Here is a 72,089-nt window from a genome sequence, read left to right as displayed (position 1 = left end):
ACTCATAAGTGTACAGTTTCAATACTACTTAGGCTACTTATACATTTCACATACAATTTAGTCCCATGTGTAACAGTAGTAAACTTTGAGTACACAACTTGAGTACACAACTTGAGTACACAACTTACTCAAAACAAAAAAGTTTTCCATTTGTACTGCAACTATACTACAAGTGAACTTACAGGTGTCCTGATGGTTTACTATAGTCAAATACTTTGACTATAGCACATTTTTTGTTTATCAAAGTACACTTTGAAGTAGCCTACTCTCAGTAAACTTAGTAGTTTTATACTGCAAGTATACTTGTAAGTGTTTATAGTTTACTATTTATATGTCATTTTTGCACTTTGGGTATACTACTATGTTCTTATTAGGTATTTTTTTATGCTTGAAATATACCTTTAACTGTACTTTTATTCTTTTTATTTTAAAAACATTTTATTCTAGTTCCATTCATTCTTTCTTTTTAATCAACACTTGAATGTGGGTAAGTTTCATAAAAAAGCAACATTTAAAACAAAAGCAGAGAAAATCGCATTTTTGTCAAAGACAAAACAGTCGGTAACCCTTCCTGGGCCGAAAAATAATTCGGTAACATTTATGATCGTAAATCATCACATTTATGAGTTTTGATATGTATTTGCTGTTCAATGTTTGATGATCGATTTATTTTACATTTGCGTAAGCAATTTAATCACGTTTCTGCTTCTTCTTCGCCTGTGTTTTGATCTGGAGATTCTGAACTCTTTCATAAGAAGAAAAATTGTAATTGTAACAGCGCCCCCTACCGTATAACAGTGAAAACACGGATAGCTGGAAAATTCAGTCAGTGAAGGAGAAGGAGTGAAGTAGATTTGAAGTAAATTTATATGTACAGTGGACTAGCCTAGACAAATATTCAATATAGGCTACTCAATCAACAGAGGAAGTATAAAGTGCAATATTAATATTTCTGAGGAGTAAATAAAAAGTAGAAGTATACTAATAATAACACACGAATAAACTTCTTTTTCATAAGGGTTAGTTTGAAATCAATCAGGAATACTCTGAATTGGACTTTCTCTTTCCTGCAAAGAGGGCATTGCAGAAAATGTTCAAGATTTCACAACTTTTATTTTAAAATGATAATATTCTAGCTGTTTTGTCATGTGGTCATTTGTTGTGGGAAATGTTGTTCCTTGCTGAGGTGTTTTGAGTGTTTTTAATGCGCCGCTCGTTATGCTTTTTCTTAGGTATTTTGAAAGGATGGCATGAATGTCTTCTAATATGTTCTGAATGTTTTTATGAATGTTGATATGCGGTTGCTTGGTTTCTGTGGTGTTGTTAAGTGAATGCTTGAATGTTGTTTTTAGCACATTGCTATGCAGGAGTGTTCTGTGTGTTTGGTAGCGTATGTGAGCAGCAGATTTTAGTGCTCTTCGTCTTTTGAAGTGTGCTCTAGTCTAGGCCTTCATCTTTAATCTCTATAATCGTTTATTAATGCCTTGTCTCAGCGTGGCGGCCGTATGTCAGGCCATGAGGAGAATAAGGGAAATTAGCTGCACCTGAATGAGAAAGCAGGGACTCCCACTGGGACATTGACTGGGGCACAAACACCCTTTTAATAGACTTACACCTCATTTTGCCCCTAAAGCCGGCTGAAGGGTCCCTGGGGGGAGCGAGACGGAGCATACGGATGGAGGGAGGTGGAGGTCAGCTCTCTTTTACCTCCTGAAAACCAGCTGCGGAGAAAAACAGCCATTTGATTAGCCAGGCCTTCCCGTCCAGAAGGGGACCGTCCGGAACAATGCAGCGTTTTCCCTTTCAGAAACAACAGGGGCATTAAGTCGGAGCCGTCGCTGGTGTGTCAGGGAAAAAACACACACTCTGCGCATTCAAAGAGAGGTTGCCTCCGCTGACCCGACCAAACACTCTACTTATCCCGGACTGAAATTATCGATCTGGTAATTAGAATGAAGGCAGATTAATAATGCATAGCTGAACATCACTTTCACAAGTTTATAATGATCTCTCTGAGAGCAGGGGACACTAAACATAGAGGGTATTGATATGAGCGTCAATCAGAATTAGTAAGCATACCTTCAGAAAGAAAAATGATAAATTGCATCTCTTTAATATCTCTATAGTTGCTCCTAGACTGCAATGAGATTAAAGGGAGAGCAAAAGGAGATTTTTGCTTATGCAAGTTTGCTCAGATACATTTGTTCTCAGTACGAACTCAACATTTATGAAATATTTATCATCAAATTATCCTTGATCTAAGCTGCTATCCACATTTATTCTATAATTGTGTGTGTGTGTGTATTCCACATTATATAGTAATGAGATCTGAGTGTTTTTTCCCCCCAAAAGAGCTTAATTGGTAAATTAATGCCATAATGTCTCACTTGTCTAAATCTATTCTATTTTCTTTAATTGAAATATAATTGTTATATATTTTTTTTCTTTTGATTTTGCAGTTAAATATGATCTGGACATGTTCTTGGGTTTTGTGAGACAAAACTCTCTAATGTTATTGCTATACTCTTATAGTGTCTTTGCATGTGTTTTAAGGAATTTTTATTATTAACACCAGTTATTGAGTTAATGTTTAAATGAAAAATAACTGAGAAATCTATAAGTTTAATGAGCTTTGAATAAGCAGACTTTTAGTGATATAATTTTCTTTTTATTTGTAGAAGCAAACAAAAGCATTTTTTATTTCACTCAGAAGGAGGCTTGTGTTTAATTTATGTATCAACTTTGTCTCAGATTTTTCTCTTAAAATTCTTCAGTTTTATCGGATTTATTGCAGACATTGGTATCTTGGTATTAAAAGTCTCAAATTACATCTCAAACAGTTTGATGTTGTTCACATGCAGTATTTGTTCAGACGTGGGAATCTCTTCTAATTGTTTTCCGTCTCTTCTCCAGTTCATTTGCTTGAAGTTGAGGCTTAATTATATCCAAAGAGCAAGTGCGCATCGCCTGTATTTCTTAGATGACACGGGCCCTGGTGCTGCGGGTCCCCTTGGGTCCCCATCTTTGCATTTTAAGCAGAAATCTGCACAGACAGACCCTGAACTCCCAGAGTTAAAGCCCCGTTTAGGTTAAGTGGTCCCCAGGCTCATGACACATATCTCTGCCCAGACGTGACAGCTGGGGACCCCACTGTTGCTATGGAAATCATTGACATTCACTAACTCCATTCCCCCCCAAAACACACACACACACACACACACACACACATACACGCACACACGCACACACACACACACACACACACACACACACTTCAGACTGATAATGCGCCTTCCTGCTCACGTAACAATAGCATGTACGAGGGTCCATATCGTCTTTTACTGCTAACAGGTCTGCTTTTCACTGCTGGTCTAGAGTGTTTCATAAGGGTTTTACTGCTAAAAGGAGAGTGTTTGGACTCGTCAGCGCTGCTATGCCAGTCTAGATTAAGAGAAGAGTCTTGCTCTACCTGACCTCTTATCATAATCAACTAAAAGGGGGAATTTGAAAAAAACAAACAAAAAAACATGTCCTGGTCACATTTCACCTTATTAGTCAGTTAGTTAGTTAATGTATGTATGCATACTGTATGTATGCATTTATTTATACAGTTTTTGTATTTATTTATTTATTTATTTATGCAGTTATTTGTTTATTTATGCAGTTATTTATTTATGCATTTTTATTTATTTATGAATCAATGCATGCATGATGCCTATTTTCATGACACCTTTTAGATTTTGGCATTTATTTTCATAACATTTAAACATCCCTGCATGCATGTATTTATGTATGCATGTATTTATGTATGCAGTTATTTATTTATGATCAGTGCATGCATGATGCCTATTTTCAGCATCATGGCGCATTTTAGATTTTGGCATTTATTTTAATAACATTTAAACACCCCTGTCCCCATCAGTATTATTATTTTTTATTTAATGCATTTTATTTGCATTAGTACAAGAAATGCAACCATGATGTATAAATACTTTACAATTGACATTTTTCCCATATTATAGTAACAAAATTAAGATTTTTTAAACCTAAAAATGTTATAATACAAAAATCTTACCGGTCTAAAAATGTTTTGTTGATTATTTCCTATTTCGAATATCAGTATTATCTGGACATGTTCTTGATGTGACATCTCTCTTCTGCCTACACTGTTTTTCTTTTAACATTCACTCTATATCATGTAAACACTAGACGGATGAGTTTTAACTAATGCAATGAGTCTTGCTATATTTGTTTTAGCATCAGGTCAAGACAATGTAATGTTTAAAGCATTGGAACTTTTAAAAACATGTTTCAAGACCCCTGTGTTATATTACAATAGTGCATAAGTTGTACGAACTTTTATTTATATATGAAACTTTTTGTCCGCAGCCTAATAAGTCCACATTTACTTTTCTGGTAAGGAAAGGAAGAGCATGCTAGCATCTCCTTTTGAGTGAAGACAGAAAAGAATGCAGGTTTGGAAGGACATGAGGGTGAGCAAATCAAATTTTTGGGTTAACTGTTCCTTGAATCCCTGAAGCTGAATTCAACACAAATATATGAATAGGCCATTAGCATTTCTGTGTTGGCACACGTGTGCTAGTGTTCTCAAACCTCAAGGGCAAAGTAAAGCACAAAACAAGGGCAGCACGACACTTCTCTTGGCCAGGCGCGTCAGACACAGCAGGGGTTTGACTGGCGCATCAGGTAGTGCTGTGATTGGTCAGAAACTCCCCCAAAAACAACACACCATCACACAGTCAGAGATACAAGCAGCGAGCGGGATTTGAAGATGAATGTGTGTGTGTGAGTGTGTGTGCGTAGAGTAGCAGTGACACAGAAGAGTCCACCTTCCTCCCTTGAGTCCCACCAGCAGGTTCACATTAGGGGAAATTTGTTCCACAATATTGCCGCCTCCTGTTTCTCTCCGAGGCTGGCGGGCCGCACAGAAGGTGGAGGCAGAGATTTGGGTGATGGCCAAACGTTCACGGCCGTTTCTTGTTTTTCGCAGCGTGTGTCGGTGACGGGTTCCCCGCTGCTCCTCCTCTCTCCATGCAGACTCCCTGCGTATCGGAACAAATGCCGGACGGAAGAAAATAAACCTATCTCATTCAGATGACAACACATTCCCCCAGGTTCTGATAACGCGCCAGTTTGAGAGTAGCAGCCGGGGTCAATTGCTCATTTCTCGCACAGGGAGGGTGTCTATCGCTGGAAACGATGCTTCCCTGCGTGTGGCGGAACGGACTGGATCAAATCTCTGCTTTTTACCAACTGTGGGAACCACGATCGTCTATTCTGACGTGAGAGAGCAAAACAAACTATTACAAAGCGGGTGTATTCCATTTCCTCACAAATGGTCGTTTACTGACCATATAGGCTACGGAAAAAAATATTCACACTATCTTCCCATTTCACACATGGAACTTTATCTCGGTTCAGTGGTAAAACTCACACTCTTGTTAGTGCACAGTTTTTTTTTTATATATATATATACATGTAATTTATTCCTGTGATCAAAGCTGAATTTTCAGCATCATTACTCCAGTCTTCAGGGTCACATGATCCTTCAGAAATCATTCTAATATGATGATTTGCTGCTCAAGAAACATTTCAATGTTGAAAACAGGTGTGCTGCTTCATATATTTGTGTAACTGTGAACTGAGGAAGTTTAGATTTTGTAAAATTATTCGTTACCCAAGAATCAAGGCTGCTAAAAATGTGCATGTGCCTTATATTGTGTTTCTAAATGTTAGCATGTCTTTAACAGATCCTTGTGAAGCATTACTCTCGTCTTTCTTTGCATAAAATCAGTGGTTCTGCAGATATGATATGTAATCAGAAATCTGATTATCAAGGTAAAGACCTGAAGTGGCCATTACGTGAAGCTCAAATTTGACCCTAAATAGCCCGTAGACCGACTCCAGTGTCTCGTTCTCTCTCAAATTATTCCCCTAATAGACCAATCTGATCACACAGGGCCTGTTAACTAAAGATCTGCTTTCATCTCAGAGCAAAAGTGGGAGGAAAGACAAGTGCAAGTCAACTAAAAAGCAAAAGGAATTTGCGGGGAAACAAACAGGACTTCATTAAATCTGTAAATTGTCCCTTGGGCCTCAGCTGCCTCTCTCTAGGAGAAACTCACAGGGCTTTCGTCTATCTAGTCTCATCTCATTTAAAGAGTTAGTTCACCCAAAAATGAAACTTCTGTCATTATTTACGCGCCCTCATGTTGTTCCAATCCTGTATGACTCTCTGTCTCCACTGGAACACAATGGGAAAACATAGGAAAAATCTCTAACTTCAACCCATCTCTATTCTCTTCCTCCAGCCCAGAGCGGAGGAAGCTCAAATATGTAAATGAACGAATCAAGAGTGTTTTAATTGTGATCTGGAAATCATTGTGCCCGAGGTGTGTTTGGATGTAATAGACAGAACATCATCCGCCTCCAGTGACCCACAACATGGGATTCATCATCTGAGTTTATTTCTGATCAATTAGCAGTTTCTGGACTTAAGAACCCCTTACAACCTAATCAGGATCATAAGAGGTTTGTTAATTAAAGGCGTGTTCCTTCATTAAGGCATTAGATGCAGCCGCTTGTGATTGTAGATTTGTTTCGCACTTTGAAATCCGTTGGGAAATTCTGAGATGAATCCGCCCAGTCTGACAGGATTAGTGTTTAGATGCGTGATGATGTGGTTTTGAATAGGAGTCTTATGAGGTAATTTAATGAAAAAGTCATATTTAGCTGAATCTCCATTGCTATTGCAACAACTTTAGGGTTGTTGGACATAATAGAAATATTAAATAAAATAAAATATTTTTGTATTTTTCTTTTATTTTTGTTATAGTAAAGTTGCTCTGTTTTTTGTTTTTTTTCTAGTTCTAGTTTTAGCTTTAGTTACTTTAGCTTAAACTAAATGAAAACAAAAAAACGCTGACTTGGCAACTAGCTTGAAAGAAAATGTTACATTTTAAAAACATTTTACTTCATTTAATGTTTTTAATGTTCTGATATTAGTTTTAGTTAGCGATAATAACCCTGCTAATCATTTTCTTAGTATTTTTGTCTTTCATTATAAATATCTAAAGATTCTTAAATCACGCTACACTTACTTGGGAAGGAAAATGACTTCAGAAAAGTCTTGTTTTCTGAAAAACTGAAATGAAGTGAGATTATGCTTAAAACAAGAAAAATATATGTAAGACAAATTATTCTGTTTTCTCTTTAAAATAAGTTTATTTTTCTAACCCCAGATTTTCTTGTTTTAGGCAAAAATTCACTTAATTTGAAATTTCTTCCCCCCAAAACAAGATTTAATATATCATGTAATTTTGCTCCTCCAGTATAATGTACAGAATTTTGACTTGAGAATGTTTATTTGTACCGGAAAACAAGACAAAAAGTTTTTTTGTTTTTTGTTTTGCAGATCAGAATATCATTGAGATTTAAGTTAGTATGCAACCACTAATCATTTTGATTCAGAAAATGTAAAGTTCTTAATTGTTTTCCACACACATAAGACGGAATAGTTCACAATTCACATTCTGTCGTCATTTACTCATGTCGTGTTGCCGGTGACCTTTATAACGTTCTTCTGTGGAGCACAAAGATGCATCTCAAGATTTGTTTGAGATCAGTGATGTTAAAAGCACCACATATGAGCCCTTCATGGAAGAAAGTGTGATGTATTTGAAACCGCATGACAGGATTCACATTGTTTGTGTAAACGGTTGCTTTGCAGGCCTAAAGCTAAAGAGCTGGTAGTTTATGCATTCCTAATATAACTCATTGCTGAGGTGTTGAACTTCTGTAGTTAAGAATTCTCTACCTGAAACGCAGGATTGATCCAGCTGTCAGCAAGCACTTATTTCTTTCTGCTGTGCACACAAATTGTTAATGGTCGTCCACTCGGAATGTCAGAGAAAATGGCACATCCCTGACTCGTGCTCTCCGTCTTCCTTCGCCTTCCTCTCTGGGTTAACAGGGTTTAATTTAAATCCAAAAGGCCTGACAGCACAGTTTCTGACGGTTTGGCCGGAATGTTCTGCATGGCTGTTCGGATCAAAGCTGGAGCATCTCTGGTATTGAGCTGTTGTAACCTCTGTCCAGGCTGATTAACAGCGAGAGTCCTGTATAATCACGAGCAGCATCAGGCAGACTCACACACACACACACACACTGATCATCAATATGGAGAAAACGCAGAGCTTGGCAGAAAACGCCTGACAATGAGCGTAAATCATCGTCGCAGCGCATTCTGAGGCATGCAAATGATTGGGGAAATGAGCGATTATATTTGACACGATATGCTCTCTGGCTGTATATAGCACACTACTCTGAATGCATGCTTATGTTTGACGAAACGTGCAGCCTGCAACAGAGCTCACATATCCCACAATGCACTTGACTTCACTGAGGTCATGTGACAACAATCTTGCATTGTATTTTTTTAAAATATATTTTAGTGTACTTTTTATTGTGAAATAATGCCTACTGTTTGTGTGAGAAACAGATTGAAATTTAAGAATGATTCATGAGTATTAACAGCTTAAAATCCTTTATTTGGAAAGCAACGCAGCATTTGTGTTATTTTAGTATTTTTTTGTACTCTGTTAATATTTTAATATATTTAATACTTTTATATATTTTCAGTTTTAATTTTAGTTTAGTTTTATCATTTTATTAGTTTTAATAGTATTACTTTTTAGTTTTTTTTTTCAAGTTTTAAGTTTAAGTTTTTATTTATAGTTTTATATTTTATTTTTTTGTTATTATATTTGTCTTTTCATCATATTTCAATTAATGAAAAAGATTTAACCTTTATTTTAAGGTGACATAGTTACACGTTACTGCATATTAATAACAGTAAATTACGCATAATTACAGGTAACTAATCCTAAACCAAACCCTAACTGTAACACTTTATTTTACAGTGTCTTTGTTACATATGTTACATGTACTTACCATAGTAATAACAGTAAATTATGCATAATTACATGCAACTAACCCTCAACCAAATCCTAATCCTATCCTAACCCTATAGTAAGTACATAAGTTGCTTAATATTACACCTTAAAATAAAGTGTAACCCTGTACTCTATAAGAACATGTTACATTACTCATTACTCAGTACTTATTTTAGCAAATAACTACGTCACGTTTAAATAAAGTGTGTATGACATAATTATTGCACAAAAGTGAATGTGCTAAATCTCTTTCTGTTCTTCACAGTGCTGTCCAATGGCTTCATCTCTGCATACTGCGGTTGAAGCTACGTCCATGTTTTGTATATTTATAATTAAATTCCATGTATAATTCAAACACGTGATAATACCTAAATATAGACAAGACTTGACATAATCCTCCAAACTCTGAGCAACGTTTTGATCAAATTCACTGCAGTAATGTTTCTCCGGAGTGTCAGTTTCAGCTCTTACGCTCCTGTAATGCAGCATGTAAATGTTCTTTCTATTGTATATTGTAATTCTTTGGCTTAATACGACCTGTTCAAGATTAACAAGAGCAGAAAATGGAACTATAACAATAACTGGCATTTTAATTGGGTAGTGGATCAGGTCTGAGTTGTAAAGCATTAGAGCACATTGATAATGAAGGTCTGGCTGTGTGTTGGAGGTTCAGGGGTTGCATTGCACGGTTCAGGAGGTTAGAAAGGCTGTGTGAGGACTGGCTCAGTTTAAAGACTGAATCACACCAGCTGTGTTTATGACTCTGCTGCACCTGTGGACGTCAAACACACACAAATCATTCAGAATAACACTGAGGCTTAGGCAGAAAGGCTTTGGTTTGCTGTTTGCTTCTATACATATTGTGCACAGGACGTTAAATTTCATCACCGTGCGTTATGTCTGCGTTTGCTGTGAGATTGCTGCACCTGCATACAACATGCAAGAGATTAGGGCTGCACATGCAATTAATCGAATTTGTAATCGCGATTACAATTACGGATGCCACAATTATGTAATCGTTTAAAGGCGCAATTACAAAAAAAAAAAGTTCATATTATTCTGTGTGCTTAAGATGTGTTGTTTTTCTTTCTACAGCTTATCTTAAGAGTTCCCCTCCCCCCATTGTTTTAATTTTAGTTTTAATATAACATTATAATACCATGCATATATTTACTTTGGTTTGGTTTCTTGAAATATTTGTATACATGTATATATATATTTGACATTTGAGGCTTAATGCTTTAGAAAAGCAAAACAAAGTTTGTTAAATGTTTATTTTGATATAACAATATGGCATGCAGTGGCTTCAAACAAGGGCATACAGGTATTCAAAACATCATTCAATGTAAATTGTGATAATCGTAATTTATAATCGCAATTTCAAGGGAATAATCGACAATTATGATTTTTGTCATAATCGTGTAGCCCTATGAGAGATTTTAACTTTAGTAGAGGAGGCCGGGGCTAGTTGTCACATTATGGCTTTGTCTCAAGCTCTTTATCTCAGTAACTATGAGGATTTAAATGTAGAAGTCTAAATGCTCAAATACTCGTTTCATTTTAAACAGTGTTTTTTGGGCTGCTTTGAACATCTTTAGAATTAAGATGTATTAAATTTAATTTAACACGTCAAATATCAGTAATTAGCCATTAAAATATCCTTCAATAGGTTAAGCAAAATGTAAACAATAAATTAATTCTGAAACACAAAAGTATCAAGCTATTTGGCAATCAAGAAAAATCTATTTTAATTAGCATTATTAGAATTAAGATGTATTAAATTATGATTTTTGTGTATTCTGTCCTCCAAAGCAAAATTCCAGTACCATAATATCATAATATTTTTGGGTAGCATGTGAACAAAATAAAACCAACTATACTGTATATAAAGTTGACTTTAACTGAAAGCTTGTTCTCAAGATAATAAGTTTATGTATCATTTTATGCTATTAGCATAAAATAACACATAAACTTCTTATCTTGAATTTTGAATATAATTTTGCTTTGGAGGACAGAATACACAAAAATCATAGCTAATTAAAATAGATTTTTCTTGATTGCCAAATAGCTTGATACTTTTGTGTTTCAGAATTAATTTATTGTTTACATTTTGCTTAACCTATTGAAGGATATTTTAATGGCTAATTACTGATATTTGACGTGTTAAATTAAATGGTCAAAAATAGTGGATGGATGGATGGATAGATAGATAGAAATTGAATATACCTTATGGAGTATAAAGCTGACAGCTAGTCCTAGTTTCCCCCATTTTTGTTTTGAATTTCATCTTATATATTTGAATTTGATATTAGTCAATGGTTTCATTCATAAATGTCATTAATGGATATTTTAAAAATATTTATCATGATAAAATTTTGGATTTTATCTAGTATAAAATTGAAAGAGCTTATATAATTGCAATTCTATATAATATATTTTTTCTATTGTTGCAGGAAAGGTTGTTAAATTATTATGCATTATTATATTATAAATTATTATGCAATTAATATTTTTTTTTAATTTCCTTTCTTTTTTCTTTCTTTTCTTTGTTTATTTTAGTTTTATTGTTATTATGATTATTGCTGCTGATATAGCGTTACATAAACAAGTGAATAAATCTATAGCTATGTAGTTATGCTCCTCTTCAATGAGGAAAAATCTTGTTCGGGGGGAAAAGCCCTGCCGTCACCTGGAGCCAGCTGTTTTCACCAGAGTTTGCTAATTCATGATTAGAACATTGACTCTTTACTCAGGATTAACCTGATGAACGTAATTGAATGTTAAAGTCTCTAGTTCAGCATTTCGCATGATCAAAAGAGATGGATCAAGACAGATGGATGTCAAATTGAGTTTTCCTCTGTTCCCCGTACTGCTAATTGTGCCGTTTACCTCAGTGAAAGCCTCTGACTGTGAGTGTTCACACAGGCTAATGATGATTCACCGTGTCAAACATCCCTTGATAATTAAAAGGAAAGAAAAAAAAAAACATCAATGTGAATACTAGCCACAACTGACTCACACACTCAAAAAATATCGAGCAGTTTATCAGTGTAGTCTAATTGCTTGTGCTCGACTTTGTACTTTAGTTTAAGATCTATTTTCTGTTGCTTGCCTGTGCAAAAGTCACTATCACAATGCTGTTGTTGTGGGTAGCTGGTTGCTAAGTGGTTGCTAGGCCGTTCTGGGTGGTTGTCAGGGTGTTGTTATGTAGTTGCTAGGTAGCTGGTTTCATGACATTCTGCTCTTAGATATGCAAATCTGTGGGATTTTTTTAGCTCATTTTTATCGTCCATCATACAAAAAAATCACATCATTGCGTCACGGCACACCTTGTCTCAAAAATCTTTCGAATCTTTTGTCTGTATAATCAACAAAGTGAAATTATCAGGGTTAGGCATTCAAATCGCTAACCCAATTTAAATTATGAGCAATAGTAATAATGATGCTTAACTTTTACGTTAAAAGTTAACTTAACACAATTATTGCCTCTGTTGCCTGGAGTCTATTGCCTCCTCAGAACACACACACACACACACACACACACACACACACACACACACACACACACACACTCTCTCTCTCTCTCTCTCTCTCTCTCTCTCTCTCTCTCTCTCTCTCTCTCTCTCTCTCTCTCTGCTTAGCTATTCTGCTCAAACCACACTCATTCTGAGATATCAGGCCTCATTATTGTCATCACATGCCACATTTGTACTCTGTTAGGGAGCAAATTGTGATAAAATGGAGCGTGGCCTCTCTCTTAACAAACTGGACTGTCTCTTAACACACACAAAATACTCTCCGTCACCAGCCTTCCTTATTACCTCTCGTCTCTTTCAGCAGAAAGACTGTTAGAGAACCAAACTTTTACAGTCAACATGAAACAGGAACTTATGTAGGCTATATTTGGTAATATTACATATTATGTTTCTCTGGAATAACGTGCTCTGATGAATCAAGCACAATAATATCAGAATAATTAATTGAGAAATAAATTAGGGTCATTTTTAAGTATTTACACTGACAGTATTTTCAGTAACAGGGTCATTTACGATGAGAGTTGGTGATTTTACTTTGGTTATTGATGTGAACATGCAGAAAGGCTTTTTGTTGCCATTTGTTGACAAGAAATCCATAAAACCGAACATGTGTTCAGAGAGATGACTGTAGACCCTCATGACTGTCAATAATAGCAGAAAAAATGACGTTTTATGACATGACAAGGTTAATTCACGTTCTCCACTGTCAAAACCCCTAAAAAACATTATTTCCATGATCCTTTGTTTTGTCAGTGTCCCTTATTCTTGATATACAAAAGCAGATATGTAATTTTTTGTAAAACATTTTGGGAACACTTTATAATAGGATTCCATTAGTTTACATGAACTAACAAATATTTATTTTTTGATCTTGGTTAATGTTAATTTCAACATTTACTAATACAATATTAAAATCAAAAGTTGTATTATTAATACTTAATGGAATAAAAATGCATTTTTATGAACTAATGTTAACAAAGATGAATAAATACTGTAACAAATGCATTGCTCATTGTTAATGTTAGTTAATGCATTTCATTTAATTAGTAATGGAACCTTATTGTAAAGTGTTACCAACCATTTTCATGTAAAGTGTTGCATTGAACTGAATGTGAATGGATTTATTAACAAGTTACAAGTTTCATGACGACCATCAAAACCATTGCTTAAAAAATTTGACCAAAATATGACTTTACAAACAATTTAGACACATTTTTCATTAGGCTTCATCTGCACAAGAAACCGCTCATTTAAACAAAGAATCTCAATCACAGTGAATGATGGAGCGCAAACCTCTCGAGAAAGTGTTGCATCATGTTATTATCAGTGGAGATCTAGCAGCCATCATGATGTTGAGCATATGTGTGTGTAATGATTTGAGGAGCACCTCACGAGCGCAGATGTGTGTTTAACGTGCTCAGAAACGTCGACGGCTGACCCGCGTGTTGCCGAGGTCTTTTCTCTCTGTCATGCTGTATTCCTCTGAGGTTTCACATGACAAACTGCAGAAAGTTGTTTGGTCACGCTGTACCTTTATACGCTGAGGTTTTTTCCATCGCCAGTCGCTGTCTGTGCTGTCAACACACAGTCTGCACCTGCTCTCACATTCCTAATTAGACTTGTTTAATTAATTATATTCCGCAGCACAGCAACCGACGAGCACTCTTTCATTGGCTTCTTTTGCTCAGAGGCTCTACAAGTTGTAGGCTTTTTCTGCTTTTTAGTGTAACAGTTAAAGTACTGAAGGGAATATTAGCATTCAGCAACATTAAAATGAGTCTGCAAGAGCTGTTTCTGTTGCTCAACTGGTAGAGAATGACTTTAGCAACATTAAGATTGTGGGTTTGATTTCAAGGAAATGCATATCACAAAACAGTTGCTTTGGATAAAAGTGTCTGCCTAATGCATACATGCATACAATCAGTAATCATACTTCCTTTCATGGTTTCCTCTTGATTGGATATAACTTTGTAAAGGAGGTTAGTAAGTAATTCTATCACACCAGACTAACTAACATGTGAACTTTCAACATTAACGGCCCTATTTTAACGATCTGAAACGCAAGTATCAAACGCGAAACGCAAGTAACTTTGTGGGCGGTTCTCTAAAATGTGTTGGTCTGAAGTAGATACATTACTCATAGGTGTGGTTTGGGCGTAACGTGCAATAAACCAATCAGAGCATCATCTCACATTTCCTTTAAGAGCAGGCGCGCTTGTTCCATGGCAGATTGCTATTATGATGGCGGATTTGCCAGACGCACGCCAGGAGCGGTTCACAGCCGAGGAGACCGACGTTCTCGTCAGGGCCGTAAAAGACTGAGAAGTGACATTGTATGAGGATGGGAGAAACCCACCCAAATTAGCTTCGGTTAAACAGGCGTATAATAATTTGGGGATTTCCAATGATTTCCCTCGTGTGGTAATATTTTACCTTGTAATTATGTATGGTTTGCACAGTCTGCGTCTGTGTAGAGTAGAGAAGCAAAGTGTATGCGCGTTGTGCACACGCTACATTATGGCCAAGCGTGCGCCCTTAAAATAGCCTCTGAACGCGCCACTGACTTTAGACTAGGTTTTTCCTGGTCTGTGGCGGAATTGTTTTCTGAAACTGCAAAATAGCACCAGGGAACGTTTGTGCCGGAACACGCCTCCTCTTTCCGCTGAACCGCCGGAAGCGCAAGTTCATTCCCTAATTTACCGACGTGCGTCTGTGGAGGGAAAAGTCCGCTGTGCGTCAGATGCACAATAGGAATGATACACGCGTCGGTGTATAAAGTCGGGTGCCTGATAGGGCACTAAATAAAATTCACACCACATTGCAACACATTACTTGTGATTTACTGTACGCTACCGTTCAGACGTTTGGGGTCAGTGAGATTTTTAAGGTATTCTTCTGCTCACCAAGGCTGCATTTTTTGATCTAATTAAAAACAGTAATTTTCTGAAATAAACTGCCTGGCCAAAAAAACAGTCACACACTCTAATATTTAGTTGGATCGCCTTTAGCTCTGATTACAGAGTGCATTCGTTGAGGCATGTTTCAACAACCTTATGCAACATCACCACATTTATTTCCGTCAAGAGTTGCATTCATGTTTGAGATCTTGTATTGACAATGGGAAAGTAGAATCACTCTGTAAAGTCTACTCCAGCACATCCCATAGACTTTCAATGGGGTTAATGTCAGGATTTTGTGATGGCCATTCATGTGTGAAAATGATTCCTCGTGCTCCCTGAACCATTCTTTCACTGTTTGAGCCCGATTATTCTTGGCATTGTCATCCTGGAATATGGCCATGGGATAACGTCTTCCGACATGACATAAATTTAAGAAATAAAAAGCTACACATTGCATCATTTAGGGTTAAAATAATTGTTGTCAAACATATAACATGCCAGAAAAATTAATCACTGCAATAAGTATCCGATCATAGATTATTAGGTATTTGCTTATTTAAATCCAAAAGGTGACTTTTTATTTTGGCAGGGGTTCTATTGTAATATATTTTAAAATGTAATTTAGGTAACACTTTAGTTTAGGCAACTCCTAATGTATAATTTTTTTGTCAAAAGTGTTGTCAAAAATATATATTTTTCAATATTGATACTGAAATATCTGAAACGCTTCCAATACTCATTTTCCGCAGAATAGACGCGATCTCTCCGACAGCTAGTGACACACAAACCCGCCTCCACTTACTCACTCACTCACTCACTCATTTCTTTTGTTCCGGATGAATATTGTTGGCGTTACAGGGCCTGAATTTCACGGATTGAGTTCTTATTTTTGCTGCTTATTGCGCTTAAACTGTCAAAGACACAAAATGTCATAATGCCGGTCTTGGTGAGTATTCACGTAAACACAGTCAGTTATGTTTTAAGTGAACGTAAACAGTTGAGAAAGAAAACGCACGTGTAACAGTATAATGGATCCGTGCGTCAGGTCTTAAAGTGACAGCAGCCTAATATACCTGCTGCCAAATTATGAGGTAATATTAAAAATAACTATATTTTTCCCCAAATTTTGGCCAGTATAAATGCTGATTGGCTAGTAACTTTGGAAAACCACTAGCCACAGTGGCCGGTGAGCAAAAAGTTAATATCAAGCCCTGATTATAAAGTTGGTTTAGGGTTATAAAATGGTGTGATCAACATTTTCTGTTTCATTTCTCTGATAAACGTTTGCTAAATCTAAGTTTGGTGCATTTACTATAAATGCATTTCACATGCATATTTTTATGACAGACATTAAACATTAAGTTAGAATATTCCTAGGCTCTCAGCTGACATATTTCACTGTAAAATGAACCGGTAAAATGTTCTTCAGTGATAGCACCCATAAAGAGGTGTAATCAGGTGCAGCGTCTCCATCCACCTGCTCCAGGTAAAGGACACCTGTCACACTCAGCTGCCTTCCAGCTGTCCGATCCCCCCTTCATCTGCAGGACCAGAAAAAGAGCCATGAAATATTCACTCCCTGATCAGCCTCAACACAATAGAGGGAACTTACTTCAGGACAACAGGCCTATAGAGTTCCCTGCTCACTGGCGTCAGCCATATGGAGGACGGAAGCTCACGCAACACGCTCCTGGTTATCACACCCTGATCGTGACCCTATTTGAGTTCATGTTGAGTGGGAAAATTTCTCCAAAACACATGAGGAAATTTCCCTCTTTAAAGCGCGTAGAAGGAAGTGTTTATGGGGATGAAAGTGACGGAGTCTGAGTTTGGCTGCGGGACGCCCCTGCTCTGTTCACTATAATTAATAAAGGCAGTGGCAGGGGAGTCCCGCGATACTGTCCGCTATGACAGGGCCTGTCTCCGGTGCACTAAAGCATTAAATGACCAACTCCTGTCAGGCTAACTCCCATTGCCATCCCTGGAGACCACCGGCTTTTGTGCAATTTCCTTCAGTTTCTCTTCTGAAAGAGCAACACTTGCTAGTTTTGGTCTCTGTTCCTTCTCTCCTCTTTAGCTCCTGGTTCTCTCTCTCTCTCTCTCTCTCTCTCTCTCTCTCTTCTCTGGGTTTTTCTGTGTCTGATGGCTCTAGTTTATTTCTGCTGGATTAATTGGTCCCTGAATGAATTCAGTTGACAGGGTAATTCATCATGAGTTTACTCTGACAGAGAGAGGGGGAGGAGAGGAGAGATATACAGGAGGAAAGAGTGGGAAGTGGGAGGATGGAGGTTGATAATTCGGCTCTTTCTCTCCCTGTTAAACGGATAATTCAGCAAAATTAAAATCATTTACTCACCTTCATGTTGTTCCAAACCTGTATTACATTTACTTCCATGGGAAACAAAAGTAGGATATTCTCACTGCTGTTTTTCATTTAATCAAACTGAATGAGGATGGACACTGTTGAGCTTCAGAAGAGGGTGAAGAGTATTAATAAAGGATCTTATTTTCCCCTTCCCCTCTGAAAATCTCAGCTCTGAAATCTCATTTGGGATCTCATACAATCGAATGATGCCTTGACGGTTGGTGGCAGGTTGAACATCATTGACACCAAACACAATGAGCCAACATGAATATGCCGGATGGAGATTGAGATTTGAGAGTTGCAGTGGAGAGCAAGATTAGTGCATAATGACTTTTCTGTCTTATTGTCACTATTTGCTATCATATAACTTTAGAAGGCTTGTGATAGTCATTTGGATACATTTTATGATACTTTTGTTTAAGTTAAATGTTTATGTTTCACTGAAAAGAACAACATGAGTTTGAGTAAATGATGACAGGATTTTAATTTCTGGGTGAACTTTCAGTGTTTCTTGCTTTTACAGCTTTTTTTAGACACTTTTTTAACACTTTTAAAGATCTAAATATGTTTTTTTCTTCATTTAATTGTGTAATATACCCAAAATGACAACACTCTTTTGCACTTTTTAAGACTTATGTGTATTTCTAATTCTAAGTAGTTTAACAATTCTAAAAAGCTATTAAAAAAAAACATATGTAAAATTAAAGTTGCAAACTGTATTTTAATTATAGAAAATTACTGTATTTTTACGATATTTTCCATTATTTCACAGATTTTTTTCTGCCACCCTAAGAATTTTTTTTTTTAATACGGTGTACTTAAAATGTTTATATTTCATATAAGAGATGGATATGGAACAATGTAAGAGTGAGTAAATGATGTTCTGGGTGAACTATTTCTTTAATTTCAGTAATAAGACTTCACATAGAAGTTTTTACCGTGACCGAAGTGATAACTGTGAGTTCTCTGGAGAGATCTGCACGTGATTGGACGATTAATGCAGCGCGCGTGTTGACATTCAGGACCCCTGACTGCCTGTCATTCTGCCTGTGATAATCACATACGTGCATAACATTAGCTTTTAATTGCATCATGTATCACACAATAGCCATTAGGGCTAATTATTGAGTGGTGAGGGAGAGACGCTTGGCACTGGATGGACTGGGCAACATGTCGGCAGTGCTGGAGTCGTTTAATTCTCTCTCTATCGCTCTCTCCTTTTCTTTTGCTGTATTAACTATGGACAACTTTCACCTGTGATGATAACTGCTCATTTGCTCCATTTTAAAATCCTTTTATACGTTTAGCATGAGCTGCTTAAATAGGCACCACATGCAAAACACATTTAAGGCATCTCGAAGGCCATGATATGCCCTTTTACAAAGTCTTGATTTTGTTTTTGGGCTCTAGAACTGGTTTTCATGTTGATTATTTTCCCCATATTCTCCATTGTTGCAGCTCCTCTCTTCCCAGTCTGTCAGTAACGCTCTGTTTAGTTCCTGTCTCTATGAAGCCCCTCCTTCTGAAAAGCACACTGTGTTCTGATTGGTCAGCTGGAGCAGTGTGCTGTGATTGGTCAATGTTTGGGAAATGTCCCGCCCCTTACCATAACCGGCAGTTTAACACGCTACTAAGTCAACGTATGAATTATTTAAATGAGGAATATTGTGACGTGTTCGTTCCCGGAAGAAAACTCATGAGTACAATGGAGGCGTTTCAGGGAGTTCAGAAACACTGACACTGATATAGAGAAGAACTCCCGCTGGAGGACAGCAAACAGCAACATTACACACTAAAGAATATTGAACATGTAAAAAAAAGCATATAGGTTTAAGATATCTTTTGTTCAAAATGTAAGGTATAGCATCACTTTTCAGTATTGATTGAAATATATGTTTGTTTATTATTAACATTTCTGCCATCTGGCATTTTTGATGTCACTATGCATTTCGGGATTGCCTGGATATGCAATGGTGACTTAGAATGTGGCTTTTAAAATTAAAGTTTCCGACTGTTTGGAACAACTTTAGCAAGCAATTCAATTTATGTAAAAATGTATGTTTTTTTATGCATATGAGATCATCAGTTTAGCAGCTTATTAGAATTGTAAGTGGAGCTTCTCATGCACTTTGCATTTGGAGCCCTATCTGTACAACACACGGTTTGCTGCCTATGTAGAGTGTTTCAAGTCAAGTCACTTATGAGGGTTTATTTAGACAGCAAGGCAGCTCAGAGCTTTTTTCTGCTCATGCATTGGTCTGATCACTGAATGTTTGCTCATTAGCTCCATCCTCCTGGAAGACCTCGCATCTCCTCAGTCTAAAATCATGCATAACTGTTGTTCATCCATCAGGCCTGGGACGCGCTGCTAACGCCCTTCACCATGCGGGGCCACGACTGGGCATGATGGTTCCCTAAGAGGCCCATTATTTATCGCCAAATCCAATTAAATTCTCAGTATTAAAGTGACAGCTTTGCTGTTGGGTTAGTCCTGATAGCAGGACATGAAACATGATTTTCTTTGTTTCCGATTTACAATGAAAATGAGCTTATGAGATTCACTGAGAGGACGAAATGATAGCGAAATCTGTAATTATGCCGTAACGGTGGTTTATTTTAAACAAGCTGTGGATAGACGCTGTTAACTGGCGGTCGGTGTGCACTGGCTTGTGAAACTGAGACACATTTATGACCTGATGGGAAACTAATGCTGCTAAAATGACATTGTGTGAATCATGCATGGCTTGTTAATTCATCAAAATGACACCTTTGTTTAGACTGTCATATTATTATTATTTTTTTAAATAGGAAGAAAAATTTACATATTACCTTTTCTACCTAAGATAATACAATAATACAAATAATGCAAGTATATAAGTGAAAGTAATCAATAGTAATAGTGATGTGGCCATTTTTAACTGTGAGGCTTCCAGTGTCATTCACTTCCAGTTATTTTACCTGTGCAAAAACTGTCATTTATTATAAAATGGCAAACTGGTATTTGTTATCATATTATTTTATTATCATAATCATAAGCAGACTGGTTTGTAGTACAAATCGTTTTTCTGTTTACTACGTTTTGTTACTCTTCCAGTTATTTACCTGTAGCGGCTAATGAATCGGAAGTTCACATCACATCACACACATTCACAGAAAATAGCTTATACTTCCGCATTGCAAAATAAGGCAAATGAATTGGAAGCCTCACACATTCAAAGAAAATTTCTTACTTCCACGTTGCAAAACAGAATGGCTATAGATAATCAGCAGCTGTCAAACAGTCTATATATTTGTGTGTGTGTGTTGCGATCAGAGGTGTCAAAAGTATTCACATTCATTACTCAAGTAGAAGTATAGATACTAGGGTTTAAAAAGACTTCTGTAGAAGTTGAAGTATCAACTCAAGCTTTTTACTCAAGTAAAAGTATAAAAGTACTGGTTTCAAAACTACTTAAAGTATAAAAGTAAAAGTAATGTAAGGAAAAAAATGCCATTAAGGACAAAAGCTTAGGCCGCGCCACAGGGGCCTATATAGTGCACTACTCCAGCTCCTCAAAAAAACACATTTTTCTAAAGGCCATATTTGACTATAATTATATTAAAATGTTGATGTTGAAAAATTTGGGATGATGCATTAGGCTACCTGTTTCAGCCGTATATATGCCCATAGAAAGTTAATTTTCTAAATAAATAAGCTAAATAAGCGGAGGAATCAGGAAATTAATAGGGTAATGTTTTAAGGTTTTTAGTCTATATTGACCTTAACAATACGTAAATTATTTAATTCTGTAATGTTACAAATAACTAATAAAGACATGGTGGCAGTTTAACAGAGACTTAACTTTACTCCGCTCATAGTGCAATGCAATAGTGCAATACTGTCTTGTTCCTTGCTTTTTGAAGAAGCCAAACACATGTCTGCATCTTTCATTAAAGGGATATAGTTCACCCAAAAATTAAAATCATATACTCACCCTCAAACTGTTTCAATCCTGTATGAATTTCTTTCTTCTGATGAACACAAAAGAATATATTTTGAAGAATGTCGATAACCAGACAGTGGATGGACCCCATTGACTAACATAGTAGGAAAAAAAAAATACTACGGAAGTCAATAGCTACCATCAACTGTCTGGTTATCGACATTCTTCAAAATATCTTCTTTTGTGTTCAGCAGAAGAAAGAAACTGGTTTGAAACAACTCGAGAGTGAGTAAATGATGACAGAATTTTCATTTTTAACTAAGTGAACTAATCATTTAACAGAAATTAACTGTTGGCATATGTTTCACAGCAATACTGTCCAGTTTGTCCTGTTGGACACGACACACAGCAATACTGTCAAGTGTCACTTGTGACCATTGCTCTGAGCCATGTTTTCAGTGTCCTAAGAGCACTGAAACTTCTTTCAGTCCAGCTGATGAGACTGGGATGATTTGATCAACAGGCCTCTCATTTCAACAAGACCAGCCTTCAACAGACCAAGCAATGTTATTTTTTCATGTTTTATGGGGACTTTCCATAGACATAATGATTTTTATACTGTACAAACAAACTGTGTATTCTAGCCCCCTATAGACTAACCTTACCTATCACAGAAAACTGTCTGCATTTTTACATTTTCAAAAAACAAGTCTGATTTATAAGCTGTTTTCTGAAGAAGAAAAAAAATCCCCAAAAGGACAAGGATTTTGGATATTGACATCTTTGTGGGGATATTTTGACCCTATAATGTAGAGTTGCACACACACACACTCTCTCTCTCTCTCTCACGCACACACACACACACACTCTTTCTCTCTCTCTCACACATTTTGGGGATATTTAATTTTTATTCTATCAATCAATAAATTCCACTAGAAACAAACCTTGTTGTATTATTTTATTTTAATTTAATACTGTGAAGCTGCTTTGATACAATCTGTATTGTGAAAAGCGCTATACAAATATACTTGATTTGATTTGACACACACACACACACACACACTAACGATGATGTTAGTGTTATGTTACGATTGCCATTATATTGTAAAAACGTCTGTCCCCAAATCAATATTTGACGCGATTTGCCCCGTATTCTTGAGCACAGAACTGTTGATTTCTCCCTCGCTTACCGCATCTAGGTTTCCTTAGGACTCGGAGGAGTTTTGGCGCTTCGCACAACCGACTACAGCCTCTCACAAGTTAGAAAGAAAACACAAAGCCAATCAGTTTAGCGATGTGTGTTCAGGAGGCGGGACTCAGATCTATTAACCGTTTGTGTAATTGGCCTTTTTTTTTTTTAACGACGACAAGCCGGAATGAAAACAAGCCGAAATGAACTAGGAGTAACGAGGCTATTTTTAAAATGTAAGGAGTAGAAAGTACAGATAATTGCGCGAAAATGTAAGGAGTAGAAGTAAAAAGTCGTCTGAAAAATAATTACTCCAGTAAAGTATAGATACCCAAAATTTCTACTTAAGTAATGTAACGAAGTATTTGTACTTCGTTACTTGACACCTCTGGTTGCGATATTTGAAAAGCTCTGACAGTGGCAGGTGCTTTTTTTTGCCGTTCTGATGAGAGCCAATCAGCTCGCAGCTCTCTCCGTATCGCGTCATCTGGCACGCTGAAGAAACGCTCCGTTTGATTGACAGCTGCATCCAGGTTCACAGTTTACTGGTTTCACTGAAAGAGCCAGAAATGCCAATTTAGACAGGAGTGACAAAAAGTTTCCATCTAAATGGAATAATTTTACCACAGGGAATTCTCCGCTCAGAGAAGGGAGGGAAGGAGTCAACAGTGGGGTTTTTCTTCTCCTAACAAGGCCTGAATGACAAACATATACAGCAGTTAAAGAGGCTGACATAACGGCAGAGAGAGAGAGAGACAGAGAGAGAGAGAGAGAGATAAACACCAGCTGAAAAGATGAGACTCTCTTGTCAGCTAAACCCTTTCACAGATTTACCATGGTAATATGGGCGCTTCTTACACTGTTTGACAGAGATGCGTAATCATTTTTTATAATAAAAAACAAACAAAAAACATTTGAAAACAAAACTGATAATGGTTAACAACTGTCTGTTTGCAAATATATAGTTTATTAGTAATTAAATGGTATAAGAGTTTATTAATAATTAAATGGTATAAGAGTTGAAATCAGCAACAGTTTCCATATTGTTAAAAGCCAACAAAAGGCCTCATCTTATAAAGAGCTTCACAAAAGATAAAGTAGTTTCACGGTCATATTTTGTTGACAAATAAAAAAAATCTCTCCTAGGGCTAGTGATTCTGTTCAATGAACTTACCTCAGTCAATCTCTTCTCTCCTTTATTCACAATCAATAATGAAACACAAAACAATCCTCCATAAGCCTGCAGGATTAAGAAATGAAGGAATCTCATTTCCAAAAAAAAAAATGTCATTGCATCCTGCGTGAGAATTCCTGCAGAACTGACTCCATCTTTTTGTGAGGTCTCCGCTAATTGAATTCATCCCTATTTCTCGAAATAATACTTCTGCTTTTCAGGGCCTGGAGAAGGTTATACATTTTATATGCTCAGTGATCCAAATCATAAAGAAAACATTCTCTGGCGCTCTTCCCAGCCACATTGTGATCTCTCGCGCCCTTAAAGAAGTTCATCTCTAAATTCCCTAATGACTTTTTTGTGAATGAACAAAACAGATTTCAGTCCATTAAGCAGTAGGTGCTTAAAAAGCCTCAGGGGATCGTTCTCAGAAAAGCCTCGCAAATGCTTCTGAAAGAGAGTTACTTACAGACTAACACATGGCCTGTTCTGTATTTGCACATTCTCGTAGTTGTCAACAATATACAATATTGCATTACTCCCTATAAAGTAACTAATTGTTTTTACTTGCTGCGTTACTTTTGTGTTACTTGTTCTCACCTGGACTGGGCTTGTTTGTTTGTTTTTAATGACAAATAATCATAAGTTCTATTTTTGGTAAATGTAAAGGCCCTTCCCTTTCACTAAAGTTTAAATGAATAAGCCTCAGGCTGAAGGAAATGTAAATCCACACCTGTACAGTAGAGGGCGCTGCTCAAACCTGTCGCAGAAGAACAGGACAGGAGAAGAAACTTGTTTTACATTTAATGTTCGAAAAAGACTTGCTAAGCAACTTATATTACCCTTCTTTGATTATGCAGATGTAGTTTATCAGAATACATCTAAAACTTTTGCCTCTTACTACCGCTTATAATAAATTGTGTAGATTTGTTATTGGATGTTCTTTCTTTACGCACCATTGTATTATGTATGACTTACTCAAATGGTCTCCACTTAATATTAGAAGGCATCTTCACTGGATGCAATTTATTTGCAAATGTGTACGTTTTAATTACCCTAATTATTTAAGACAGTATTTAATATTATATTCTTCACCATATAATTTAAGACATTCTTCACATTATTTTTTTCTTATCCCTTTAGTTAAAAAAGTGTCTGGGAAGAAAGCATTTAGGTTTGCGGCTCCTGCAGACTGGAATAATTTACCTTTAAATGTACGATCTTTGACTTCATTTTATATGTTTAAAAATGGTTTGTTTCGTTGTTTTGAAACTTGTTGTAATTGCTTTAGATGATATATCTATGATTATATTTATTAATGCTAGGCAAAAAAGTATTTTTTGTAGTGGTGTGTTTGTTGTTTTGAATTAGGTGACTGTTGTTTTTGTTTTGTCATGTGTTTTGTTATGTTATTTAACTTTAGTGTATTAGGACCCCCTTGAAAACGACATGATGCATCTCAAGGGCCTTATCCTAAAGAATAACATTTTTTTTTACAAGAAAGTTCAACACTCTTACTTCAATACCCCCCCCCCCAAAAAAAGTGAAAAAACACAAATATGATGTTTATCTAAAGTCAGTTTTGCTTATTAGTATGGTTGAATTGGATCATCGAAGGTCAGCAGCAAATACATTGGTTAATAAAGTGAGATTAAATACCTAAAGTATATTTGCGTTATTTAACATTTTTAATTAGGTTTTCATAATATTTATTTTGTTGTAAAATTAAAAGTAATGTATTACTTTACTAGTTACTAGTTACTTAAAAGTAATCTGTTTACATAACTTGTGTTGCTTGGCATGCTTTACCCCAACACTGTCAACATCAAGCTGTTACTGGGGACAGTGATATTCATAATGTCAGATCAATGCTACACTATTAGAAGAAAAGGTTATATTTAGAGCTTAAAGGGTTCTGTCAGGCGCCTCATATATATCTATAACTTTTAGGGGTTCCCTTCATGGGATACATTTAGGGATTTAGTTTTAATAAAAAAAAAATTATTTTGATTACATTTTCTGAATTAAACAGATTGTAAATGTACTTTATCAGTAGAAAAAAATGAAATCACCGCTTAAACTTTAAAGCAATATGCAACCATTTAAGACATTTCTCCTTATATAGAACCTTTTTGGCCTTAAATGGTTCTTTAAAGTTGAGTCTAGAACCCTAGAGTTCTCTTACGAGAGGTTCTCTCGTATTGCGTAAGCTCTGCTTACGCAGCGGGAAAAGCCTTCTTTTCTCGAGATACTGAAACCAAAAATTATCCTTAATTTCATATATTGTCAACGCAGTGCGGCTGCAGGCAGCTGAGCTAGAGCGGCATACTGCGCGCTCATTGGCTGCCGCGCGGCAACTGCTTAAGCCTACCAGTGAGCCTGGCGTGACGTCACGCCCAATGAGGGCGCGCGCGACCTCGCGCGTCACAGCCCGCCAGAATGGGCGGCGTCAGAGCGTATATAAGGAAGGCTCGTAGGCTATATTCTCTGATTTCTGTCTTTTCAGCGAAGCACTCGCATCGCTGGTCTCTGAGAGGAAACCGTCGCCGTGGCCTTCTTGGATCAAGCTAACGAGCCAGCTTAGGACAGCCTGAGGAAGCCGGACGATCTCTTCGCCGCCTTCAGCCTGCCGTGCCAGCTCAGCTATCCGGCGATACATATCCTTCCGTGTTAAGCTCTTGTGTGTATTGCTTTTCTCCGCAGCACTCTAAAAGAGCACGAGGCGTTGTTTCAAATGCCTCGCACCACGTGCGGCTCATGCCGCTCACCGCTCAGCGACGGAGACCGCCATCTTCTCTGCGCTCTCTGCCTGGGACGGGATCATGCAGTCGTCGCGTTTTCCTCGGGCGGCTGCGAATGCTGTGAAGAGCTGCAGATGTCGACCCTGCGGGCTCGACTCGCCCTCTTTTCAGACGCCGCTCCTGCCGTTGCTGGGCCGCGAAAGAAAAAACGCCGCTCACAACGCCCACCGGAGCCTGAGACACGAGCCAAGGCCTCGCCGGAGCCTCTCCCGCGAGCCTCGCTCTCTCCCTCTCCGCCCCCGCTCCCCGACGCGCAGCCGACGGCTCTCGCCCTCGATGCCGTCGACACAGCGGATGAAGCGGACGACAACGATCGGCTGGACACATGCTCATTGTTAGCGTCGGACAGCGAGGCGTGGTCCGGCTCCGCCCGATCCGCCTCCTCCACCAGAGCTTCCAGCAGGGCTCCCGCCGGAGTGGAGGCCGAGCTTCTCCACCTCCTCACTATGGCGGTCGAGCGTTTGGGCCTCGAGTGGTCTGCGCCGGAGGTACCCCCGCCTAACAGACTTGATGGATGCTTCCTGACCACCAGTCGCCAGGCTCCAGCGTCTAGACCGGCGCCGTTTCTGCCTGAGCTCCACGACGAGCTTTCTAAATCCTGGAACGCTCCAGTTTCGGCCAGACTCCGCTCTCCGGCCTCATCGACTCTCTCCCGCGTGGACGGAGCCACGGAGAAGGGGTATGACCGGATTCCACCGGTCGAACAGGCGGTTGCAGCGCATCTTTGCCCCCCATCCGCGAGATGGCGCTCAAAGGTTGCCCTCCCGTCCAAAGCCTGCAGGACTACTTCGGCGTTCGCCAGCCGCGCTTTCTCCGCCGCTGGGCAAGCCGCCTCAGCTCTGCACACAATGGCGGTCCTTCAAGTTCTCCAGGCGGACCTCCTCCGCCAGCTTGACGAGGGAGAACTGGACAGATCGGCCCTAACCAACCTGCGCAGTGCGACGGACCTTTCCCTTCGCACGACTAAAACAGCAGCCCAAGCGATCGGACGATCCATGGCTTCGCTGACCGTCATCGAGCGCCACCTTTGGTTAACTCTCGCCGATATGGGGGAACAAGAGCGATCCGTCTTCCTGAACGCCCCGCTCTCGCCTACTGGTCTCTTCGGCCCGGCAGTGAGCGGCCTCGTGGACCGTTTTTCTGAGGTACAGAAAGCGTCACAGGCCATGAACCTCTTCCTGCCCCGCCGCTCGAGCTCCGCTGCAGGCCGCTCTAGCCAGCCTCCTGCACGCAGCTCCGCACAGCGGCCGTCTCGACCCCCAGACTCTAAGCAGCGCCAGCGCGGCCGCCCCAGGTCCCGCTCCACCAGCCAGCACAGGCCGCCGCCCCCGCGTGGGCCTCGGCCTAAGGTAACGCTGAAGCCCGAGCCTGCTAAGTCCTCCTAGCACCCGTCGGGAGGAAAAGACGGGCGGCTCCCGCCGCGGCCGGACCACCGTCAAAACTAAGATGTATCCCTCTGCCAGTCCCCTTGTCAAAGGCTACTGCAGTAGTGCCCACAGCAGCCAACGAGCCAGTTTCGCAACTCTCTCGCCTGCACACAAACGCCGTTTTTACGGCGACCCAGATAAATCGAATAAAGAGTGTAATGTCTGGTCAGACGGCTCACGCCGTCAGTGTTATGAGTGTAGTAAACATGCCCACTTCCCAGTGCTCATCACTACACACAAGCACAAATTCCCCTGTGTACCCCACAGAGTGCACTCACATAAAGCGCGCTACGGCCGCTCGAGTGATAACTGTAGGTCACGTGCCCACACTTCAGTGCTCACACCTACACAGTGCTCGCTCTGTCTCACACGCTTGGGTAACGGAACATTCTGCCACTGGCCGCGTGTTAATACAGAGCCCTGTGCCCGCTACACAGCACGCACACTCTCAGTTAAACATGTACGAGCCAGCCACCGGCTGTGTGTTAATAAAGAGCCCTGTGCCCGCTACACAGCGCGCGCACCCTCATGTACACACGCACAAGTCAGCCACCGGCTGTGTGATAATAAAGAGCTCTGTGCCCGCTTTACAGCACGCACACTCTCCGATAAACATGCACGAGCCCGCCCCGCTTCTGCGCCGCGAGCCGTCTCACAAAACGCTCTCTCACAGCGCTGTTCAGCCGGCTGCCGCCATCTGCGAACCCCCGTTCCCCCTCACTGCCACTGCGCGATGCGCGCTTACACCGCCACAGATTCCCCGTCCCGCGCTGTGCGACGGGCGAGAGTCAGAGGCGATTCGACCCCTAGCTATGAGTGCGAATGCATGGAAAGCTATCCAGGGTGTGTCGAAGTGGGTACTGAACACAGTGATAAAGGGCTATTCGCTTCAATTCGCTCGCCGCCCTCCGCGCTATCGCGCTCGGGCCGAGACTACAGTGAAAGCGGATGCAGCGCATCTGCTTCACACAGAAATAGCGAATTTGCTGCGCAAAGGGGCGATAGAACGGGTTCTCCCTCCGGGTTCCGAGGCAGGCGTATACAGCCGCTATTTCCTCGTACCCAAGAAGGGCGGAGCACTCAGACCTATATTGGATCTGAGATATTTGAACAAAACGCTTATGAAACGGCCGTTCAAAATGCTCACAACCAGTCAAATCCTCGCGCAGATTCGCCCGGGGGACTGGTTCATATCTCTCGACCTGAAAGACGCGTACTTTCAGATTCAGATTATACCCCGTCACAGGCCATTCTTGAGATTCGCCTTCGACGGCCAGGTATATCAGTACACCGTCCTGCCGTTCGGCCTATCCCTGGCACCCCGTACATTTACGAAGTGCATGGATGCGGCTCTCGCACCCCTGAGATCGAGGGGAATGCGAATCCTGAACTATCTGGACGATTGGCTCATTATAGCGCACTCGGCGGAGGAACTAGTTTCCCACAGAGAAGCGCTTCTCGGTCACCTGCAAAGCTTGGGTCTTTCCGTGAACTGGGACAAGAGCTCTTTAGCCCCCAGCCAGTCTATCACTTTTCTGGGTATAGATCTGGACTCGGCGGCAATGACAGCCAGACTGTCCGCACAGCGCGCGCGCTGTGTTCGACACCTCGCCGCCTCCTTTCAGGAGGGAAAAGTTTTTCCATTGAAAACTTTTCAGAGGTTGCTGGGCCACATGGCATCAGCAGCAGCTGTCCTGCAGCTGGGTTTACTCCGAATGCGTCCGCTTCAACGCTGGCTAAAAACGGAGACGCCCCGCAAAGCATGGATTTCAGGCCGTACTCCAATCAGAGTGACTCAGCGCTGTGTTACAGCCCTGCAGCCCTGGCTGACGGCCGAATGGTATCAGCGGGGAGTGTCGATGGGAACCATCGCACACCGCAAAGTGATCTCGACAGACGCGTCCAACATGGGTTGGGGAGCGACTCACGAAGGCAGTCCGATTTGCGGCCCGTGGTCGAATACGGAGAAAGACCTTCACATAAACTGTCTAGAGATGCTGGCGGTCGAGAAAGCGTTGAAGCACTTTCTACCGCTTATACGGGGACACCATGTGCTAGTTCGCTCGGACAACATGTCAGTGGTGTCGTACGTGAACCGCCAGGGTGGAATCAAATCCAGAACCCTGTGCGCGCTCGCAGAGCGCCTCCTATCCTGGGCTCAAGGCCCGTTGCGCTCCCTAAGGGCAGCTCATGTACCCGGTCGTTTGAACGACGGCCCGGACAGACTGTCCAGGGACAACGTTCCCCCAGGGGAATGGTCTCTACACCGCCAGACGATACAGACGCTTTGGCGTCGTTTCGGCGAAGCGAAGATCGACCTCTTCGCCACGAGCGAGAATGCTCAGTGCCAGAGGTTCTTCTCGAAAAGGGAAGACGCGCTGGCCCAGACCTGGCCCAGCGCCCCGCTGTACGCGTTCCCACCGATCTCGATGCTACCTCAAGTGCTAGCGAGGATCAGGAGTTTGAACTGCGCAGTGCTCCTCATAGCCCCGCGTTGGGAAAACCAACCATGGTTCCCCGAGCTAATGAGACTGGCAGACACAGCCCCATGGCCGATTCCGGTGAGGAGAGATCTCCTCTCTCAAGCCCGAGGCTCGATTCTGCATCCCCATCCAGAGCACTGGTCTCTGCATGCGTGGATAATCAACGATTACTCGTTGGCTTGCCAGAAGGGGTAATTAACACGATCACGCAGTCCAGAGCCCCCTCGACGAGGCGGCTCTATGCGTCTAAATGGTCAGTGTTTAACAAGTGGTGTGTGAATACGGGTTCTAATGCTCGAACCTGTGGAGTTCCACAGGTACTGAAATTTCTCCAAGAGATGTTGGACGCGGGCAGGTCCCCCTCCACGCTCAAGGTTTATGTCGCGGCCATAGCAGCGTTCGCTGAGTCGGCGCGCGGCCGTGCACTGGGCAGAAATGAACTCATTACCCGCTTTCTACGCGGGGCCAGGAGAATGAACCCTCCACGGCCCCCGACGGTTCCTATTTGGGACCTGTCCCTGGTCCTGGAGTCCTTAAAAGCGCATCCCTTTGAGCCTTTGGACTCAGTGGAGTTGAAATACTTGACGCTTAAGACTGTTTTTCTGCTAGCTCTGGCTTCAGTTAAACGTGTGGGAGATTTACACGCGCTGTCCATCAGCGCGTCGTGCCTCGAGTTTGGACCTAACGACTCGTTAGCCATTCTCAAACCGAAGCACGGCTATGTCCCCAAAGTGTTAGGCACTCCCTTCAGGACTCAGGTCGTTACCCTATCGGCTCTGCCGTCCTCCAGCAGTGAGGAAGGGGTTAACTGCCTTTGCCCGGTCAGGGCGTTAAGGTGTTATGTGACGCGCTCTGCAGCCTTCAGGTTCTCAGAGCAGCTTTTCGTTTCGTTTGGCGGGCGCACCAAGGGTCGCGCCGCTTCGAAACAGACACTGTCCAGATGGATAGTAGACGCTATTGCAGCAGCTTATGCGTCAAAAGACCTGCAATGTCCGTTAGGCATACGGGCTCATTCCACCAGAGGCATGGCCTCATCGTGGGCATGGTCCAGTGGGATTTCCATTGATGACATTTGTAAGGCGGCGGGCTGGGCGTCCCCCTCCACATTTGTTAGGTTTTATAACCTGGAAGTTCCCGCTATGCAGGCTAAACTTCTGTCAGTCTAGTCGTGATTCGTGTCCTGCCCAAGGGTCAGGCTGTATTTCCGATTAGCTTGTCTGTTGAGCTGCACGCTCAGGGTATCAGTTAACATGAACCGGCAGTGCCGTTCTGTGTTTTTTCCCTATGTGTGCTTATGAACATGTGTTGGCCCGCACCGCTGGCCACCTGTTTAATCACCTCTATGTTTTTCTATGAGTCATATGTGATTGTTAGGCTCGCACGGCGTGGACAAAGGGTTCCCGCTGCGTAAGCAGAGCTTACGCAATACGAGAGAACCTCTCGTAAGAGAACGATACTTGGTTACTCACGTAACCTCGGTTCTCTCTAGAGAGGGAACGAGTATTGCGTTCCCTGACCGTGCTGAGCCTATCGCTCGCGTCGCTTCAGTCGACAGAAAACAGAGAATATAGCCTACGAGCCTTCCTTATATACGCTCTGACGCCGCCCATTCTGGCGGGCTGTGACGCGCGAGGTCGCGCGCGCCCTCATTGGGCGTGACGTCACGCCAGGCTCACTGGTAGGCTTAAGCAGTTGCCGCGCGGCAGCCAATGAGCGCGCAGTATGCCGCTCTAGCTCAGCTGCCTGCAGCCGCACTGCGTTGACAATATATGAAATTAAGGATAATTTTTGGTTTCAGTATCTCGAGAAAAGAAGGCTTTTCCCGCTGCGTAAGCAGAGCTTACGCAATACTCGTTCCCTCTCTAGAGAGAACCGAGGTTACGTGAGTAACCAAGTATCGTTCCATAGAGAACACCAATGAACATTTGTTTCAAAGAATGTACTGTACACTAAGAAATAAGATGGATGGATGGATAGGTAGATAGATTAACTATTATATATTATATAATGCTGAACTATTTTGCATAAAATGTTACTGATTTAGAGATTAACTATGATCATTTTAAACTAGTAACATATGAATGACACTACATGACTTCTTTAAAATTCACATTTTTATTTGTTTCCAATTTGAGTTTTGCTTTTAATATTAATTTAACGAGAAATTGATTTTATAAATAAGCATTACATGAAGAGTCAAATCAGCCAGATAGCATTGTTTCTTTGTGAAGTCCGGGATATTTGTAAAGTTGTTTCTGGTTGGCAGTAATTGCAGTCGGTGTGTGTGTGTGTGTGTGTGTGTGTGTCTTCGGTCTGGCAGAAATGTTTGAGGCCATAAAGTAAATAGTGTTGCTTTGATTTAGAAGTTCATAGATATCAGAGTCTTCCTGTTTGTATTCGACCCATGTGTGTCTCACACTGTTAAAGTTATTTTACTTCTCTACAGATGATGAAACCAGAGAGACGGACCAGATTCGATCAGAATGTATTTACAGTACAGAAATGACATTTCACACAAAATGATTTTAAAAATTATTATTTCACAAAATAACATAAATAATGAACAAAACCAACATGTCAGTAGTTTTATAGTTATGCATACAACAGTTTTTTTCTTTGCTCTGCATAGGATTTGTACATATATTGAAAATGTTTTTACTATAATACTGTTTGTACAATGCGACAGCAGACTGTAAATTAAAAAAAATACACATCAACAAAAAGTCTTTGGCAAATGTGATACAAGTACATTCTCTCAACTGTAACGTATATGATGAAAACTAAAGTTTATCACAACATCAACTAAAACTGGAGTGTACAGTACATAATTATGATCAATGTTTTGCTGAATTGCACTTGTTGTAAAGCATTAAACAATTTTTTTTTTTTTTTGCGTTACTGAAACAGCTTGACAATCCCAAAATGTTTTTGAGTTCTGAAAAGTAAACCATAAAGCCGATAACCAGTGAGCAACCCATCTGTTGATTAATTGAACAGTTGCTAACTCTTCTGTAAACACATTTGGAGGTTTAAGTGCTTCGAATGATCAGTAGTACATGTTTGTTTTTCTCAAAATCTTACCGAGCGTCCAATCTGACTGAAGACTGAGTAAGTTCACTGTTTATTCAGTCAAGACTGACGATATTCATCTTATAAAGAGCACAACCCATAGTGCAAAAAATAACACGGAGGGGTGAATTCACTAAACCACTTTTGCATTTCAGCAGGAAAACCAGTTTGAAGTGAATCCGGTGTAAAACGATCATATCAGTGGTTCAATTCAACTCCCTCCTGAGAATCTGATCTATGATAAACACATAAAAATGCATAATGAATGAAAATAATCCATGCATACTGTAGTGTCCTTGTCATTATAAAAACGACATACAAAAATGCATCTTCGAATATTTCCACTTATAATCATATCTGGTGTCAGTAGGACCAGGATTGACAGCAGGTCAGTTTTCTCTGATGAGATATTTGTCTCCTCGTCTCTTCTTTGAGGTTTGTCTCTGATTGTTTCTCACAGAAGTTTGCTAGCGAGGAGTACGCCTGCTTTGATCTCCATGCTGAGTTTGAGGACGTACTGTATTGAGTAATAGTTTGCTGTGTGTCGAGTTGAGCGTCACGTTTTGAATCCGTGTGAGTTTTACTGTTCGTTTTTGCGCTGTCCACACACACACACAGATAGAGAAACGTGTTTGGAGAATCTGCTACCATGCGCTGGAAAGGTTTTCCCTGTCAGAGACTCTCCAGATGTGATCGTCCAGGTGATCTTGCTCGTACTGTAGGTATTCATAAATAAAGTGTACACAGACATTTGGATACATTTGGATAGACACTGAAAAATACATTATCAGCACACTGACAGCATCTGAAATGTAAATGCTTTTACATATGAACAAGACTATTGTAATACGCCATATTGTTCATTTCAGTGTTTATTGTTGTTATGTTGTGTTATGTTATGTTGTGTTATGTTATGTTATGTTGTGTTATGTTGTGTAATGTTATGTTATGTTGTGTTATGTTGTGTTATGTGTTATATTATGTGTAATGTTATGTTATGTTGTGTTATGTTATGTGTAATGTTATGTTATGTGTTATATTATGTTATGTTATGTTGTGTTATGTTATGTTGTGTTGTTATGTGTAATGTTATGTGTTATGTTGTGTTATGTTGTTCTGTTATGTTATGTTATGTTATGTTGTGTTGTGTTGTGTGTTATGTTGTGTTGTTATATTGTAATACGTCATGTTAATTTCAGTGTCTATCCAAATGAATGAAAAGAACCACTTTATGTATGAATACCTATGAATATAAATGAGAACAAAATATAAAAAGTATTATAAAAGCAGATGTTAATTCCATTGTACGTTTTAAAAATCCTATTTACCCTCACTCCATGAGATATACATTTATTGTTCATTTTTATGAGTTTTCCCTCGTCACGTGTGGAAGCCCATTGAGGCCTGTGTGAATGGCTGAACTGTCGTTGAGATGTTTTTGTTCCTGATTGGTCTGTTCTTCATCATGTGACCGCACGAAACCACTGTGTCCAATCAGCTGCACTGCTCACACTGGCAGAATATGAAGTCCGAGTCCATGGGTGTGCCGCCTAAACTGGTTTCCGTGGTAACTAGTGGCGGTCATAGGCAGTGGCAGCAGTTGGGGGGGCGGAGCCTCTGGATGCACTATAATAATAGGGGGAACCTGAAAGTTAATAAGAAAGGAATGTACCATTTCAATACACCATGAAAATGTCTGCATTTTTTGCATCATATAGTATTGATTTAATGTATGCCAGTCCTTCTATGAATTTGCTATCACAAAAAATTATGCAAATTCCACCATTTCCGTCATTGCAAATTTTGTCTTATTTTTGCATATAACATAAACTTTAGCATGCACCATGAATTACAACCCAATCAAATTGAACTGATTACGTAAATGACTCTGTGAATACAAAGTGCTGTTTTTATTTACAGTATAGTTTACACAAACAATTTCATATTTTCTTGTGTTGTGCAGTTTCAGTTTGATTTGTATAATTAATTTTTTTCATGACAGTGCTGTCTAATACAAAATAAGGGGATTGTATTGTAGCACTGATGATATTTTGACAGTAGCGATGTTGACCATGGCACATTATTGTAATGCACTCACTCAGTATTGCTGGGTTGCTGAATCTCCAGGCTTCGTTGTAGGTCGTGTACTGTGGATGGCTGTAGGGATTCCCTGAAAATTCACTCCCTGAAATGGTAACATACAGGCAATTTTACATCACATTTGCTGTAACTTTGGCAGTTTATGATAAAACCTCAAACTTGTTCAGAAAATGTCACAATATATTCTCAGTCTGATTTCTAAAACCCATTGTGTCCTGTTGAATGAGTGCACTACTGTGTCCCTTTTTTCCTTCTCCAAAGTTTATTTCTCTATTGTGGAATTTGAGCTGGAAGAAAGCCTTTGTGTTGGTCCAGCACAGTTTGTCCTTTATGGGATAATAAAGAGGTGTTTTTATCTGCGGTCTGTCAGTAAATCTCTGTGAAGCAGCAGGTATAATGGACACGTCTGCCGAGACCTGCTGCTGCTCTTATTACATGGAGATGCTAAAAATAATGCAAGATCGAACCACATTTTACAAACTAGTTTGAGCTCAGTGATCTCAGAATGCCTTTCGTCTGGAGGTCTGCTGGACCAGTTAATTCTTTAGTCAATTGAGGTTTGATGGTCAATAGTTAAAGGTTTCCTGCATTCACACACCAGTGAAATGCTGCTTCTATGCGTGTCTGCAGGCCGTTGTAAACACTATTTATTGGTGATGGTGTCTGGTCAGTTCGTAAATGTAAGCCACGCTAATATTTTATTATTTGAGCTTTCATCAATGTATAGATGTTAAAGTGAAGTGTGGCATTTTAAAAGTTAAAATACTGTTTTAATGCACATAGACAACTATGCTAACATTCAAAAGTTTGGGGTCGGTATGATTTTATGAATGTTTTTACCGTATAGAAGTGTCTTTTGCTCACCAATGCGGCATTAATTTGGTCAAAAATACAGTAAAAAAAAAACATTTTAAAATAACTGTTTTCTATTACAATATGTTTTAAAATGTGATTTATTTCTTAAATCTGAATTTTCAGCATCATTACTCCAGTCTTCAGTGTCACATGATCCTTCAGAAATCATTTTAATATGCTGATTTGCTGCTTACGAAAAATTTCTGATTATTATCAGTGTGCTGGTTAATATATTTGATGAATAGAAATTTAAAAATCTTTTGTATCATTATAAATGTCTTTACTGTCACTTTTGATCAATTTAATGCCAAATAAAAGTATTAATCACTTTAAAATACAATAAAATCGTATTCCAAACTTTTGAATGGTAGTGTATTTGTTTGAGGATCTCAATAGTGACTCAGTGAGTTTGGGGAGGGACTTTCTGTTTGTTTGACCAACGGCAAATGGAAACATTGGCACATGGCACAAAGACAGCTTTCATAAAGGGAAATCATAATAACTACACTTATGTTTTTAATGCATTTCAAGGTAAATATAAACTCAACTGCATTGATTTTTGTTCTGTGCACTGAAAAAACAAATGTCTTCACAAAGTTCTCATTTTCAATTTTGTCAATTGCAAACAAATAGATAATAGATAATTTATTATCTCGAGATGCTCACCAGGAACCATCCCAGCCAGTGTGGACGTTGGGTAGCTGCCCTGTCCGGTGGGCGGGACGTGAGGGGGATATCCAGGTAAGGTTGTGTTGGCCATATCCCGACCTGCACACACAAAACACAACTACACTCACTGGCTGTTCCATGCATGAACAAGCTGACACGCAATTGATTGCAAATGCATTTTGAACTCTAGAAATAATGATTTTAAATGGAATCCGTTTTTGGTCAAGAAAAGAAAAGGAAAAACATTGCGTATCAAAGGATTTATTCTTGTCCTTTCGAGGTCAGAACAGAGAACAGATGTAAGCCTGGGTCATACCGACCGGCCCATACCGGCCTCCACTGAACAGTCAATGTCTCTTCTTAGCACCAAGAAGCTCCACATTCAGAGCAGTAATTGGGTCTGACGCTTGGCTGTCCTACCCAACAACGCAAAGCCCGGACCCAGCCGAGCGCTGGAGCCTGACACCCCTCACAGACTAATGTTTTTGTTCAAGTAAGGGGGGCTGTGGAGGGTTTACTGGGGACGCTGGGGGAAACTTGGCCATCGGTTCAATTCTAATGAGCAGGACAGTGTCCATCAAAGCTCAGCGAGTGTAATTCTGTGTGGACCAGGACACTTGCCAATGACCAGAAAAAACATGCAGGCTAAAAATGAACTTAAGATTGAACAAAAGCGTCATAAAAAAAAAAAAAAATGAACGTGCAATTATAAAATGGATATTGTTACTCTAAAATCAGAAATGTATGCTTCTTAAGCAACAAACCATTAAATCAACGTAAATAGCCTTTAATTAGGCTGACTAACTATGTTGGCTGGATTATTATTATTATTAATCATTTATTTCTTGGATGTTGGTGTCTTGGCGAAATGAAGGATGTGTTGAATGATGTGTGTTTGTTTCAGTTCCAGAAATTTATGATGGACAACTTGTGAAATGTGTCAATAATGCAGCGCGAGTATGCATTGTAATTTCAGTAATTACCACAAGGGGACCATTAGCATCTTTTTATACTGTAGGTTTTCTCTTTTATGGCAGAGAAGCAGTTTGAGGAAAAACTTGCTGTTGAAGTTAGTTAAACTGTTGACTGTAGTATTTATTTATTGTTACGGCCAAAAGAATGCACGTAAAAGTGCCCGTTATGCTATTTTAAAGGCTCCTAATGTTGTTTTGGAGTCTCCTACCACAGGTTTACGTGCATTCAAGGTCGAAAAACACTTTAATTTTCTTATAATATACAGCGTACTATAATGCAGCATCAGCTCTTTTCTCACAGTGTGTGAAATGGTTCGATCAAGGATTCGGTCTCTAAACCTTGCGTTTCCGTGAGCTTGCTCTGCTCTGATTGGTCAGATGACCCAGTCTGTTGTGATTGGTCGACCACTTGCAGGGTGTATCAGAAACCAAACAGCCATATCTGAAATTCAACTTTTCCTCAGCACTTGATACACAGTGATATGAACATGAACGATGGCGTCGGTTTTACCGTATCAATCTTATCAAAGTGGATTTAGTTTAGCAGCAGAAAACAGCGTCTTCTCGACATGATGAACACGAACCAAACTCTCCCAGTCTCAGATACAACTATAGTGTTTGAGGGCGGGACAAAGCAGACGCTGTTCGCCGACAGCCAATCAAGACCAGAGACTAGCATTATGCAAATTTGTTAAAAACCTACGCATGTTCAGCAGGAAGTGAGACTGGAATTACTCCATTTATCAGCATTTTGATTCTGAAACTGTGCAGACCTTTTACATTCACAAACAGCTATATTATACATTACATGAAAGGTAATATCTGAAAAAAGCATAATAGGGGCACTATTAGTGTGTAAAAAAGTGTGTACACAAATGTGTAAAAGAGAGCCATGCTTCAATGCATTGAGCAAGCATTCACATGTTAGTTTGCATATTGAGAATGTTTCAGGTTTAAGAATTGCTGTTAAATTGCACTGCTGGACTTCAGCTTTTTACCATCCTCATCAATCTTTCAACATACAAGAAACACTCAACACCTGATGCTGAAAATCAGGGTGACCTTAGTATCATCTGAAGAAGTCGAAAGGGTTGAGTGCAAACACTTGCTTCACAGCTGTATTAAATCCGCCACGACAGGGACACCTTAATGTTCCAACAACGAGGCTACGGGAAACGTTTGACCTCTATTTTCTACATTCAGGATGCAGCAATTTATCACCAGCCAAAAAACACGGCACCCTAATTAATTACAACTAAGCAAAGGATGTTTGGAGAGCCAAATTGCCCTAATTCCCTGGATGCTCGGTGAAAGTCGTTTGTTATCAAATGTGTGCTCAAAGGTTAGTTTGCTTTTTGTGAAGATGGAATAAGCATTAATTTGTGTGACTAGGAGCGTGGTGCCCTCAGGTGCGGACACGGGTAGCCAGTGTGTCGGGAGAGAGAGAGAGAGAGAAAGAGAAACTATTGCTTCTTTTAAGGTGACAAATTCATTGCATTTCACAACAGCTTTTTCCATATAACTGGACCAGGTTTAGCAGAAGCAATGAACCAGAGCTTTCCAACATCTAGCGTTAAAGCTATTTAAAGGGGCAATATCTTTAGTATGTACTGTATGTATGCATATTAGTTGGTTGATTGATTAGTTTTTAATAGAAAAAGCCAAGGACATAAAAGATGTCTATCTGTGAGGTATTCACAGTTCACCAAGAACTCGCATCTCCTCTGGCACAGACTGCTTCATGAATCATTCATTTTTAATAGATTATGCAAATTTCCATGCATAAAATCAACAAGATCAATAACTGTGGGCATTTTAATTGGGGTTGGAAAACATTTTAAGGATGAGTGTAATCTGTGTTTCTTTTCCATTAAAGGAACTATTCATCTGAACACTGGATCTCAGCCTAACCAGTGGAAATCATTTAAATATTTTTGTTTTGCTTCAGAATATTTGGTACGCTTATCGTGAATGTTTAAACAGGAATACATTCAGTGCTAGTTCGACCAAAAATGTTGTGCTCATCCTCAGTTTGTTCCAAACTTGTGCATTGTAGTCGTGTGGACTACTTTTCAGGTGCTTTTGTCTTATTTTTTAAGCTTGAAAGCATTCATCCCCATTCGCTTTCATTGTGTAGAAAAGACTATGAATATTCTTCCTAACATCTCCTTTTGTGTTCCACAGAAGAAAGGAAGTCTTATGGCTTTGGTTTGAGGGTCATGAAGGTCAGCAAACGCTGAAAGATTAGCATGCTTATTATATTCATACCTGATTAATACAAACAACGCACAAATCTGTGGTGATGTGAAACTGCCATGAAACAGATAATCAGTCTCTCTCTCTCTCTCTCTCTCTCTCTCTCTCTCTCTCTCTCTCTCTCTTTCTATTGCTTTCTGTCACCAGCCAAACACACACAAACACAATAATGGCCATAATGGCTTCCACATAATTATGTGCATTTTAATAAAAGCGGTGTATATTTATCTTTGACCTGAAGACGATCGTAAAACTGTCAGTAAACTTCACACATTTCATATTAATAACTGGCACAACAAGCACACTACGTTTTAATTAACCGTCCCATCATTTATTATTAACAAGAGCACATGAGAGAGAGAGAGAGAGAGAGAGAGAGAGAGAGAAACAAATACCCCACGTTCCCTGTCTGTCATGAGCAAATGATGAATTTGTTTATGTAAATGTTAATATTTGATATCATTTTGAAGCTCAGCGCTGTGATAGAGCAGTTAAGGAACAAACGTCCTCTGTGCAACAGCTCGTTAGTCTGAAGTTGGTTTAATTATGTCCGTTATAAGACCAATATCACTACACATGAGATCTAATCTTCTACATGCATGTAAATAAAACATGACTGACACATTTATTAGCAGCATTTGAGTTCCAATTTACTTCCAAGCATATTCAATGCATTATTAAATATACTTGCATTATATAATCAAACTAATTTCAGAAGTGGAGCAAGTTATTATTGCATTTTGAATATTACAAAGACCAGCATAGTCAAATCTGAGCGCAAACCCTCAGATTACCCAGTTAATCTCAGTTTAGTTCTTTTAAATGCATTTATGCAGTCTTGATTGTGTTTTTGGGCTCTACTAGAACTGGTTTTCCAGCTTGAATGTTGATTATTTCCTCATATTCTCCATTGTTGCAGCTCCTCTCTTCCCAGTCTGTCAGTAACGCTCTGTTTAGTTCCTGTCTCTATGAAGCCCCTCCTCCTGAAAAGCACACTGTTCTCTGATTGGTCGGCTGGATCAGTGTGTTGTGATTGGTCGAGCACTTCGAGTGTGTTTGGGAAATGTCCCGCCCCTTACCATAACCGCCAGTTTAACTCAACCAGGCCCCGCCCCTTTATTCTGCATATTAATTATTTAAATGAGGAATATTGTGACGTGTTCGTTCCCGGAAGAAACTCAAGACTACAATGGAGGCGTTTCAGGGAGTTCAGAAACACTGACACTGATATAGAGAAGAACTCCCGCTGGAGGGACTTTGTAGAGCTTTTTCATGCTCAAACAGCAACATTATACACTAAAGAAAGCTGAATGTAAAGAAGGACCCCTTTAATTATCCATTTGAGCTGACTTTGAGGGCGTAAACGGTCATTAAGGTTGGTGACATGGATCAGGTGATCTTACCTACAGAGTAGCTCTGTGACACGCTGGCGCCCAGGTCAGAGGTCGTGCCGGAGGATAAACTGGGCTTGACTTCATCCAGGCCTGTGTTTAATGCAGGGAGACTGTACTCACTCGCCTGCAGATCAAGAAGATCAAGATCAGGTCAACATCGCTCAGCCTACCAGCCTTTATGATGTTACGGACAGACGTTCAAATCAAACTAACAACTCACTCAACTGTATGCGCTTTTTCTTTTAATATTATTATGCCTTGAATTTGTATTTGTTTGTTTATACAGGGTATATATATATATATATATATATATATATATATATATATATATATATATATTATTACTATTACTCATATTTTGAGTTAATTGGTCATTACGTAAGCCCTAATCATAAATATTGGTATGAAATATGGGTATGAAACCATATCTACAGACCAGAATATCAGTGATTTAAGGTTGGTCTCTTTTCACTTGGGCCAGTAATTAACAACAATTATAATAAATGTATATATAAAAAAAATAATAATAAAAAAACACCCCAAAAACTGTATAGCAATGACAAGTGTTAATACAATTTATATATAATTTTTTTTTTTTATCAAAAAATATATTTAATTAGCTTTTCTATATATATATATATATATATATATATATATATATATATATATATATATATATATATATATATATATATAAATAATAATAATAATAATAATTATTATTATTATTATTATTATTATTATTATTATTATTATTTTATTTTTTTTCAGTTTTAAATATTACTATTTAGGTAAAAAAATAAATAAAAAATTCCAGTTAGTAATTTTAGTGCTCCAACTAAAACTTATTTCAGTCGTTTGACAAGGCAGCATTTCTAATTATTTTATTTAATATAATTATTAATATTTATATTTTAATTTATTTCAGCTTTATTTAAATTAACAGAAATGTTTTTAATAGTTTTATTTAATGATAATAACCTGCCAACAACTCACAGCATCCTAGAATATTTCTTAGCGTCTAATAAAATAGGGGATGACAATTTCTGGCTACAACAAGCCATCTTTCGAGACTAAAAATGATGATATATGTTGTTATAAATTTAAAATAAGGCCTTACTGATTAGTTCACCTCGTATAAATAAGATAATTTCTGATGTTTTCGCGTTTGCTAAATCACTTATAGTTGCAAAGCCTTCAGAAATGACATTGATAAGATTTATGATTTCCACAACCCCCTTCCATCACAGACATGCTCCTCAGACCGTGTCAGCAGATGGGGGGGATTTTTTTCTTAAACTCTTTTGTTATTTAATGAGATGAGACTTCCGGCGTCTGCATGTTGAGAATGTGTCCAAAGTAAATGTGTGTGTGTGTGTCACAGGGGAGGCCCCTGACCCCAGCCATGTCTGTCTCTATCACAGATAAACTCTAATTGTGGGCTACAACTGTTCGCGGCTGATGTTGGGCTCTTTTCGGTGGAGGTCGTGGAGCAGAACAGGGCTTTTCTCATGCAGATGGAGGGGAGAGTGAAAAGGACGAGCACATGGCTGGCAGAAGTGTGGGAGGAGAGCCTGTCACATTTAGCATCTCCAGAAAGGCTTTTTAATGCCTCTAAACACATCCAAAACACTGGCTCTGTTCCAGAACCTATGAGCTGCCTATGTAGACAGTGCTTTAGACATCATAGGCAAGCTCTGGAAAGCGGAGGCTGCTTCAAAAAGACATTCTTTGAATTCGAAGGCAATACCACACCATAATGCTTTGCAATGAGCTCAGTAAAATATATTATATTGTATTTTGCAACACAAAAGTAAGCTATTTTCTGTGAATGTGAGAGAATTTCGATCATTGGTCACTAGGTAAATAACCAAAGCATTACAAAGAGCAGTAAATGGTTAAACTAGACAAGCCAAAACAAGCCTATACAAACCAGTGTGTTTATGAATATAATTAGTTAAAATAATATGATAAGAAATGCCAATTTGCAATAACAAGCAGCATAACAGGCAGTTTATAATAGGTGCACTGTAAAAAAATGATATGATCGATAAGTTACAACAATGTTTTTACATTGTTTTAAGTAACAACACGTTTGTACATCGCTTTAACTCATCAAAATAAGTTAAGCAATTAAGTAAAATTTTTATAAGTTATACAAGATTCAACTATTTTTAAGTCAGTGTAATGTAATTAAAGTTGAAATGACTTAAAAATCTAAGTTGATTGTACTTAAAAATGTATGGCAGCAATTTTTTTTTTTTTTTTTTTTTACAGTGTGTGTGTGTGTTGGGGGGGGGGGGCAAAAAATATGCTTTCAAATAAATATACATGTGATTCGAAACATTTCGCTTTCGTAATGAAAAAACTGTATTCAACAACAAAAAATCTGCAATATCCATGGAGAATTAAAAAACAACACTGAGTCGAGTTGTGAAGTGTGCGTTTTGTTTGATACATTAAATTAGTCGATTGAAGAGTGTCCTATTGCAGTGAGTGTGCATCCTTAGGAGACAGCTAACTGAGTAGACAGCAAGGCTTAGTTTTGGAACAAAGCCACTAATAGCCCGACATAGAGAGAAAGAGAATAGACTGGTCGTCTGGTTTAGGGATTGCGAAGGTGAAAAAAAAAGGTCTATGAAGGGAGAAAATAGTCTGATTAATATTGCTTTAAATTAAAACTGATTTTTCTAGAGCGTTCCGTTCGTCCATTTTTCCTTCAAAAGGCTTTCTGTGTTTCCTTCGTCTTTTTTTCCTCCTTTTTTAATACCCTCTTTGACGGCCTTTGTGATTGCGAGTCATTTCCAATTCATTTCGGTATTGATCTTGCAGTGAAAATCAGTTTTGTAATTAGCTGCAAATTAGGCCTTCTTCTGGAGGTGAGTGCTGTCGGCCTGATTAATCGCTGGAGTAATGTCTCCCGATCGCACCCAAATTAAAATCAACTCAATTAGGCTGTTCCCTTTGCTTTATGGCTCCGACTCGCTCTTTCGGGGAGAGAAATTAATCGTCACTTGTTGTTTAGTAGTGAGAGTAAATAAAGGTTATCCATTATAATAAATCCAACACTTTTAATACGAAATTGTACATAAAGGGTTTCATATGGTGCTGTTTGGATATGTGTGTGTGTTAATTGCTAACATTGTTCTTTAATAGGGGTTTATCCTGAAGAATAAATTTGTGGTTTCATATGGTGCTGTTTATATGTGTGTGTTAATTGCTAACATTGTTCTTTTGTGAGTGTTTTGCCACATTTAGCTTTTGTAAACAGGAACCTTACAGGAAATGACATCATTGCTCATGTTGTCTATGGCCAGTGAGTGGGTGCTAGCTCATCTCATGTTGTTTTTCCTAAGAATGTATTTTTATTTTCATCAGAAAATCAATAAACCGAGGGAGTTCTGCTATTTGATCCTCACTGCAATGCTAGCACACACACAACCAGACATATAAGTAAAACCAACATAGAATTGGGATTTTTTTTTTAATAGGGGTTTATCCTGAAGAATAAATGTGTTACACAATTGGGAGCATCCCTAAAATACTGGAGTATGGTATTAGCATCTGATGCCATCATTGTACTGTATTTTTGGTAAATATACACAGGCCTAAATGCCGACATGTTTCGTTGCAGGCGCGCACAGAGAGGCAGAAGGGAACGTCACTCACCTGCTCCGGTTTGACGTGTTCAGAAGTGGGAAAGACGTCTGGGAACGCCGGCCTCTCGAACACTCGGTCCAGAGCTTCTAACTGCTGCTGTGTGAAGGCATCGGCTCGCAGATGTTTCCTCAGGCTCTCCACACTGCCCTGAGAATCACTGCTCTGCGCTGAACCCTCAGAGCCATCTACAGACACCCAAAAACAGCTTTCTACTCGTCTGGGCTGAGAGCAACATTCTACAACAACAGAATATTCCACAATCTAGGAGCCAAGTGAGGTAACATTTCAGGTTGTTTGAGTTTTCCTCATACGAAAGCAAACTATACTGTGCTTCATTGTTTTGCTCAAGTAGATTAAACACAAGATAATGTGCAGCTTATATTTTTGTTGAAGGACTCATGTTCCTCCACACAAAACTTACGTTATTTGACTGTAGGTATATATTGCGGAAATGGGGCTGGAATTGCTGACAACTCATTTCAACAGTCTTTCTTACATTTATGCATTTGGCAGACGCTTTTATCCAAAGCGACCTACATTGCATTTCTAAGGACAAATTTCTTGCTTTCCCTGGGAATCAAACCCGTTGCAAGCACCAACGCTCTACTGTTTGAGCTACATAAAGCTACTTTCTTTTAGGAGACAATAACTTATCATGTATATTACACACTGCATGAAGGTATTTGAAAGAGCATAATGAGGAATTTTAAATGGTCTTTTTAGCTTTTTAGCTCTGAAAACTGCTCTTGGGAGTAAACAACACATCTTTGCATGTATCATGCAGAAGTTTCCCAGGTTTAGATGGTCCTAACTGGAGTGGATGTAATTTTACACAGACACAGAAAGACTAGTCTAACAATAAGGCTATGCTTTCAAAATTGGCCTACTAAATGCAATTTTTAGGGACAGGTCAAAATCAGCATGTCTTAAATGATTAAATTAATTTAAATCTGCATTTAACCAGGAATATTTCTAAAATATATGTAAAGTTAAAATAGGACAATATTTCTAGATCATAATCTGTAAAAAGGGAAATAGATAAATGTTAAAACTCGAAAACTCTTAATATGAAGCTGTTTGTGCATTTATGTCAGAGTTATTGATTTGTTAAGGATAATCTGATTTTATGGTTTGTGTCCATCAAGTAAATCAACTGGGATTAAGTACCTTTCATTTCTAAAATATTTAGTTCATTTATTATATATTAATAGGCATTACTAGATGGTTATTTCATATATAAATCATTTATATGATTTTCCAGGCAAAAAAAGGTATGTATCAGGACTCTTTCCATGATATAAATCTTAGAATCCAGTAAATTAAATACTTTAACTCAATTCCAGTTGATTTATTTTGCATGAGGAAATCTTTGGTCATTTCACACATCCTATATTATCTGTATTGCACAGCATTGGATGCTCATGTTTTCTCCAGGCGTGTGTAAGGCTGATTTGATTTCCCCAAAACCCCTGTACACTGAACCCGACAAACACACACCTGAAGAAAACCTCTGCCGTTATTGTTCAATCTCTTTACCGGTTAAACAACGCTCCACAAACACAGCACTTTCTCTTGGTTTTCCTCTGACCTGATTACCCTTGTGCTGAGTAAAAGACTCTCTCACACCTTCCTCTCTCTCTCCTTCTCTTCTCTCTTTCACCCTGCCAACCCCCTTTAGAGCTCCTTTAAATATCTTCACATCTCGCCTTCTCTGGAAAGTCGTGTCTCCCTTACAAATCTGTCACTCTGCATTCGCAGCATATTATGTTCTCAGTGCGGCCCACAGGCACCGTGATGTATGACACGCTCTGCCTGTATTGATTGACCCGACTTAGAGAGAGAGTGGATGAAGAGTTAGAGAGATGACCTGAGAAAAAGTATTATTTAATAATATAGTTGTTCCACCGCATCCCAAAAGTGCTCTATTGGACTGAGATCTGGTGACTGTGGAGGCCGTTTGAGTTTAGTGAACTCACTTGGCGCGTTTCCATTACAGATTTGTGCAAAACTTTTGCGCTTTTTTCTAAATGTCGACAAAAAACTATTGTGAAATGACGGCGTTTCCATTAACCGATGTTATGCAACTAAATTAAATTTTTTCCTCTCGCGATAAGTAAAATCATTCCAAAAACCATGGCAACGGACGTTGGTAGGTTTATGTACTATATCCCAGCCACTGCACTGGCCATTATTATTAATCGAAGGTGAGGTATGCCTGTTTTCCAAGCATTAATGGTAAGGAACGACCCTTATTATACTTGTGAGCGGCACATATGAGGTGTTTCTGGGTGTTTCTCCCTCAGATCTGCTTCGAGGTCTTGATTGTGGCATTTATTTGAGGTTTAGAATCCATTATTCCTGTAATTATTTTGTCTTTTATGAATTTAATAAAGAACTCTGTCTCATATTCTGTCCAAACACACCGTGTCATCGACGTCAGGTGACTGTAAATGCGCAAAATCCATTGCAGTTTTGCGAAATATTTCTATTTCGAATTGCGTGAAAAACCACCTCATGCGAGCATAAAAACTTTTTTGCGATAAATGGGAGTTTTTGTGAAATTGATGTGTTTCCATTGGGCATATTTTCAATTCGCAGTTTCAATTTGCGCAATTTAAAGGGTAATGGAAACGCGGCTACTGTCATGTTCAAGAAACCAGTTTGAGATGATTTGAGCTAGATGAAGTAGCCAATGCTCAGGTCCGCTGTGGTGTTTAAACGATGCTCAGTTGGTACTAAGAGACCCAAAGTGTGCCAAGAAAATATCCCTCACATCATTACACCAGCAGTTGACCATTCATACAAGGCAGGACGGATCCGTGCTTTCATGTTGTTTAAACATCTGAATGTTGCAGCAGAAATGGAGACTCATCAGACATATTCTATTGTCCAGTTTTGGTGAGTGTGTGTGAGTTGTAGCCAAGTTTTCTGTTCTCAGCTGACAGGAGCGTCATCGGTGTGTTTTCTGCTGCTGTAGCCCGTTTGCTTCAAAGCTGGACGTGTTGTGTGTTCAGAGATGCTCTTCTACAGACCTCGCTTGTAACGTGTGGTTATTTGAGTTACTGCTGCCTTTCTATCAGCTGAACCAGTCTGGTCATTCTCCTCTGGCATCAACGAGGCATTTCCGCTCACAGAACTTCCGCTCACTGGATATTTTCTCTTTCTTCAGACCATTCTCTGTAAACCCTAGAGATGATTGTGCGTGAAAATCCCAGTAGATCAGTAGTTTCTGAAATACTCAGACCAGCCCGTCTGACACCAACAACCATGCCACGTTTCAAAGTCTCTTCGATCACATTTCTTCCCCATTCTGATGCTCAGTTTGAACTTCAGCAAAACATCTTGACCATGTCTACATGCTGCCATGTGATTGGCTGATTAATGAACAGTTAACAGGTGTACCTAATAAAGTGGCCGGTGTATTTATTTTTAATATTATCTGTCACAACTATTGCCTACTTTTCTTTATAAAGACAATTTACAAAGAAGTTGTTTGGTATTTTTTGACAATTTCTCTCATTCTAATGCAGTCTTGTGAGCCATAGGCAAAGAAAAACAGAAGGTTGCACCCAAATGGGGGAATGAACATCTTTTTTTCTGTTTTATAGCCTGGTTTCCTCAAGAATCAGTGAGAAGAGAGATGAGGGAATAAATGCAGAGGGGATGAAAGCGAAAGAGAGAGGGATGGATGGATGGATGGAGTGATAGAGGCTCAGGCTGGAATGAAGTCTTGATGAGTATCCTGTCCCAGCTCATCGTGTCTGTAATACTCTTCTTGATCGCACATTTTTCACTGCCGCTGAATTCAATTGATCAATCATGTCTGTCTGATGGCACCATTTCAGCTGGTTATTACCACTGCGTTTGTCACGGTGACCTTTTCTTTCTGCACAGCACGGTTTTACACACGCACACACACACACACACACACACACACACACACACACACACACACACATACTGGACACTTGCTCTGTGTTTGTGTGTGTGTGTATCCCAGTAGATTTTTTCTGAAGCTTGCAAAACTACAATGCTACAATTTTATGAATGGTTGCTGAATGGTATTAAGGTTAGGTTATTAAGGGGTTCTGAGTAGTTTTTAGTACGTTGCTATGTTGTTGCTATGGTGTTTTGAATAGTTGCTGGGGTATAATTATGCTATTTCTAGGGTGTTATGGGTGGTTGTTAACCTATTGCTATGTGATTGCTAGGGTATTTAGTTACATTGCATTGCTATACAATTGAGTGTGCGTTCTAGGTGGTTGTTAGGGCATTTCTGTGCTGTTACTAGGGTGTTTTGAATAGTTGCTAGGGCATTGTTATGCGGTTTGTAGGGTGTTCAGGGTAGTTTTTACCTGATGCCATGTTTGTGCTAGGGTATTTTGGAGGAAATGCATTGCTATGTGATTGATTGGGTGATCTAGGTGACTGTTAGGCGTTGCTATGCTGTTGCTAGGGTGTTATGAATAGTTACTAGGGTTTTATGTTGTTTATAGGGTGTTCTGGTGGTTGTTCACCTGTTGCTATGAGATTTCTAGGGTATTTAGTGGGCAATGCATTGCTTGATTGGGTGATCTAGGGAGTTGTTAAGGTGTTGCTATGCTGTGGCTAGGGTGTTCTAAATAGTTGCTAGGGCATTATGTCATTTATACTGTAGGGTGTTCTGGGTGTTTGTTTACCTGTTGCTATGTGATTGCTAGGGTATTTAGTAGGCAATGCATTGCTATACAATTGATTAGGTGATCTAGGTGGTTGTTAGGGTGTTGCTATGCTGTTGCTAGGTTGTTCTGAATAGTTGCTATGGCATTGTTATGTTGTTTATATGGTTTTTGGGTGGTTGTTAACCTATTGTTATGTGATTGCTAGGGTATTTAGTGGTCAATGCATTGCTATAAGGTGATCTAGGTGATTTTTAGGCGTTGCTATGCCGTTTGTAGGGTGTTCTGGGTGGTTGTTAACATGTTACAATTTGATTGCTAAGGAATTTCATGGCTGATGCATTGCTATGTATATGATTGACTGGGTGATCTAGGTGGTTGTTAGGGCATTGCTATACTCTTGCAAGGGTGTTCTTCGTGGTTGCTATAATATTTAATTTAGTTTATAGAGGGTTCCAGGTGTTTGCAAAGACAGTTGCTAAGGCGTTCAGGATTTTTTTTAATAGTATCTCACTAACGGAAAACACAAGAGTCACAACTTCAGTTCTATGAGCAATAGCAATAGTGATGACTTTGCCATGTGTTTTTCCCACTTCAGCCTGTTAAAGCTGCATGTTTCTGAGCAGGCGCTCTGTTTGGACGGCTCCCATGGGGGTCCTTGAGGTGGAGTGGGTATTTGCTGTATCTGGCGCAGGGGCAAATGAAGTCATTAATTAGGTGCCATTAGGGAGCCTGGGCCACAAACCTGATCAATACAACTGCATTTGTCATTTACTCCTGTGACAACAGCTTCCCACTCACTGGATGAGCAACACACACACGTGCGCCCATTACTGCTCTGCATTTCTGTGGCGTTTGGCAGGAGCAATGAACGTAACGCTTCAACTGCTTAGAGAAAATCAACTACTGAATCCACACGTGACTCATACTGTGACCAGGAAACCAACATCTTTATATTACAGCTGAATCTGAAGAACTGAATCAATATATGGGGGCAAGATGAGACGTTTTAGGTCTGTAAAAATATTTCAAATCTAGTTTGTCCACATATGCAGAAGTGCAAATGAGATTTCATATGACTTTAGAATCATTTTAATATAGCATGCATGTCATATTGACTACTTTTAAAGGGGTGGTATAATGCCCTTTTCACAAGATGTAAAATAAGTCTCTGATGTCCCCAGAGTGTGTATGTGAAGTTTTAGCTCAAATTACACCACAGATATTTTTATATATCATGTTAAAATTGTCACTTTTTGAGGGTGAGCAAAAACGCACCGTTTTTATGTGTGTCCCTTTAAATGCAAATGAGCTGCTGCTCCCGGCACAGAGGGCGGAGCTTCAACAGCTTGTGTCCTTTTACCTCACACACACATGCACTGAAAATTTCAAAAACGTTTAGCCTTTTATGTTCAAACCGAAGTCAGGCAAAGATGGAGAGACTCAAGAAGAAGTGACAACATGTAGAAGCAACAGGATATTTCTGAATGGTTAGTTGATGAATTTATGTAGCTTATGTGTAGTTATCTTCTAGTCATTGATAGGCATATTCTGTCATGATAATCTATAAATCGTGTTCAGGGGGCGGAGTTTATGTAAATGTTAGGGTTTGTGATGTCACTAACCCGGGAGGAAGCTTGTGTAGTCTCTACCAGCCGTTTGTTGTAGTTCTTAAAAAGCAATTTCTTTAAAAGCAAATATCTCCCTTTGCTTTGAACTTTGAGCATTGTAACTTTGCAGATGTTGTTTATGCTCAAACAGCAACATTACACACTAACTAAAGTTAGAAAAGTGAAATCATAATCAACCACCCCTTTAAGATACTTGAGCTCAGTCTCTATTATGGCGATATATTGCCATAAAACATGCACATTTGCAACAACATGCAATGGGTGAGATTTTTACTAAGCAATTTACTATTGCTTTACTCTCTCCACTTTCTTCTGTCTATTAGGCTACCAAAGTTAAGTGTGCATTGGAGTTTCTTGCTTCTGTCACAAACTGAGACTGTTTTCTCCCATTGGTGCTTATGTAATGCGTTCACCTGGAGGCTTTGAGGCGCTGCTGCACAGTTGCGATGTGTGCTGTCCTGCTGCTGTGGTATTGATCTGAAACTGAGTGGAGCGGATTCCTTCTGACGTGAGTCAGTATTAAGACTGAGGTAACGAGGGAGCCGCTCTATCAGAGCAGATAAGAACTCCATAACACCGCAGGATTCACACCCACAGGGCCTGACCCCATGGGAAAGAGAGAGAAATACTGAGTCTGCACTAGAGATTTTCATTCATCTCGCTTTAGGACACAAATTTGACATGACTTTTCAAGCGCAGAACCAACACAGTACCAAAACTGTTTATTATTAAAATGATGTGATCAAAAAGTTATGACAATATATGATTTTGCATTGCTTTAACTCATCAAAATAAGTTAAGCAAGATTAAACTAATTTTTTTAAGTCGGGTTAATGTAATTTGAATTTGAGATGACTTTTAAGGCAGCAACTTTTTTTTTTTTTTTTTTTTTTTTACAATGTATAAAAGCAAACTAGGGCTGGTACCAATTTGCATACTTAAAGACTTGAAGTATGTATTTCCCATATTTTGGCTGTGTAAAAGGAATGTATGCAGGGATAAAGACACTTTCATGTACCGTTTGTATTCGCATGTAAGCATCTTGTATTACATGCCCTCTAACTTTCAGCCTCAAGTTTATCCCTGAAAAAGAAAGTTTTCCTCTTCTTTACTGCAGGCAAAACTTGCCTAAAATGTATGTAACTGTGCACTCTTTGAAAATCCACCGGAAAGGTTGTATGATCCAGATCCTTCAGCATGCTGTTTTCAGTGTACTATAATTGGGGCTTTTCATCTTGCATACTATTTAGTAGGGCTGGGTATTGACACAAATTTCACAATTCAATTCGATTTCGATTCACATGCTTGCAATTTGATTCGATTTCGATTACGATTCGATTCGATTCAATATCGATTATTTTGGATATCAGGTATACATTGCAAATTTTCTCAAGGAAAACAAATCTCTTAACTAATGCTGTAAACTATGGGAGTCAGTTGTAGCCTATAGGTTTCATTAGCCTACTATAATATTGAAGGTAAAAAATAACTGATTTGTATACAAACATTTAAAATACACTTATTTATTTTTATAATAATAAAGTTATATGAAATTATATACAAATTTAAATGGTGGCTGTCATAAAAAAAACTTTCCAGATTTATTCAAACATGCATTAAATATTGAAGAACATTAAAAATTATAATGAATATGTAATATTGTGCATATATTTAACAAAATGCTCCTCTCTAATTTTTCTAGCTGACTAACGAGTTCATGGTCACTGGATATGGTTTTTCTGAGGTAAATGTGACGTTACATGACATTGTTTACTAACGTCTTTCCACGGTTGAAACACTGATTGAGCGATTCCATGTGACATGATACGGACTTCGATAAGTTGTACTCTACCTTTTAACACACTTTCAGATGCTCATTCATGTATCTCGCGCTGTAACGGATATTATTAAGGCGGAAGAGAAGATTGTGTGCGCTCCGCGCTGCTGCTTCTCTTGAGCGATCTCACGCCACAGCGCCAAAACGGTATATGTTTTTGAATTTCATAAGAAAATGGACGTAATTTTAAATCTGAGACTTTGTTTCATATTAATAATAACAAAGCACAAAGATTATTGCGATTTATTGAATGGGAATACGCGCAACAATATTCCATTCATTCATCACTGAAAACAGGATGACTAATCGATTCTTGGGATTTAGGAATCGATATCGTTTCGTAAAAATGAGAATCGATTAAAATTGAGAAATCGATATTTTTTACCCAGCCCTACTATTTAGGTATTAGATAGATAGTATGTGAATTGTAATACACAGTAGAGAGATTTTTTTGGTAATAACAGGAATGTTCTGGTTTTGTCACATTGCATCAAATACATTTAGTGTAGTATGTATAAAAATAAAATATGTATTGTTGTACATATTATAGTATGTCGAAAAATAAAACTGATATACACTTAGAAAAATAGATAATACGGATTAAAAAGAGCAAATTTTGAAAATAACATTAATAATAATATTGCAGAAAATTGTAGTGCATGTGTCTATAACGAAGTTTACCATGGTAACCATAGTTTACATGGTGTTTTCACAGTTATTGTTACAAGTTACAACAATAAAAGTGTGGCGATGTGGTATTATAAGCTTCTGTTTGAAGGACATGATTTTAACGCATTACGTTTTATAGTTCTTATGTTTATTTCTTAATACCTCATTTGTAGGATTCTCCAGCCTCAAGACTACAGTATATGAAATCCATGCCATCATGTTCATGACAATAATCATTGTGAAGTGGAATTTTACAGCTAAAGATTAAACATGCATTTCCCAGCATAAACACAAGACAATCAGGTTAATGTTAAAACGCAAGCCCAATTTAAGCATCAGTGGTGTCTTGGGTTGGCCGGCGTGAAACTGCTCTCATCTTTTTAATGGTGTGCTCTTATGAGACAGCTGTGGAGGGGGGGTTCTGGGATGTGTGGATGTTAGATGTTAATTTGTGCCGTAATAGCTTTTCTCGGCGGAATTGCAAATTCTCTTAAATGTCACTTGCAGCTTCGTAGCTCAGACAGCCAGGGTCCGTGCGGATACTAGCGCTCTCTCTCTCTCTCTCTCTCTGTATCGTGCTACTTTTAATTTGCAGTAATACAGTAGCGCTGTCAGATTAATGGCTGGTGTGACACCTGTGCTCTCTCAGCTCCGCCGTGTACATAACGCGTGTCACAGCACATTATCTCTCTGCTGGGCTCGTAATGGGCTCGTCTGAGGCCGCTGTGGACCCGAGCGCGCTGGAGGAACTGCATACACTGTTGGCCTCTCTTGGCATGCGTACCACCACAACCGGGGCACAAAAAACACACTCCTTTTACCACTATAGATCTGTTATGTTGCATCTGACAGCGCACCGTTTAAAATCTCACTGTGGTTTTCTGAGAAGATAGTTGTTTGTGTTTGTGTGGTGTTTTAAGAAACTGTTCAAATCAAAATCGACGTTACTTCCTTAATGCACATTCATGCATGTTATCACATTATTGAAGTAAAAATTTAAGCACTGTAAAAAAAACATTTTTTCAAAGTTGTAAATAAAACAAAGATTATTGTTTTGCAAGTAACTACTATTTCAGTTTTTCTACTCCATCGTTCCAAGCTCAGTTCAATGTTACTTGACATTTCTATAATTATTTACTTATTTTACTTCCATAATGTGATGTATTTTGCCTTCAACAAATTTGTTTCAGTGTATTTGGAAACAGCAATGTAATGTTGACTTTAAAAATTCAGCATTATCTTTTTAAGTACACTGAAAACAAAATAGTGTAGAAACAATTTGGAAACCATTTTTACACTAAGAAATTTGATGTAGACAAAATTTGCTAGTAAATTTCACAAGTAATTACAAAGAAACAGCAAGTAACACATTAAATTAAACATGAAATTGTGAAGTAGAAATACTGAAATATATATATATTATTTTTTTTGTACACCAATAATGTTTGTTTTGTTTACAACATTTGAAAAATTATTTTTCCCCAGTGTATTATGGGATTTTAGATTCTATATTTACTAGATTTTGCTACAGGGAAGGCATTGTTTTAGCAGGCAACTGTGTGTGTGTGTGTGTGTGTGTGTGTGGCTGCAGGTTTGTCTGGCAAAGATAAAATACATCTATTCTGGATTCCAGGTGTCTACAGTCCATGAGCTATGTGTGCTTGTGTGTGTGTGTGTGTGTGTGCATCACATGACCGTTTGTGAAGTTATACATAACATACACTGCCCTCCTCCTCTCTTTCTCTCTCCTCCACCTCTTCATCCCCAGCGCTTAAATCAAGAAAATGGCCACACATCAAGAGGATCATTTGGGCCTGAGAACAACCCTCAAAACAGTCAATCATCTTAAAGACACACACACACACACACAGATCTGAAGTCTCCCATCATTCCTTCCGCCGCTGATGTCGACCCTGCGCCCTTGCAGCGTCTGACAGCAAGAAAACCAATGAACCCCAATGCAACACAATGACTGTGTGTAACGCGCTCTAATCACAAGAACGACTCTTTCTATGAGCGGATCACGTGGACTCTGGATGCCAAACACACCGCATCAGTTACGTGTCGAGTTGCACGGCTGGCACACACACACACCTGCATGCTGCTATCTTTGCTTTGCTTTTTAGGTAATCACCTATTGCCATCGTAATGTATGCCATAAATAATCTCTCTTTCGCCACAGGAAAATGACGTCATCACAACCGCAAGAATGAACACAGCACACGAAACGCTCGCTGGTGGAGACTGTGAGCTGTGACGTCAAAGTCAGGAGACAGAGAAACACGCAAGTGCATTTATCTCGAGGAGAGGTGATGATCTGAGTCTCACACACCACTCCAAATCAACACACACTGTACGATTGCACACAAAACTGGAAATCTGTAAACTGTACACTACTTCTGTATGTAAGGGCACACAGATTTTTAGAAGTTCATCTGTGTTTTTGGAGAAAACTATATATTCAAAAATATTATAGAAAACATTTTATATATACACTACTGTTCAAAACTTTGGGATTGGTAATTTTTTTTTTAAAGAAGTATCTTCTGCTCACCAAGGCTGCATTTCTTTGATCAAAAATACTGTAGTAATATTGTGAAATATTATTACAATTCAAAATAAGTGGTTTCTATGTGAATATATAGTAAAGTGTAGTAATTTATTCCTGTGATCAAAGCTGAATTTTCAGCATCATTCAGTGTCACATGATCCTTCAGAAATCAGTATAATATGATGATTTGATGCTCAAAAACATTTCTGATTATTATTATCAATGTTGAAAACAGTTGTGATACATTTAGTTTTCAGGATTTTTTGGTGAATACAAAGTTTGCTGAATGTTTGAACAGTAGTATATTAGAAAGTGTATTTTATAAAATAGCATTTGTACTTTTGGATAAATTCTTCACCTTAAAACGAAACAAACTGTTGGTCGCCTTGCATGTCAGGCTGACTGTAGATCAGTGATTGTGGGTCAGAAACTGCAGACATGGCGATAGTGAAGTAAGTGTCGTAGAGAAAGAGGTCGTTGAGCTAAACGTCCTCTGAAGACTCGCTCTTGTTTGACTGAGTTTGTTAGTTGGCTACATCATCTTGACATGTAATTACTGAAGCTCTCTTAATCACTGCAGTGCAGATTAATAACAGGGGTTCCTGTGAGGGTCACATGACCACATCAAAACCCTCTCTGTACCCAATCATTACACATCCGAGAGAAGTCTGCTCAGAATATTGTATGCCAAATATAAACCCAAAACTGACTGTGAATGCATAATTCAAAAGCACATGGACAGTGCGAGTCATCAGGTACACGTACTTCTCTTCTCAATAATAATAATAATAATAATAAAAAAATCTAGTGATAATTAAACAAGAAAATATAAATGAATAATTATGAATGTATACATTTAACAATTAATATTATTATTGTTTTTATTATTGTTGTTGTTAATTAAAGTTGGAATTATGCTGTTTGTAGCCCTTGCATGGCTTCAGAAATATTGTGCACATCCCCCCCCCCCCAAAAAAAGCAGAAACCGCAGACTCACCAGCATCTCTTTTCCTCTTTTCTCCATTGGAGCGAGGAATTCCCAGAATGCCGTTGATGGAGTAGGAGCCCACAGGGTCAATGGAAGAACTGGAGACAGGAGGAGACGCTGTACTGGAGACTATAGAGAGAGAGAGAGACGATCACAACTCTTCCCATGTGTAGAACATCAGAGTCTGATTACAGGAAAACAGGTTTATAGCATCTCACTCTTTCCAAGATACACAGTTTCAGTTCAAAAGTTTGAGACCACTAGAGAAAATGTTTTCTAAATTATTGCACTTTTTTCATTACAAATGACACAAAAACATGACAATTTAAGTGTAAAAATGAAGATGAAGCCTGTTTTGCATTAATAGCCGCAGCAACTAAACCTGATGATCATGTTCTCCATGATTTTAGAGCATCTTAAGATCTGGAATGGGAGCAAGGAAGTTTGACTGTCTGTCACATGATCAATTTACGTGCATTTGATTTGACACCTAAAATAGTGCAGAATCTTTCATATTTATTTATATAATGTAATTTAGTCTAAAGTCAAGTCTGGATATTTGTTTAGGAGGTATTGGTTTGCAACCATAAGCATTTTTAGGTAAAAAATTTTTTAGGCATCAAATCTACAAGATATGTAAAGAAAATAGCTTAGATAGCAAAACAGTATATATTTCAGTTTGTTTTAAACAAAGACTATTAGAAATCAATATTGAAAATTCTATATGTATACTGTTCAAAGGTTTGTGGTCAATAAGATTTTAACGTTTTTAAAAGAAGTCTCTTCTGCTCACCGAGGCTGCATGTATTTGATAAAAAAAATACAGAGTAACATTGTGCAATAATATTACAATTTTAAAAAACTGTTTTCTAATTTAATACATGTTAATATGTAATTGATTCCTGTGATCAAAGCTGAAATTTCAGCATCATTACTCCAGTCTTCAGTGTCACATGATCCTTCAGAAATCATTCTAATATGATGATTTGCTGCTCAAGAAATATTTCTGATTATTATCAATGTTGAAAACAGTTGTGTTGCTTCATATTTGTATTTTTTATTATATATATAATAAAATATATATTATTTTTATTAATATTATTAATATTTTATTTGATGAATAGAAAGTTCAAAAGAACAGCAATTATTGTGAGAAAAGTCTTAAAAACTTCCTTTTCATTCACAGGTTTAAAGTAGTATTTGGATTTCAATGCGGTCTCAGACTTTCGCACACCACTGTATATGATTCAGATTTGATTTATAATGAATAAAAGATTAGTGTGTCAATATTTTCAAACTTAATAGTAAGAGGGCAATAGTATAGGAAAAAAATAAGAGGGCATCAGACTTTTTTCATTTTTCTTCCAGTTGCAGGTAATATTCATCTCTGAGAGAAAGGTTTGGCCCTTGATTTGATTTGGAGGGATGACCTTGTCCAGAAAGGTCCAGAAATGGCCCCTGGAGTTAATGATGTGATCTTACCTATAGTGTGTCCTGGGGTGGAAAGAGACGTCCCATCTGGCGAGGGGTGAAACGGTTGCTGAACCTTCGTCCGAATGATCCTGCACAGTAAATACAGAACATTTACTCACATGGATCTCCAGAGCCAATGCAGTGAGTGTCTCTCTCTCTCTCTCTCTCTCTCTCTCTCTCTCTCTCTCTCTCTCTCTCAGTCTGTCTGTCTCTCTCTGATAATCTCAGATTTACTTTATATATCTCAGAGCAGGGGGGATCTGACAGAACGGATAACCGCAGTCGTTCAGATCCTGTTTACCCGAGCGAGAAGAAGCAGACTCGCTGTAGCTTTAAGGTGAGATATAGCCGAAAGCTCTCTGAGCTCTTTTGCCTTGAGTGATCTCGCAAACAAAGCATGAAATCACAACAATTCACCTCGATAATCGTCCTTACGGCGCTCTCTCGTTGTGTGTTTGGGTCCCGAGGAAAGCCTCAGGCTTGGTTCTAGTGTGGATGAGGTTCTATTGATCTAGACTCTGGGATAAAAAGTTGGGAATTAGCCACATGGGCGCCGGGATGCAAATGGAAAGCTATAAATTATATGTGACAGGAAAGCAATAGTTGCTCAGTGCGGTGTACAAGCTTACGCCAGCATTTGATTCTGTTAATCTGAACGGCACTTTGGGGAAAGGACCCGCTGTCATGCTCATTTGTAAACTTTAGATCTATTCATCACCGTTGGCACTGCTTCTGTTTCAGCGGACATACTGTACATGCAAACAAATGCACCGTGTGCATGCAAAAAACATGCTTTTCCTGTGCCATAGCTTTCATTTCATGCCCCATGAAGATTATTGATTGTAAAAATATTTAGAATATACATTGTGACCGCGGATACCATTCAAAGATCATATATATATTTCCATTAAAATGAGTGTGCTGCTAATATTGATATCTGCAGACATAAACACCAGCTTTAGGACGTGTCCTCGGGGCTTCGAAATAGAGAGCGAGAGAGAAAGGAAAGAACACGCAGTGACAACATATCGATATTATATTTCATTTCTCTCTTTAAACCCATTGTTTGACCCCCTTGCATGGCCTGGGGAGAATAAATCTGCAGACTTTATCCAGAATCTGTGTTTCTGTTATTGAATAAGTCATCTGGAAGAGTGAATTAATGTCTGGGTCGTGTCTGAAAATCCTCTTAAGAAATATTAAAAATGCTTTACATGCGAATCGATAATATTGAGTGCCGTCGAGGAGGTTTTTATAAGTCCGGCTGTCACTTGTTGGCTGTCGAGACACTTTAGTACAACAGGAACTCTGTAACACTTAATAATGTATGTTAAAGAAAGGTGTTTGCAGTCTGAACATCTTCTCACTGTCAACAGGCTCGCTCTCAGTTTGCACACACTGCTTTTTACTTTCATGCAACATTTTGCTTTAATGAATAAAGCAATAAATAAAAGCACAAAAGGTTACGGGTGAAGCTGATTCTCTTCTTGCACGCCGACAAACTCTTTCTTTGCAAGTTGCAAGCTTTTGAAGAACTGACTTGAATCCAAATTCCCAAATTATCTATGAACGGACTGAGTTTCAGCCTTATTCAGTGATCCAGACAGGGCTTCATGCATGAGTATATCAACATATATACTGTTAAATAAAAATAGACATAAAGATAAAGGAATAAATTGTGTTTCATCAAAGTTCCTTTAAAAGGAGTCGCATTTGCTCGCATTCATATTTTAATTTTCCTCATAAACAAAGAACTGTTTCCTGTTTCAAAATATCCAGACTGAATTCAATTAGATTTTAGAGACGTTTAAGGGCTTCAGTAATTACATTAACGTACATTTTGCATTTATCTCACAAGTTCATGTCAAAAGACATTCAAATGGCCCTTTTTAGGTGACCATGAGGCATGAAATGAATTTTTTTCCAGCCTTCTCTTCTGTTGTGTGAGGCGCTCTATTCTTTGCCATCGACTCATTAAAATGTAATGCAGAGTCTGGTTTTATGGAAGAGTGAATCTTAACCAAAGTTCAGCGCCTCACTGCTTCTTTTTACCCTTTTGATTTTCCACACAGGTCTAACATACCACCCTAAAACACCAATTTAAGGATGTAAATAGAATCATATTGGATTACGGATTATTCAAACTGCAGATTTCCCATATTGTAGCCTTGGTGGACGTTATCGATCATCATTCCAGTTGGACAAAAAAACTGTTAAAGTTATTTTGAACATTTTCCCTCATAGCAGTATTAAAATGTATTCATTAAGAATTTATTTTCTAGATTATTAATTATGCAAGCATGAGCATACACCCTTTAGCCCATATATTTAGTCTCTTAACTGGGTTTTGTGAATGAAAACTGATGAAAAGTTACTTCCAAATGACTGTCTTCTTCTTTGGAAAATAGAAAGGACCGATAAATGACGGCATGAACTCTAATCGAGCAGCTCTGTGTCTCTTTTTCCAGGTCTGATCACCGTTCATTGATCGGTTTTCACTCGGTCAGATGAGATTTGAGAGCTTCAGTCTGTCATTGTTGAGGTAGTTTGGAGCAAAGGGTTGAATTACATCCATAAGACCACCGGCAAAGACACATAACAAACCCCTTTACTGCCAACAAACATTAACCAAAACTACTATACTGAAATACAGAACTGTTTATTTCAAAATTACTTCACCCTAAAAAAAATTTTTTTTTAAATGCTGGGTTGTTTCAACCCCTGTTTGGGTTTGGGTAAAATATGGACAAACCCAACCATTGGTTTAAATATTTTACCATTATTTTACATGATTGTGTTAGTCCTTATTTGACCCAAACATGAGTTGAAACATCCAGGAATTTTGCAGCATGCCAATTTAGATAAACGTTGTGGAAATAATTTTATATTAAAATAACACTTTTCCCCCCTCAATGAATGCTGATCAAACTGGGTATACAAGAGAAAAGGTTGCTCTATTACAGTTTATTCTGTTAGGTATGTTTTTATTTCTCATTCCTTTTTTTTTTTTTTTTTTTTTTTTTTTTTACATCAATACGTTGAGGGGTGTTAAATGTTAAATTCGTTTTTCATTTCAATATATGTACGTTTCAAATTTCTGCGTTTTTTTATTTTTTTTATTTAAAGGCTTAAAACCATGATTACGAGTTAGTCAAGGTGCGCTAAACAAAGCGCTCGCGATGTCGCGTTCACCTGGTAACCATAGCAACCGCTCGTGCGCTTTCGGTAGGATCAGTATCGGGACAGAACACAAGCCTACTGTCAAATAATTTTACTTCAGATTCACACAACAAAATTATATCGCATAAATCTTTTGTTTTTGTCAAACATGTCTAAGACGCATGATATTAGAGACGCCAAAAGACTGTCCCTCTGAAGTCACTGAGCCAGTGGTTATCGTCGGTTCCTCTGACCTGTTTATGGAGGAGACGCTGGGAACGGTGTCGTTATCACAGATCCCGTCCGCCAACAGCCTGTCCCGGATCTCCCAGGCGAACATGGTGGGATTCTGTCTTTTATAGTCCGCTATTTTATCCACCACCTTCGGCGTGGCGACTTTGGGTTTGGATCCTCCGATGACTCCGGGCTTTATGCTGCCAGTCTCGTAATATCTGCAGGAACAACTGTAAATCTGACTTTCATAACCGGACCAAACCTAATGACAATAAACAACAGATGCGTGCTAACAAAGCCATGAAAATGTTTTATCTAAGCTACTTAACACGGCACTATAGGAAATTATCATATGATTAGAATACTAATTTAAAAATTTGCGCAGCAGGACATTAAGCAGCCCATCTGTTTTACTCACTTATTAATCTCAGATAAAAAATGTTTGAAACGAATTTTACCTATTTTTGCCTGACTTTTCAATTTATTATTAAATCCATTATTTAATAAAATGGACAAGCGATGTCTGAACAAACTCATTAGCATTTGACCTGGTTGAAATAGCCTGAACTAACAAATTTAATAAAAAAAATTGATCATTTTAAAGCATTCAAATCAATGGTCAAATAACTTTTTCAGCGGGTGCACATATAGGCCCAGTTCTGAAATATTAAAGCAAATCAACTGGTATTTTTTTTCTATATGAGAACTTTTTTTTTTTTGTGGACAAAATAATAATCACAGATCTCATAATGATGAGTTTCCAAAGCTCACGAGGTGACGCTTAGTTTTTGTTTGTGTCAAATTTGGGTATAATAATTAGGGGAATATGCACACGTTCATGATCCTCAATTCTGTGCTGTTAAAAAAAAAGCAAATTTCCTTACTTTGAGGACAATGATGTGCTTCATGTTCTCAATATAAAACTATTGCTGCATTTTTGTAATTCTATAATTCTATAGGCTACATAATTATTATGCATCCAGTGTTTTATGAGCTCATTTCAATTGAGAGACTATATGAATCGATTTAATTGTAAATTAGTGACGGCTTAAAAACTAACTTAGGCTACATCACAAAAAACACACGACCTCAACTGATGCGTTGTTGTGAAATGGCTGATTTTTGCGCGAGTAAATGTCTCGTGGTCCTGATGTTGTGTACAGGGTCTCACCTGCCCAGGATCTTGCTGACGCAGCCGTGGCTGACCCTCAGCTGTCTCGAGATGTCACAGGGTCTGACCCCTTGATGCGCGAGCTCCACGATTCTCTGGCGCACGACGTCAGGTAAAGGCCTTCCGTTGACGAACACCCCGCCCAGCTGGTTCACTCCCCCGTGCCCTATACCGGAGACAACAGCAACAAGCACCCGGAACATAACATTACATACAGGCCGTCGGTGAGGCGCGTCACAGGTCCGTCACATTCATCCAATTAACACGCGACGCGTTCTGTATGGACACGCGCGAGCTGTAAACCAGCGTAAAGGTTAACTGCAACCAAACGCGTTTGTGAGAGTGAATTCCCGTCTACTCACATTAAGTTACAGACGCAAACGAATAGCCTATATGCAATGATCTACAAAAAACAATCTGCATTATTTTCACAGCGAAAACATGCACAGAAGTAATCCTATTATTTAGAATTTTTATTATTTTATACTATTATTTCAAACATTAACATGTTTTATGCATATATATATAATATATATATATAGCCTATATATATATATATTTGTATACACACAAAAAGAGTACTAAACTGTCATTTTACTGTCCCTAAATTCAATATATCTGTAACACAATGGCGTGAATATAATGACTATCAGAAATGTTTGTAAGCGTTTCTCAAATAGATTTCTTCTGGTGATGTACATTAATCTGCTATTCTGGTTGCATGTTCTTGTTGAAACAATACTAGGGTTTGTTACTCGTAGGTGAGGGATTAAATTACACGAGCATTTATTGTTTTCATTCCCTAGATGTAAATTATTAAACAGTTTTGTTTGATCAAATTACAGATTGTTAATCTCGATTAGTTTTTTTTTTTTAAACATTACATTTTAATGAAATTAGAAGTGCATATAGCTATAAGCATATACATTTTATAATACAGCTTTTTTTAAATAATCAATAATATTTTCTACTGTAAAGCGAAATGGAATTATCCGAATATGCTCGCAATATTTTTGCTTTTTTATTTCTTGCATTCATTTTTTTGAATATAATAACCATACAGTGATATTTAAATTTCCTCATCACACACAGGCACTCATATTTTGATTATTAACCGAGTTATTTGTTTTTGTGTTATACTATTATATTTATTATCTTATTTTTCCTGAAATGCAATATAAGAAGAGTGCAATTTTGAATCTTTCTTTAACCCAGGAGCATAATAATTTCTTATATATTTGGGCCTTTTTTTTTTCTTTTTTTTTTTTTGTAAATAATAATCATATACATAATGATACGCACATCGCATATTTTTATTTTCTCATCATATTTATTTTGATTAGTAACCGAGTCCTTTATTGTTTCTGTTTTATACTATTTTTATACTATCTTATTGCTCCTGAAATGCAATATAAGAAGAGTGCAATTTTGATCCTTTTTTAAAAATCCAGTAGTCTAATAATTTCTTGTTCCAGTGACGATGTTAATTGTCTGAAATGTGAGAAGCATATTCTCCAGATAAACTCCAGTGTAACTCACGGTGCATGGCGGAGAACGGGTCAGCCTTACAGTGAATATCCATCGGATAACCGAGAAAAGAGCGATAATCAACTGAAGTCGCCGTCTCGTCTTTCTTACACAGAGAACAACTGAAAGAAACGAGGATGTAACGTGAATCCAGCCGAGGAGAGGGGAACTTCGGAAAGTTGCAAATGGACGCAGGATTTGTCAGGTGTCAGACATGACCGTGTGTTCTAGCTCAGAACAAAGTGCTGTCAAAGCAGGAACTGTTTAAATGTTTTCAGCGTGCATGCTTTCCCCAGAACTCATTTCCCAGCGTTCGTCCCATCCATCCGCGTGTTAGTATAGTATAGTCTTATATCCCGGTGGTCTCGGATAGCAGGTGCCGTTCTGCGCATGGATGACAGACAGCAGAACCATCGGAGACTGCGGGTTTGCTGTGCCCACCTTTCCCTTTCCCTCAGTAACAACACGACGCGTTTGCATGCGCGCACGGCCCGGGACTGAAGGACTTGGGTCGCTTGTGTTGGTTTGTAAAAGCTCCAGCCCCCTCCTTAACGCGGACCCCCTTTCGCCACTGTGGGTGAGTGTATCAGACAAAGGCAGTAGATTCCAGCACTTTGTGATTCGCTCAGATGAAGCTCCATCCGCCTGTCACTCCGAAAGGGGAGGGAGGAACTCGGCGCCTCCGAGTGAAGGAGAGTTTAGTGGAAATTAAGCGAGGATGAGAGCAAATCATGTGCTTTTTTGCGATAATAGTTTGAGACGAGAATTCGGAATTGCGAATGTTATCAATGAATTATATCAATTCTAGTAACGAGGTTGGTATAGTGACAACTCACAGGTAATTGCATGCGTAAAATGAGCATTTGTATTAACATGGTCACCATCAGCCCTCAAACGCCTCATAATAACACTCAGAGTAAAGCTCGCGGCTGTGGCCTGCGGGATGTAATGCCTATAGGCCCGAGCTTCTGGCTGGAAAAGCCCAGCTCTAATGTCATTATGGAGAGGTCGATGGTGTGATTATGGTTTGATTTAAACACCATCTTGTTTTGGTTTGCTGTGTTCGTCTCTGCGGTGAGCGGCTCTGGATCGGGTCAGAGTGACTGAGACTGACTCTAGGTGGCGCTATATCGTCTCTCCTGAGACAGCAAAACTATATTATATTATTAATCGCATCTAACATCAAAGTTTGTGTTTACATACTATGTGTGTGTGTAATATCAAAACTGTACTATGCATCATATATATTGTACACACACACACACACACACACGTTTACATATATGTGATGCAAACAATTTTGAAATGATTCTCTTCTTTTGTAGCTGTTCTTTTCTTTTCTTGACTGCAAGACTGCTCTGTATTGATGTTCATCTGTCTAACTTAAGAGTTTCTTCTAAATCTAAGTATTTAGTTCATTCAGACTTTGGTTTTCCAGTTTTAGGTGCAATACATTTTTTCATGTAAATATTATTATAATTATTTTGCTGCAATCACATGTCCTTTAAGAAATGCAAATGTGTGCAGATTTGATCATATTAATATCATAATAATATCATAATATCTTTTCGGCCTCAGAAAAAAGAAATGACCTCTTCCAGATACGCAAAACTGGACAGAAAGAAAAGTAAAGTGCAGCGGGTGCGACGCGTGATCTCGTTTCTCGTTTCTACAAACTTTCCCACTTTTACATCGCGGTTAAAACTAAAAGTAACCTTTTTTGTAGGTAGCCTGTATTTTAGTTTAGTGTTGTTCCTGGTAATTCACAGGAGAGAATCGCTTTATTTGTGATCGGCAATAAAAACACTTTTTTATTTCTGAGTAATATAACTAAAGGACTAAATTGCAGATATTGTTTTTTTTTTTTTTTTGATGGGTGTCATTCTTAAATAAATAATAAATAAATAATTAAATTATATATATGTGTGTGTGTGTGTGTGTGTGATACATTATTTAAATAAAAATGTAATTTCAAGATTAGGAAGGGTTAAGATGAAAATATAATTTTATTTGAAATATTAATGCACACAAAATGACCTCATACAATATTTAACAATATGACAGTTTTAAAAAATACATATATATTGTATGTTTACTTATTGATATATAGTGTTTTATAAACAAAGACTGAAACACTAGCATGCCATATAAAGACTGGCGCGAGCGTCGGTAAAGTGTGGGTGTTTTGGACGGGTCTCTGAGGGACTCAGCTCGGCTATCTGCCTCTAGTTAGGTTAGAGGATGATTTTTCTTTCTCCTGGTGTTTTTGGAGGAGCTTCTGGTACAATATGTAGCACTGCGGGCTCTAATTTCACCCTCCGCTGCACAGCTTCCCCAAAGCTAGGGTTTTTCTGCGAGACCCCTCCGCCTTCCCCTGCCCTTCTGCTCTCTGCGCTTTTGCTTTTTTGTAGACTTCTAAAATTAAGTGTTAGTGTTTTTGTCACCCTTGGAGAAATTTCACACTGAATTTGAGTAGACATTGTAAATCATAGTAGGCGTTATGTATTTGAGTCCGTCAGGGTTTTAGAGACATGATGAAGCCAAACAAATGTTCTTGTTAAAAGCATTCAAACAGACTATAGATCTATTACAAATAAACACATATTAAAAATAAAATATATAAAGCAAGTTAGTCTATATATTTACCAGTTTAAAATCACTCTATAAATACAACTTTGTGTAGCCTATATCCGAAAGCTCTGATAATCCCACCTTGAAAGTTTACACGCGATGCGAAGTAAAATGTTTTTTTTAAAAATCAAACATATTGGGTCTTGATTTCATTAGGGCCTTGCGAGCTGACAGTGAGTAATCCATCTTCTCTCATGAGCTCCTCCAAACACAGACAGAACCGAACCGCGCGCGCGCACACACACACACACACGCACGCACGCACGCATCCTGAAGATGAATCTCTGTGTTCCGGATCTCCTCTGTTCTCCCGGGTCGTTCTGTGAGTGTGAGCATTGATGAAGCTCATTTCTTCAGAGGTGAAGATGTTTCCTCCTTCTCTCAGCCTCCCGTTCTCATGGTAACGTCACTGATCGATCAGAGCGCGAGCACTTCATTACGGAGCATCAGAAGAGTCTACTCCAAAACACAGAGCGTATCTCTATCTGAAACTCGGTTCAGCGCTATCATTAATAGTCATGCATGACATCTTATGTTTTGAGTTATTATTCGTCCGTTCTGTTTTGTCCTTTTAAGTTTACAACGTTAGCTTAATATCATATGACTCGTCATACGCATATCTGTTTAAACGCTGTGCCAAAAGCCATATATACAATATAACTGTAGCCTATATAAATAAATAAATAAATAAAAATAATAAAATATAAATTCTGAGATATAAATAGATTTCAGATCTTTTCGAGTTTTATTCCGTTTGTAATTTATGATAACAATTCGTTCAATTATTTATAAATTGTATTAATGTGTTTATTTTATGAAATATTTTAGTAACAGTTATTCCACAATAAATTAACAACATAACACATTGCTGGGTTTTTGGCTAAACAGAGACCTTTTTAAACTTTGAAGTGATATTACAATCTTTTAACAAATTTATTTTTGCTATACAATAAAACGCTTGGCACAAAAATATAGCCCATAATAAAACCCATAAGCTCAAAGAGGAAAGTGAAGAATAAAGGGATTTGGCCCTTGAGCTTGTGTTGTGAGGGGACAGATGGAGGCTTCACGCGAGAGATTGATTCTGCGCGCGCTTTTAATTTCGACATAATTAATTAGATCATTACAACAGTTTTCCATTGATCTTGCCATTTAGGCCCAAAATTAAAAGGTGAATCGGTTAGCTGTTAGATATATGTTGTCTATTAAAAAAGGCATATTAGTAAGTAAATGGAAGCACGCGCGCACGCGTGCACACACACACACACACACACATACACACACGCGCGCGCGCGCATGCGTATGCGATGCGTTTGTAGACCTAAATGCTATGCCATATATATATATATATATATATATAGGCTATACCAAAAAATATTAATGTGACGAATAATGTGATTTAAGGCACACTTCATTCATTCATTCATTCATTCATTCATTCATTCCCTATATTATGAAAAATTATTTATTCTAATATTCAGCGGAATTTGCAATCTTATAACTTTGTAAAGGAATAAGGAAATGTATGAAATGTATGTTAAATTGTAAATAATGATGATAATAATAATAATAATTATTATTATTATTAATATTAAGCCTACTCCTTATCAATTAAAAGTTGAACTCGTTACAACACTTTATAATGAACGTATTTTATTCCTCCATATATTTAATACGCAGTGGTGTGTGTTTTTGTCGTGAGGAGTGTGTGTGGTCCGCGTGCGTCGACTAACATTCACAGGCTATTGAAAGTTACTGCCGCCCATGAAAAGCATTTCAAAATTCCGCTGCGAAATGAAGGTTCAATATTTAACTTTACTACTGTTCAGCCCACGTTTTAGATCATAAACCTGATTTTGCAGAAATATGCCTTTTAGAGCTCAGTCGTAAAACGCAACACGCTGAAAATATAAATTAGAAAACGAAATGAGAAATTCTTCACAGATGAAACAACAGCAGGATGACGATTCTGTCTCTCTGTCCCTCCTTCTCGCTCTCTTTTATGTCTTTAATACTCCAAATCATAGTAGCCTACATAAAACCTGGTAAAATCATTCTATGAATATTATATTATATTATATTATATTATATTATATTATATTATATTATATTATATTATATTATATTATATGCATGTGCTTATTTTCTCATTTTGTGACATGTTGGGTAGAAAAACTTAAAACAATGTTTAAATAATAATAATAAAGAAGAAAACAAACAACTATATAGTGTAACTTACAGCTCGTTTAAAAAAAAATAAAATAATTATTTGATATATCTCATCCTGAAATGTCCCACAGGCTAATAATCAGGTTAATCTGTCCGATATTAGACACACACGAGAGGTAAAATCCAGCACATGAGAGTCAGTGGTTCATACAATATGCAGATTTAGAAAGAATTCCTAAATGTGCCCTGAAGTGTTTAAATATAAATAGTGTTGGGGTTATGCCTGGGTTTTTCATTGCTGCTGTCAAGGGAAAATGGAAAATTATAAGTCCTTAAACCGTTCACGCTTTACTGGTCAAATTTGTCTCTCATCAGAACTAAAAAAAGTGTTCTTGTAAAATGAGCAGATCTATTCTTTGCATATCTCAAACCAGACATTAGATTAAACGGCTCTGCGTTTTACATTGACTGTAGTCACTAGCTAATGATCTCAAGTTTGAAGATGGTGACAGACCAGTTTTCCCAGTGCATGCCCTAAAGCAGGTCCATAGTGAGTGTGTGTGTGTGTCACACAGCTGCGCTGCTCTGAAGCGACAAAAACAGCTTTTTTGCACCCTTGTGCAATATGGGAACCAGCCCGTCTGTCCAAGTCGGCCCTTGGGCACAATCTCTCATCCCTGCGGCCCCGTGGCCCCGTGGATCACACACACTCTCTTCTACAGCCTGTAGTTATGCTAATACGCTCATCATTTATCCAGACACACACATTCCACTGTTGTGTGAATCCTTTGAAAGGGAGAGTAGAAGAGTGTCCTCCACCGCTAACTGAGAGATCAGGCTTTCACAGGTTCAGAAATGCATGTGTTTTTCAGTGCAAATTAATATTTGGGCTCTTTCCCCGTTTCTCATGTTGTTCTCATATTTGCACACATCATGTGCTCGTCATAGGTAAGACAAACAATATTTATTATGAGATATAATAAGAAATAAAAATCTCATAAATATTTCAAATTGTTGACACTCCATGTCAAAACATTATTCTTAGTGGTAATATTGTAATTTTCTCCTGAGAAAAAGAGCCTCTCCTACAGGATGCGATCTTAACAATATACTCAGATTTGAAATTCATCGTTTTACAGCATTTTATTTACTTGTCTCATTTGTTTCTATTTTTATTTTGCCTATTTATTTGATCTAAAATACAGTAAAAACAGTAATATAGGGAAATATTATTGCAATTTAAAATAACTGTCTTCTATTTAAATATATTTTAAAGTGTAATTGATTCCTGTGATCAAAGCTGAATGTTCAGCATCATTACTCCAGTCTTCAGTGTCACGATCCTTCAGAAATCATTCTAATATGATGATTTGACCATTTTATGTATTTTTTCAAATATTTCATTCATTTTAAGTAAATATTTTCACTTAAAAGATTCGCTTAAAATAGCTTGTCATGTATTACAACGTAAGAATTTGGCTGCCCACCTTTTGAAATAGAGAGTTATCAGAACTTATCAGAAGTGTGCGTGACATGTAGTGCCTACATAGACACTCACTAGGTTTTGGAGTGTGCACACTGGCTCCACTGCACTGACTTCACTGTTTAAACTGAATCTGCATTAAGTTCATTTTACAATAC

General features: G+C 38.5%; 1 protein-coding gene across 2 annotated transcripts; it reads right to left on the bottom strand.

The window, feature by feature from the left end:
- Window positions 1–33,133: 33,133 nt before the first annotated feature.
- On the bottom strand, window positions 33,134–66,104 carry pax2b (paired box 2b). 2 transcript variants are annotated; one of them, XM_084135262.1, is made up of 10 exons: window positions 65,661–66,104; window positions 64,122–64,287; window positions 62,971–63,168; window positions 59,567–59,646; window positions 58,094–58,213; window positions 45,760–45,935; window positions 42,100–42,214; window positions 37,464–37,565; window positions 35,941–36,027; window positions 33,134–35,487 (listed from the first exon to the last, which is right to left on the bottom strand). In XM_084135262.1, exons 1-10 carry the CDS (start codon window positions 65,701–65,703, stop codon window positions 35,414–35,416), a joined length of 1,161 nt encoding a protein of 386 aa, XP_083991388.1. In that variant the 5' UTR covers window positions 65,704–66,104; the 3' UTR covers window positions 33,134–35,413. The 2 variants fall into 2 exon arrangements, with proteins under 2 accessions (XP_083991388.1, XP_083991387.1); XM_084135261.1 differs by having other exon boundaries at window positions 33,134–35,468.
- Between the last annotated feature and the right edge of the window lie 5,985 nt (window positions 66,105–72,089).

This window comes from Abramis brama (assembly GCF_963993115.1).
Source record: "Abramis brama genome assembly, chromosome: 14".
NCBI classification, from domain to species: Eukaryota; Metazoa; Chordata; class Actinopteri; order Cypriniformes; family Leuciscidae; genus Abramis; species Abramis brama.
This window is presented reverse-complemented; position numbering and strand designations above follow the sequence as displayed.

Coding starts and splice junctions, on each gene's coding strand:
- pax2b (XM_084135261.1), bottom strand. CDS start 65,703: ATGGATATTCACTGTAAGGCTGACCCGTTCTCCGCCATGCACC. Junction 58,214..59,566: donor CACCCCAGGACACACTATAG/GTAAGATCACAT, acceptor CTCTCTCTATAG/TCTCCAGTACAGCGTCTCCT. Junction 45,936..58,093: donor AAAGAGGAAAAGAGATGCTG/GTGAGTCTGCGG, acceptor GGGTGTCTGTAG/ATGGCTCTGAGGGTTCAGCG.